At 37.2% G+C, this 72,089-nt stretch overlaps 2 protein-coding genes and 1 pseudogene across 2 annotated transcripts; 2 read left to right on the plus strand and 1 right to left on the minus strand.

Moving 5' to 3' along the window:
• Window positions 1-13,003: 13,003 nt before the first annotated feature.
• On the minus strand, window positions 13,004-13,942 carry LOC119543226 (olfactory receptor 10A7). The gene has a single exon (XM_037847968.1). It carries the CDS (start codon window positions 13,940-13,942, stop codon window positions 13,004-13,006), a length of 939 nt encoding a protein of 312 aa, XP_037703896.1.
• Window positions 13,943-26,063: 12,121 nt separating this feature from the next.
• LOC119542764 lies at window positions 26,064-27,008 on the plus strand (annotated as a pseudogene).
• Window positions 27,009-36,738: 9,730 nt separating this feature from the next.
• Window positions 36,739-37,689, plus strand: LOC119542765 (olfactory receptor 10A2-like). The gene has a single exon (XM_037847426.1). The coding sequence runs from the start codon at window positions 36,739-36,741 to the stop codon at window positions 37,687-37,689; it is 951 nt and encodes a 316-aa protein (XP_037703354.1).
• The last annotated feature ends 34,400 nt before the right edge of the window (window positions 37,690-72,089 follow it).

The raw sequence follows: 72,089 nt of genomic DNA on the forward strand, positions 1-72,089 counted from the left end.
GCTCACCAATTGTCACAGCCTAAGTGGGCCTTTGCTACTGAGAGGCCAAAGAAGATGCTGGGCATGTTCAGAGGCATGGACTTTTTATTCAGGGTTTACTTACAAGGAAAAAATGGAAGTCGGTCATGTTGCCCTGAATTCAGGAGCTTCTCTGAATGGATTCAGGAGCTGCTCTGAATGGCAGTGATTTCAGAGCTCAATGTGGAAACAGTCCACCATTTGGGGGGCTGAATAAGCTGGTTATAAGGGCTCAACACTCCAATGGGTATGAGAGCATAAGGTGGGGAATGGGGGAGTCATGCAACATAGACAGGGATTGATTGTAATCAACAGGGAGGAGAGGAGGATTATAGATTATGTTGTATACTATAACACTATCTCAGGGAGTCTCAGGGAGGAGGTAGTTTTGAGTATAGATTACATTTAGCACCTGATATTATAAGGAGAATAGGTCAACTTTAACTGTCCTAAGTCATGCAAGCTGCTGTGTGCAATCTTCAAGGCCCTTGGGGAATGCCCTCTGCCCAGGGTTCCCACAGTGATGCAGCTCAAGGAAAGCACAGAAAGAAACCTATCACCTGTAAAGCTAACTAGAATTCTAATCTCTTAGGAGCAGTCCTGAGTAAAACTTTTCAGTCACAAAAGGAGTCCATGAAAGGTAAAACCCCCAGGGCTCCCAGGAAACTGCTGGGCCCCCAGCAATGTGCATATTATGAAGTTGGGGGTATTGGAAACAGGAATGTCCCAGATTGATGCAAAGGGAGACAAAGGACTCCAGCAATCCAGTGTCTCATAGCTGCCAGGAAAGGAGGACAGTGACCTGTAGTGAGGCAGTCTGGTGCGGGGGGGGCTCAGTTTCCACCATCAAGAAACATCCTGATCACACGCAAAGAACCTTGGATCTCATCCTAAGTGGATAAGAAATTAGCAAATTTCCTGGTAGGTATGAGACTTGATTGCACTTCAAAGGAATTAGTCCTTGTTATAGGTATTGTGCTGGTTTGAATGTATTATGTCCCCTAAAATGCCATTACCTTTGATGTAATCTTGTCTGGGCAGATGTATCAGTGTTGATTAGATTGTAATTCTTTGAATGTTTCTGTGGAGATGCATGCCACCCAGGTGTGGGTGATGACTCTGATTGGATAATTTCCATGGAGCTATTACCCCACCCATTCAAGGTGGGTCTAAATTAAAACACTAGAGACATATAAATGAGCTGAGAAACAAGGAACTCAGTGCAGCTGAGAATGACACTTTGAAGAGGAGCTACAGCCAAGAGGGACACTTTGAAGAATGCACAGATGAGTGAGTAGCTGCAGATGAGAGACAGTTTGAAGACAGCCATTGAAAGCAGACTTCTGCTTTGGAGAAGCTAAGAGAGGACAAACACCCCAAGAGTGACTAAGAGTGACCTTTCTGAGGAGCTGAAGCCTGGAGAGGAACATCCTGGAAGAAAGCCATTTTGAAACCAGAACTTGAAACAGACACCAGCCACGTGCCTTCCCAGCTAAAACAGGTTTACTGGACACCATTGGCCGTCCTCCAGTGAAGGTACCTGATTCTTCATGTGTTACCTTGGACACTTTATGGCCTTAAGACTGTAACTGTGCAACCAAATAAACCCCCTTTTATAGAAGCCAATCCATTTCTGGTGTTTTGCATTCTTGGCAGCATTAGCAATCTAGAACAGGTATGTCTGAAGTTGCTAATGACTGATTCTTCTCACAGCATCAGCAATGCCAAATTGGAAAAGGTCAATTGACTTATGAATTTCTTTGCAAGCCTCTCTCTTTCTCTCACACCTGGTGAAATGAATTTGCAAGTTCCAGTTTTATGAGCAGGCCTGCAAACTGCATTGAAAGATCCAGGCAAGCAACAAGTTCCTAACAAGGAAGGGCCATGAAAAATCCTCAAGATGAGCCAGAGATGTAAATGAAGTCATGGTAAGATTACAGCCAGACATGATTCCAACATGTTTAAGCAATGTACACTTAGGCAAGGAGAAGAGAGAGCATTGTTGCCACTAATTAAAAGATTTTAGAATAAGGACTAATAGCACCAAGATCTGAAGATTACAGATTTGTCTGGGATTTAAAACTTGTAGGAGCCCTGGGCCCCCAAGTGTCTTGAAGACTGCACACAGCAGATTGCTTGACCTAGGACAGTTAAAGTTTGTCCTATTCTCCTTGTAATATCAGGTGCTAACTGTAATCTATACTCAAATTACCTCTTCCCAGAGACTCCCTGAGATACCATTATGTCTATAATCCTCCCCTCCTCCCTGTTGACTATAATCAATCCCTCCCTACATTGCACAACACACTCCCAGCTCCCTGCCTTATGTTTTGGTACCCATTGCAATGTTGAACCCTTATAACCATCTTATTCAGCACCCCCAAACTGCAGACTATTTCCACATTGAGCTCTGAACTCACTGCCACTCAGAGCAGCTCTTGAATCCATTCAGAGAAGCTGCTGAATTCAGGGAAACATGACTCAACTTCCTCACCTGTAGGTAAGCCCCAGAATAAAAGCTCATGTCTCAGAATGTGTCTGGTGCTTTCTTTAGTCCTTTGGCTACAAAACGCCCTCTTGGGCCATGACAAGAGTTATAAAGAGTGGGAAATTTATGTCTCACAGTACCTAACCTGTATATTCTCATCAATATGTGTGATGCATATAGTTAGCTTGCTTTAAAGGATCCCATTTACTGCATCCTAATAAGTAAAGACACACAAAACCCTGGCATAGAAATAATACAACAGTGTAGTTGAATTGCGTTACCACAAAGTTTTAAAAATGCAAGGCTTATCCAGATGTTTTCAGGGAGTAAAGCTCCACAAGAAACTCCTTGCAGCCTAGACCCTTTGGCAAGTGGCCATGCTCAAGAACAAAAAAGAACTCAGAATTCTTAGGTATGGCTGGCTATTGTTGACTGTCAAAATCAAATTTCAGATTGATAGCCAAACCTCTAGAGTGTACCTTGTTATTCGACTGCATGAAACTTGTTGAACTTGGTAACCAATGTATTTTGTGAAAGTTGTGTCCCAGTACATGTTTGCGGGACACTGATTACGTGCTTCAACTTGGCGGGCCTGGGCTGGGGGACCTGATCAGCCCCTGGGGAGGGTAGTGGGTACGGGTGACAGCGCCCTCCACAGCCCCCCGGGCCTGGGAAAGTGAGGCCGGAGGCAGGCCCCATTTCCTCACCCAAAATACCACTGTTAGGGGAGGCTTGCCGGAGGGAACCGCCTTTTCCCCACCCCCTTATCTTGCCCGGACACTCCCCGTTGCCAGTGCAACTCCCATCACCACCAGTGCGCATACATTGTTGCCAGACACCGTTACCGGAGCAACTCTCGCCCCTTTTCAATCAACCTCCGTGCCCTCTCAGAACCAATCCAAGCCTTTAACCTCTACAGCTACCCCGCCCTCTAAACGCCCGATATAAGCTTGTACTCTCCCCTAATAAACTCTCTTGGTTTCTTCACCCTAAAAGAACCGTGTCCCGCCTGTTCCTTTCTCGCCGCCCTCCATACTTTGCACGCCCCCCGCCGGGGACCTGGCCAAGTCCCCCGCCTCGCCTTCGCCTCCGGGAAAGAGCCCCCGCCGCCGGTACCCTCCGAGCAATCCTGAGAGCTTAGGATTTAGCAACCGGCCGCCACCCCCCCCCCCCAGACGAATCAACTGTGACCGCACATGTTATTTGTTTGGTACTTGATGTGCAAACTAGAACTTGTCAGTGTTGGTTGCCCCATGACTCCTTATCCTTTCCAGCCAAAACAGAGGATCATGTGTTAGTCACATGGTAGCTCTTGCACTGTGCACATCCCCTTGTGCTCTTATCTTAGCTTCTGTGGTCATTTTGTGTATTTTTGCACTTTTTTTCTCATCATGGGGCCCAAGAAAATGAGCAGTAATAATGCTGAGCAGAAAAGAAAGTTATTTCATGCCACTATTGAGCAAAGAAAAAAAAGAAACGATAGCAAATATGAGAGTGGTATTCACATTATTGATCTTGCTAGGGAATATGATGTGCCTAGAACAATGGTCTCCACCATCATTAAGAATAAAGAAGTGATTTAAAAAAGGCCGATGTTGCAAAAGGAGTTAAAGCAGTAACACAGCAGCATTCCAAACACTAGAGGAAGTTGAAAAGCTGTTATTAATTTTGGTGAACAAGAAGAAGTTAGTGGGCAACAGTGTGTTAGAAGCCCTATGTGAAAAAGCAAAATTGTTGCATGTCACTTTTTTGAAAAACAAACCAGGACTGAAGGGTGATTGTGTTGAATTTTTTAAGGCCAGTCATGGGTGGTTTGATAATTTTAACAAGAGGACCAGTATCCATAGTGGTGTGAGGCATGGCAAGGCTGCAAGTGCTAATAAATAGGCTGCTGATGAATTTATCAGTGAATTCAAGACTACATAGAGGCTGAGGGTGTTATTCCCCACCAAGTTTTTAGTTGAGACGAGACTAGACATTTTTGGAAAAAAATGCCAAGTAGAACTTACATCACAAAAGAGGAGAAGGCATTACCAGGTCACAAAACAATGAAGGACAGGCCCACTCTATTGCTGTGTGTCAATGCTAGTGGGGACTTAAAACTCAAGCCTCCATTAGTCTATCATAGTGAAAACTTTTGAGTTTTCAAGCAGCATAATGTCATGAAAAGCAAACTCCATGTGATGTGGAGGGCAAACAGCAAAGCTTGTGTCATGAGGCAATTTTTCACTGAGTGGATAAATGAAGTGTTTGGTCCCTCAGTGAAAAAATACTTGCTAGAGAAAGATTTGCCTCTGAAAGTTCTAGTACTTGTGGAAATGCACCTGCCATGCTCCAGGCTTGGAGGATGACTTATTGGAGGAATTCAGTTTCATCACTGTAAGGTTCCTGCCCCCCAACACCACTCCTCTCATCCAGCCCACGGACCAGCAGGTCATTTCAAACTTCAAAATGTTGTACAAAAAGGCACTTTTCCAGAGGTGCTTTGAGATCACCTCTGACACCCAGTTGACCCCCACAGAATTCTGAAAGGAGCATTTCAGTATGCTGCACTGCCTTAACCTTATTCATAAGGCCTGGAATGAAGCTCTTATAGGACAATGAAATTCCCATGGGAGAATTTGTGGCTGGAAGTGTGACTCAGAGAGACTTCAAAGGGTTTGAGGCTGACCCTAAGCCTGCAGGTACAGAGGATACAGTTGTGCAAGATATTGTATTTTGGGGTCAATCCATGGGTCTGGAGGTCAATGCTGCTGATGTTGAGGAGTCAGTGGAGGAACATCATGAAGAGCTGAGCACTGAGGAGCTGCAGGAGCTACAGAAGGAGCAGCAACAAGAGGTGGCTGAAGAGATCTCTTCAGGTAAGGAGGAGATAAGGGAGGATGTCCCCATTTCCTTGATAAAAGAAATGTGTGCAAAATGGGCAGGAGTTCAAAACTTTGTGGAGAGGTACCATTCGGACAAAGCTGTGACAAGCAGAGATGTGAATTTATTGAATGACCAATTTCACATTTTTGAGGAATTCTGAAAAGAAGATAGAAGCAGCCCTCATTGGATAAGTTTTTAGTGAAGGTGACAAGGAGTGTGTCACAGCCTGTGGTGCAAGTTGAAAAAAGGCAGAAAAGAGACAGAACACCTGACGTGCAAGTGCCCGATGTTCTATTGGAGGGGGACTCTCCTTCCAAGCAACACCCTGTGTAACCTCTGCTCCTCACCGCTCTCCTCCCACCATCCCATCAGGCCATGGACTCTTCTCAGTACGGGTGAAGTGAAGTTTTTATTTTATTTAATCTAAGTATGTATTAATTTTTAGGTTTATTTCTCATTTAAAGTAATGATATACAACCATATATTTTTACATATTGCCTGAAAAATTTGCATTGTCTTTGGTTTGGAAATGCATTAAATTTATTCCATTATTCCTTATGGGAAAAAAATTTGTTTGGTACTCCTTGTTTTTGGTACTTGCTGTACTTCCCAGTACCAATTAACAATGAGTGCTAAGATACCACTGTATATCTGGCCCTAATGGGAAATGAAAAAAGATCCTTTAAAATGGACAATGGCCTTTCAAAGTTTAAAGGCAAATTGATATCAGCTCTAGACTCCAGGTTCCCTGATCCCGTGAAATAATTTGGCTTGTCCATGAAAAGTAGGGCATGACCTTCAGAGTGTTTGTGTAGCCTTTTGGAAAAAAAATATACAACCAGTGGCTTATTTGTTAAAACAGCTTGACAGGGAAGCCAAAGGTTGGCCTTGTGCAAGGAAAGTGGCAGCCACTTAGGAACTCTTACAAGAAGCAAAATGTTTACTTTGAGCTCCACATCATATGCTTACTGTACTGGGACAAGAGGAGGGCAGTGTCTCACAATGGAGGAGCTAAGTCTCTATCAGGCAGTGTTACTGGACTATCCTGTGTGTCATCTTAATAAACTGTAAATGAGCTCAATCCTGCCACCTTTCTCCCAGAAACTAAAAGAGGGTCTGAATGGATTTGCCAAAATGTGATTGTGTTCATCTAAGTCTACTTAAACAGACCAGGCTTGAATTCAAGCAGACCTGTGCCACCAGCAGACCCAGACCTACAAACATTTACTATGGGAAAAATTCCATTAATCAAGGTAAACAGAAAGCAAGATATTCAGCAGCAAATACTGTCTCTCTGGCCAGGAGCATCAGTGCAAAGGGTGGGGCTGATTGCCCTCTTAAGAGCCCTCCAGCTGAGCACAGGCAGAGTCACCTGCCTACAGACTTAAGATATGCTTTTGCTGATCTTCATGCTCAGAGAACAATTTAAAAAGAGTGTGGTCAAATAACTGCAACCAACAAAGACATAAAATATATAGATCTAACTTTAAAATATTAGATACAGTTATACATCCGAAGAAATTAGCTGTCCATACATAAAGGACATCTATCCATAGATAATAAAAGGGACTTGACAGTGAAGAAGACTGGCAAATAGACTTATAGTAAAGTGAAAAGTCCCTGGAAACTTCTAGTATTTGTGAATATTTGTGGATACTTTTACTATATAGTGAAAATCTTTTCCCTTGTTAGACCAAAAAAAACCACAAAAAGTTGTAAAATGATTGCTTCAAGAAATGATTCCTAAATTTGGACTTCTACTTTCTATTTTAAGCAACAATAGACCAGCTTTCATAGCAAAGATTGTTAAAGATGTTTCAAGACTCTTCAGCATCAACCGATGCCTGTATTCTTCTTACATGCCATCATCTACAGGAAAAACAGAATGCATGAATCAGACTTTAAAAGACAGCCTCAACAACATCTGCTTAAGAACTCTTTTAAAACAGAATAAAGTTCTACCTGTTGCCTCCTGAGGATAACAATAGCACCTCAAAGTGGGTTAAGTTTGAGCCTCTATAAAATAACATTTAGAAGGCTATTTCTAAATGTTGCATATGCAGGTAACATGAATCCCAGTTTAGATTAGCAACAATTCAATACATAAAATCTTTAAGTGCTACTTTACCTGAAATTAGTAATTATGCCTCTAATGCCTTAAATTCCCCACAGGTGTACCCCTTTCAACCATTAACTGCCTAGAGATTAAATCAGGCTCTCTACCTGAAAGGACCAGCATGTCCAGGTTCAACTGAATCCTAAATGACTTAGACTTTATTTACTGTTACTTATTACTCATTATTTTCTTTTCTTAAGTTGCAGGAAATAAAGCCCTGGAATTCATCATACCAGAGTCAAGATGTAGCTCTTCCAGGATGGAGACACACCTCCTGTTAGTTGGAAAGCCACAGTGACAGTATATCCTCCTGATAATCCAGAACAGAAGTATACTTGTAAACCTCTGAACAGCCTAAAATATTTGTTTTAAAAAATCTTCCTGGTCAAATAGTGATGATGTTCCTTGTTATCTATTTCCCATAACCTTAAAGGTGCCCTTTAGTAGCAACCTGCCAATGTAATCTTTCCTAGCAAGAGGCCTATTCATATGCTGCTTCTATGAACCATTTAACTGAAGGATTTGTGTCAAAATGCCTATCTCTAGTGTCCCAACTTTGCCATGGTGGATATCCCCCTTACAAGGGACAGCCTAAATAGTTCTCAAGTCATTAATAATCAAAATGCAAGAAAAATAAAACATATTAAACACCAATAATATCACCAGAAACAGTCTTTTCAATGGCTAGTAAATTTAACCCAGCCAGGACATAATTTTCTTTTCTCTGCCGTTATTACTAGTGAAATAGTGCTGTTATTCCTATCAGTTAAATTTAAAAAGGGAAAAAAACTTCACTGAAAAAATGAAATTTGAACATGTTCAATTCTAGGATAAAATAGTATAGCTTACCCAAGATATAAGAAGCTGAGCCAGAAGGCTTCACTTTGCTGGGAACAAAACAAACATTCCCTCTACACATCCCTTCCTTGATATGCAAAATTGTACAGTTACCTTCTAAAAACTGTAAACAAATGAAAACTTTATTAGCTAATGATTGGTATAGAACCATCTGAAATCTGAGACCTGAAATATATTGTCATCCCTAACAGAACCCAATAAATCTAATAACCATGTAGCTGCAATATTTGTCCCATTTATAAAGAGTTTGAAATGTAATTGCCGAAATAAATGCATTAAATGGCAGCTATCATAGTATAACTCTAGTAAATGCAGAAATGACAGTAATGTGCAAAGTGGTATTACAAACTAAAATGGCCTTAATTATCCCCATCAAGGGTGAGCATGTGCTTTAGTCAAAATAAATGTACCTAAATTCCTAATGAATCTGGAAATATCTCTTTTCTCCTAGGTCACCTAAATAACGAAGTTCAAGCTAAGATTTCCAGTTAATAATTTAATTTCTACTCAGTCAGCTCTCTTCAGAAATAAGGTCATGACTACAGACTCTTCCTCCAACCACACTTGTAATCTTCCTGATCATTATATCTATTCTCATTCCAGTCAAATGCTTTTTGTTGCTATGTACTAGAATTATAACTCAAACATGTATGAAACCCTTTTCATCCTCCAGAACTCCTGCCACAAGTGATCCATTCTCCCCTAAAGGAAATCAACCACATTTACAAGTTATGTATCAGAAATTTGACCAGACAACCCCTTAACTCCATCACCCACTTTCCAGCAGAAAGTAGCCAGAATGAACGGCAGCCCAATTCCCAAGATTGGAAATAGAGACAGTTTGAAAGGGGACCTTGTAACAGTAACTTTTTAAATATAATCTTGAAACAGTAAGAAAGCTGGAAATTGTAAAGTAGCCTTAGAATGCAACCTTCAAAGCTGGTAGCAGGCTATAATGAAACCTCTTAGTCTCACAAAGGAGCAATATGTAAATGTAAAAGCTGCATCCAGAACTGTATAAACTTTAATCTGTTGCCCCAAACACCGCGGATATGAACAAGCCTTTCATCTATCTCCACAGACTTGATGGCATCTTTCCCAGGTGTCACAGGTTATAATCCTGAAGGAAGTAGGACAAACCACAGAAAGTCTCCAGACCTCTGTTACCTGATAGCTAAAGATGATTATATCTTTTTGAGTCTGATGGGTATAAATGCCAATTGAAAAATCACTTCTTGGGTGCTGATTGGGGAAATCTTCCCCTGTCCTCCTGCTGGCATAAATAAACCCTCTTTTCATCCTCAGCCGGGTTCAGTTTGAATTTAATTGGTTGTGTCAAGCAACAAACCCTCATTTGGGAATTGTCCCACCTATAAGGTCATTCTTTGAAACTCATTTTGAAGGATATTTAAAGAAAACTCTTCTAGAATTGCTTGTAAATAACAATATGGTGGCATAGGTTTGGAAGTGGCTGATGGAATGTTATCCTTAGGAAGGGCACTATGCAAAATATTTTTTCACTACAACCAAAAATTGAGTCATATCACCATAAAAAATGATGAAAACATTTTCCCCAAAGAAAACTCTGGAATTACTGTTGGTGACGAAAATGTCGTGTAGCCTTCATTTGGGAGAATAAATAAGCAAATCAACCCTTTTCATTATCTCTCTGGATATAATAATCCCACTATCAATTAGTTCCTGGAACTATAAAATAAAACTCTACCATGTAATATGAGGCCACAAAGTATTTGTGTGTGTTTTTTTTTTTTTTTGGAGGCTTCATAAATACTTTGTAGCCTGTAACTTCCATCAATTTTAATAAAACTGTTTGAACCACAATAATTATGTTATCAACTTCCTGTAGGAAGCCATAAAGTATAAATCATGCAGAATGTCCAATCAGTGCATGACTTATGAATGTTCTTTTGCAAGCAACTTACAGGAAGAAATTAATTTTATATTCCAATGAGTGCATCATGTTTGCAAACATAATATATATCTTAGTATATGTGATGTATTCTATATTTTCTATGCTATTCTGAGAACAATATCAAACACTCATTGGGTGTCAGTGACTCTTGTGAGGTCTTTTCATATATTAACTTTTCTATTCTCTTCTAGTTTATTCTAGTCTATTCTATTCTAGTCTAGTCTAGTCTATTTCATTTCATTCCATTCCATTTTACTTGTATTTTACTCTGCCAGTTCATTAAACAGATACACATTACTAAATTGATTTTACAACCTGTCAATATACTCAGGAGGAACAAATGGCAAGTAAAAAATATAGCAATAGAGCCTTACCAGCTGGTCAATGAACTTACTAGCATTCATTCAAAAATATATGGGTTAGGCTTAAAAATATAAAGGCTGTTGAAGGAGAGAGAGAGATAAAGAAAACCAAATATTCCCTAACCAGAATTCCTGTTACACTCAAGGGATTCATTACACAGAAAATACAATTAAACTAAAATTGTTACTGCAAGTTGCAAATTTGGGGGTGTTTTACATTTTCCTAAAAACTAACAAAGAGTGATGGAGAGCAGGCATTTCTTCAAAAACAAGCTATAGATTTAAAAGAAGTGTTGCCTAATGAAGACTAAGAGGAATAATTATATACAGATGGCATATTCAAAGAAACATATGCCTAAGCTACTTTAAATTAAGAGATTTTACAAAATTTACTTTATCTCAGTCTCATTTTTTGTTGTTGATTTTACAATGGCCAAATTCCCATATAAGGCATAATTTCATTGTGATGAAAGTATGAATAGATAGTTTAAGACACAAACATATTGGATTCCAAATTCAGAAAGGTATGGATTCAAATATGGCTACCTCTCCATAGCCCTTTGACTTATCAAATTATTTCAATGGTCTGACTCTAAGAAATCTCTTTTGTAAAATTAAGATATAGTAGAATATAGATCTTGGGTTGTTGCAAGGTGTGCTGGTTTGAATCTATGATGCTCCCCACAAAAGCCATGTTCTATAATGCAATCTTGTGGGGGCAGAATTATCAGTCTTTTGATTAGGGTGAGACATTTGATTAGGTTGTTTCCATGGAGATATGACCCACCCAACTGTAGGTAACACCTTATGGTTAGATTATTTCCATGGAGTTGTAACTCCACCTATTCAGTGATTAGTTCACTGAAGTCATAAGAGAGCTGAGAGCCCACACAGACCTAGATTCTTGGAGATGCTAGGAGAAGCTAACAGAGGGATGATTCGAGATGCTAAGCTAAGAGATGAAGCCCAGAGTTGTCCCTAGAGAAGTCAAGAAAGGACCCCCTGATGCTTAGAGAGAAACACCCTGGGACAACAAGCATGGATGCACAGGAACTGAGAGATAGTGAATCTAAGAGAAACAGAAGACCAGAGATATTTTGGGGAAAGCCATTTTGAAACCAGAACCCAGGAGCAAAGACCAGCAGACACCAGCCACATACCTTCCAAGCTGGTGGAGGGAGGTGTTCCAGATGCCTTCAACCATTCTTCAGTGAAGATATCCTCTTGTTGATGCCTTGGTTTGGACATTTATAGCCTTAGAATTGTAAATTTGTAACCTAATAAACCCCCTTTAAAAAGCCAATCCACTACTGATATTTTGCATAAAGGCAGCTTTAGCAAACCAGAACACAAGGGTATGTGTTAACAACAGTGCCTCAGTAAATCATGCTGGCTATTTTTATAATTACTCTTTGTCTTTGCTATGGTGTCAAACACACCTTTGATATTTAATTTCTGAGAAGTAATAGACAAAAATACTAACATCTGATCAATGAGTTCCAGCATCATTTCAACAAAGTTATTACTAAGATAATTTCTTAAATAACTTCATTTGAGCTTGCAATCCATAAAAAGAATTTACCACAAGAATTCTTGGCAGTTACCTTTGGATACATTTTTTAAATCACTTAAAACACATTGCATGATTCATCTTTGTAACATTTATTAGTTGTAGAATTTATGGTGGTTGGTGGTTGACGATGGATATTTTCATTTACCTTTAATAACTGTAACCTTCTCCATCCTGCTCTGTGCCCCAGAAGGATAGCCTTTTTGCACTATGTGAACAGGCATTCTTACCCTCTGCCTCAGACTTGGCTTGGCCATACACAGTCAATTTCAAAGTATCAGAGAAGTCAAAGGTTGGGGTGATTAACTTCCTCTACAAAAGGAAAGAGTTCATGTTGATTGGCCTTTTCTTACAACTATACCATTCACCAGTACTCATTCCCCTTGTCCCTTCAGGCAAAGAAGATGGAATTTCTGTTTGAGAGCTGTGTGGCAATTCCTTATACCTGCCCACAATTTGTAAAATAGCTCCCTCATAAAATTTCTCCTAAATATCCCAGTTTGAGTTTACCATCTGTTTTTTTTTTTCAATTTTAAACAACTATCGTAACACAAAACATCCCAGAGCTCTTATCAGCTGCTAATTATTCATCCCTAGTATTAGTGTAGTGCTGGAAATGTATTCCTATTCTTGATAAGGCCATGCCTTATGGTCACTGAGATTCATCCCTCACAGTAAGTGACACCGGCAGGATTAGAACAAATCTTCCACTCCTTCATCCCAGACTTTTATTAGTGTGTTTACCTGCTCCTTTGTTTACAAACACTCTACATTGGACACAAAACACATCTCACTTCTGTAAGACTTTTCGACTGATTGCCCTCTTCACTGCCCCTTTCACTTCGTTGTTCCTCAGGCTGTAGATGAAGGGGTTTAACATAGGGGTGATGACAGTGTAGGACAATGAAATTAGTTTCTTGCTTTCAGATGACTGGTTGGATTTGGGACGTAGGTAGGTCAGGCTGGCAGTTCCATAGAAGAGGGACACCACGATGAGGTGAGATGAACAGGTAGAAAATGCCTTCTGGCGACCAGTAGCAGAGGGCATCCTCAGGATAGTGGTGATAATGTGAGTGTAGGAGACCAAAATGAGGGAAAAGGGAAACATGATAAACAGTAGTGTGGAGGCAAGTGCTTGCATTTCATACATGGTGGTGTCTTGAGTGACTAGTTTCAACACCGGGGGACCATCACAAAAGAAGTGATCTATGGCATTTGGTCCACAGAAAGGAAGGGCCATCATCCATGCTGTCTGCAGCATAGAGACAGGGACACCAGACATCCAGGAGCCTATGACCATCCATGAGCACAGAGTCCTCTTCATTATGATTGGATAATGGAGAGGGTTACAGATAGCTACAAAGCGATCATAAGCCATCAGAGAGAGAAGGAAACATTCAGAACTGCCAAAGAAGAAGAAGAAGTACATCTGGGTACCACAACCCACAAAAGAGATAACTTTCTTTGGAGAAAGTAGATCTACCAGCATCTTCGGCACCATGACCAAGGTGAAACAGACTTCAAGAAGTGATAGATTTCGGAGAAAGAAGTACATGGGTGTTTGAAGAGCTGGATCCACACTGGTAACTGTGACAATAAGAAAGTTACCCAGCAAAGTGACTATATAGACAGCCAGGATCAACACAAAGAAGGGAACTTGCATTTCAGGGTTGTTTGAGAAACCAAGAAGAATAAATTCAGTGACTCTGGTCTGATTTTCACAAGTCATATCCTAGACCAGTTTCTCTCTAAGAATCAAAATTAATATGTGCCTCAAAAAGTACTTTGCATATAGATATAATTTCAAAACTACAGTAAAATCCATAAAACACAGCTGTTTTCAGTTATTTTTTCTCACCATTCTGTTTCTCTGAAGCAGAAAGCATATTTACAATAAGAGAAAGTCAAGGAAAAGGAAATATTTTGCATGAAAACTACTAATTGCTGTCACCTGGGTGCAGTTTTTCTCTTATCAGTGGTCAGTCTGCAGTTCATGTTTTTCATCAGCAGCATGCTTTTTTGCAGAATTAATAGAAAGAGTTTATACAGAAAATAATTAAAATAATTGAAATAAAATTTAGTATTTTTTAAGGAATTCAGGATACAATAAAAATGAATAATGGACTTTCTAATCTTTGATTATATAAATCACATACTCTTACTGAATGAAGTACAATTCCTACCATTCCATCTGCTATATACATACATATACATGTATACACAAGTATGTAACATATATATATGTAAAAATTGTAGTAAAATATAACATATGCTTATGATTTGGGTGCTTTTCTGTCATCTCCATGGAATTGCTGATTTGTGTGAAATTCAATATTGTCTCTTGACCTATGATTCAGCTCCACTGGGCTCCCATTTCTTTTATGCACATGGGTAGTCATATGGTCTGAATTCAGGTTTAAAAAAAGTCTTCTGAAAAAAATATGACTTACAATAGGGAAGTCATCATCCTAACACTTGTCTCATTCCTGTATATCTGAAATAATTCTGTTTCCTACTGTCCATCTTCTCCAAAACTATGTGGTCAGAAGTGGGAGCTGGTAACTTAACCATTGTATTTCCTCTTAAGTCCAGTCATAAAAGTGATAATTCCACTATTATATATTAATTCAAACACCGTCTCTTATTTAGAGTAAAATGTTTTGAACAACAATAGAATTACAGGCAATTTTATTTTTCTACAGGTCATACTTAGCCCATCAAACATTAGCAATTATACAATTGCATGTTGGAGAAACAACTATTCATAGTGCTATGTTGGAGCTGAGCATATATAAGCAATGTTTTACTTTTCAAATATTGTAGTTAGGTAAATATTGGATCCCAATTATTTTAAAATGCATTTTTCAAATTAGCTTATCAAAAGGGTATCTACTTTTTTACAGTCAAAAAATATATACAATGCATTTCCCCCTCTGAAAATCAGGAGCTGAAAATTCATAGCCCCTAGATCCATTTTGAAACAAGTGGCCCATTTGTAGGATTCTATGTTTTGTACTCTACCCTAAGATATGTATTCTGGTAACATCTCACCTATCTATTTTGCTAACTATAAGTTATCAAACAAACATCCTCGACAGCATAAAGAAAGGAACCCTGATGATACCAGGCTGTAGTGGCCCTACAAGTCCCAGAATCATAGGTAACAGGCATGACAGGGAATGTGACCACAACCCTCTTAGCACTCTTGCATTACCTGCATCATAACCACTCTCATTATCAATAGTGGTAACTACAGCATCGATATTCCATGTATATTTAGCAGGACTTACAAAATGCTCCATATGCATTATCACAGCAGCATTTTGCAACAATTATAAACTTGTGGGTCTAAAAATATCACATCATCTGTCTTAAAAGAAAAAAAAATCTGCATGAGTTTACCTTACTGTAGACTAACAATTATTCAGTATCACTAAAATATTTCATCCATGACTGCATATCAGAATTCTGATGTTGACAGTGGCAGAAAGCAATGCCAGCCTGAATGGATGGTCCTTCAGTGATCAGAGGATGGTGTACCATACCTGTCTCCAATGTGAAATATGAATAAGTCTCTCCAAGAAAATTGTCTTGATGTTTTGATAAATAGTATTGCAGGTTTTCTACTTTGCCTGGGCATGTTTAAATTTAATAAAAGTTTGGAGAACTAGATGTTTCAAATGTACCTTCAAATATCTACCTCAGTCTGTCTATATTCTAAAAAAATCTATCAGCTATGTTACAGATACTCTGTAAACAAGGAGACTCATCAGCAGTGATGCTGCAATCAGCATCATAGTTGTACACAAATGTCTTAAAAAAACAGTTGCAAACTGTGACTGAGTGAGTGCCTTGATTTCAGCATTATTCTAGAGAATGTGCTATTTTACTTGGCATGAAATTTTGACAGCGTGATGACATTAAGTCCATTAACTTAGTTAGCAATGTCCTAATGAGGCCAAAGAGTTTTGTTGTTTCCCATTAAGCAGATGGTCTTCCACCTTTTTTCAGGTAACAGTCTTTACCTCTCATTCTAGCCTTCTCTATCACAAATAAATGTTATCTCATAAGAATGCTTGTGTAAATACATCACCAGTATTTGGAAAACAATCCCAGAGCTGAGGTCATCTTAAGTTAGTCTAAATGGAGAAATGCTTCTAACAACCTTGAATATAAGTGATTAAAAATTGAAGAGCAAATCACCCTGGTCTCTGAATAGAAAATGCTTTGTGTTGTTATAACACATAACATTTCTTAAATATACAAATACTACAAATACTGTTTTCTTAATATACTCTTCTTTAGCATTTTTGGATTTCAGACAGAACAGAGACTCTTTTATTTTCTGTTTACTTTCATTTTAATAATGCATAATGATATGCAGTTTTCAGAATTAAACAAGTTTCCATTATTTACTTCTACTTTTTCTAAACATGTTTTTGTTGTTTACAGATAGCATCATTATTTAAGCAGAAATGGGATAAAATGAGGTGCTTAAAAATTGAGGAAAAAAATAAATTATAAATAAATACCTTACCAAATAAAACACCATATCATATATCTTCTTTAATTAAAGGTGTAATGGTTAAAAAGAGATATGCAATCTTTTCTGATAATTATTAACTGATCTTGAAATCTGTCAGTTATCTTACATGTTCAGAGGAAAGCAAATATCTTAGGGAGACTACCCTGTTAGCACTGGCTCTGGAAGTTTATTACATTTTAGTAATAGTATTTTAAAATGTGACTAGCCTTGGGGAAATGATCCCTGGGACATTAGAAGATACTAGTGGTAATTAAATAACTGTTTTTATCTCATAGGGATAATAAAGAACTTTCATGGAATTGTCTATATTTTCTGTAAGTCGTAATGACTGAAATTCAATATATATTTCTCAATATTAGATATATGGGAGGCAAGATTCTTCGGTCCACTGCTCATGTCCCTTGGGATTATAAATTTCATATATCAAGAATATGTCAGGGACATAGATTTTAATTTGCCCTGTAAGACTTTTGTAATTGCTGTGGGGTAGATTTTGGTCCAAATATTGCAAGAGAAATTTGTGCCATGGCCTTTGTACCTTACAGGACTTTTTAATTTCATTTTTGAAAATCAGCACTGGGAGAAAACAAGAATTTTCCTAATAATAACCATTTCTGAATGCTCAAATGCATTGACTCAAATTGATAATTGGCATATATTATATTATTGATTATAACTAAAAATAGTTTAGCTATTGGTTCAATTAACTATGAGAACATTGAAAATAATTCCTGGAAGATACGATAATAATATCTTATTAATGTATAAGGTAGTTAATATCATAAAGAAATAGACAATTTTCTCTTTTTTTAATCCCTAGAATTTTTGAGACTATAGAAATAATATTATGGGTCAATAAAACTACAGAAATCACTGTGTTATATTACAACTATATTTGCTGCAGAAAAAACTCAAATAAATAAAAATAAATTTAAAACAGCTATAAATGAGCATAGAGGAAATGATTCCAAAGAGTTCTAATGAAACCTTAGGGGTTCAAGAAGACTTGAGAAGCCCCCAGGAGTTTAAGGTTAACCCATCCATCAGTAGAAGCAAAGAGAAAAGTTCAACACTGCCTAAATTTTACTTTAGGGGAAAAAAAAAGAGACACTTCCTACATTTGTGGGAATTTCAAGGAAAATTCCTTAACACCTATTTTTCTAGTAAACCAAATAACATAGTTAAAAGGTTAAAATCTTATGATTTGTTTTTAATCCTAGAATGGGTATATCTATCTTTCAAAAAAGTATAAATAAATCTCTAACATCTCCAAGAAAATAATTACATAAATTATTACAATGATCATAATTAGTTCCTGTACTAAATAAATAGCCATAGTGAAGAAAATGTATGTAAAAGTAGGTAAGAAAAATGAAGTGAAAATATTGTGAATTGTTGAATCAGGTATCAGTTGTTCTTTTTTATTTTGTTCTGCTTTTTGAAAAAATAAAATAAAATGAAAGATTTATGAGATCTCAACAAGTGAGGCTTTATAAATCTCCTTATCTGAAGCTGAATTAAAATGTCAACAACCAGGTCTACATTCTCTGTTCTAAATGAGTATAAACCCCTAAAATAATCAGGTAAAATATAGCTTACTATGCAGATGTCCTATTGCCATTCCAGAGAAGTCCAACTGTTTATTGAAAAATTCCTAAATCAGACTGCAAAATTCACCTACTGACTGTTTTGACAAATACCACACAATATGCTGGCTTAAACAATGGGAAATTATTGGCTCATGTTTTGATGCTAGGAAAAGTCCAAAATCAAGGTGTCCACAAGGTAAGCATCTCTCTAAAGTGTAGCATTCTGGTATTGGCTGCAGGTGATGAATGGGATCCCTTGGTTTTCTCATCAGATAAAGATGTTCTCTCCTTTCTCTTCCACATTCCTTTTGACATCTGAATTCTTCCTGTGACCTCCTCTCAGCATGCCATAATTCTTTCTGCTTATAAGGGGTTCCAGTAATCCAGATTGAGAACCAACCTCATTCATTTGGGCCACACCTCAACTAACAATAACATCTTCAAGAGATCCTATTTACCATAGGTTCACACCCACAGGAATGTGGATTAAAATAAAGAATATGTCTGAATTTGAGATGTATAATTCAATCTACCACACTGACTATATATTGCTGCCATCTTGTGGGCAGTTCATCTGAATTATTTCAGCTGAAAATTGTTCATGCTGTTATATGTTGTATTTGTCTGGGGGAAAAATCAGTAATTCTTTTCCTCTAAATATTTTTGTTCATCTACTAAGTGGAAGGCACTGTGCTAAGTAATAGGTTATAAGTGTAAAACAGATACAGATCTCTATCTCAAAAATATTGCCTTGTTTATAAAACTCACTGGACATATTCATTTTGTGGAAATAAAGAAAGATGAAATGTCAGTAACAGAGGCTGTTCAGTAACTCATGAGAAAACTAAAAATGTACATTGGTCTAAGGTTTGGTCCATAGAGTTCAGGTTCAGAGTTTAAATGTGTGAATTAATACAGATGATGATGTTAGAAAAAGACAGACAGAAATTCAATTAATCCAAACATGATGTATAACTAAAAATACTATACATGGGGGGCAGGGAAAGATGGTGGAGTGGTGAGGTGTGGAATTTAGTCTCTCCTCTAGGGCATGGATAATTACCCAGAAACTCTATGAAATAGTGTTTTCAGGGTCTCTAGTGACCGGTTAAACATCATACACAAGTTTGGAACCAAAGGAAAAGCTGTGATCCCAGTGAACTTTTTAAGTTTCCCTGACCAAGGCTTGGGTGCCCCTCCCCTCCCAGACCCCATGGACAGTCTTGCAGCTGGCTCCCTGAGAGGAGAAAAAAAAAAAAAAAAGTCTGCTGAGGGCAAGAAGGGGGTCTCAACCCAGTCTAAACTGCAGAATTAACTAACACCTTAATTAATTAATTTTTGGAGTTGAGGGTGCTAAAGAAGGGCTGGGCTCCAAGAAGGGGGACACATAAAAGTGGGCACCCATTCACTGGCTCAAAAATAGCTTTTTTTTCCTCCTAAACTTTGTCCCTGGTTTCTCACTGACTCCTTATCTTTCTGCACTTCAATAGCCCCCCACCCCCACCCTGGCAGGGGCAGAATTGAGGCTGTTGGAGAGTAATTAGCAGACAATAGCCCAAAGTGCATCTTTAAATACTCTATTCTGACACTGGCAAAACTTTCAGGCTGGGGAAAGCCTTTTAAAAGGGACTTCTATAATTTTTTCTTTGTCTTTTTTTCTTTTTTATTCCTTTTCTTTTTATTTTTAATTTGAAAGTAACATGTGTGGTTATTTTCTATCAGACAGCTCAGGTTGAAGGTCTAGGCAGGTCTTGGGAGGGAGATAGAGTACCTAAAACTCCTCTGAATTTCAGATTCACTTCTGAAGAAGGTCTTCACCCCAGTCTTTAATTGGCAACACAGGCTGACCAAGGAATTAAGCTGAAGTTGCCCCAAAGAAGAGAAGGGAGAAGGGAATATTGCCCCTAGGAGACAGCTGGGGTTCCTAGGATTGGGAGAGTGGAGGGAGGTCCAGCTCAACTGGCAGCCCTCCTACTGGGAATTTAGACTCGAGGGGCTGGAGTTCAGATTCCAGCTTCAGTCAGACATGCCCCAGGCAGGCTCAGAGTCTGCAGAGATGTAAAGGAATTCTACCTCCTTAGAGGGGTTGGGGAACTGCAGGCTGGCAAGTGCCACCTGTTGGACAGGATAGGAAAAGCACCAAGTCTAGAGGCCTCACAGGAGGGACTCATTCTCAGGGAAACTCCATATCCTCCTCATGAGACCTGGGCCTCTCTAGATGGGGAAAAACTGACTGGGATCAACCGTATCTGAGGAGACCATCTCCAAAAAGGCTACATAGAGGAAGGGCAAGAAACCAAAAAAACAAGAGGTGAAAAACTACAATAAACTAAATAGACCCCTAAGTTAGAGGCCTGGAATACACTGAACTAAACACCAAAGGTTAGAGAACAAAGCCAACAAACAAGAAAACCCTAGGTAAAAGAGTGAAAATAAGCTCCAGAATAAACTAATGAAGAAAGTCAAATGCATAGACAGCTCGATATAATGATCCATACTAGGAAACATGAAAATATGGACCAGCCAAAGGAAAAAACTAATAGTTCTACTGAGATACAGGAGTTGCGGCAACCAATGCTAAACCAATTCAATGAACTGAAGGAAGAACTAATTAAAGATGTTCAAACAAATCTCTTAAATCAATTCAAAAATCAGACCAATGAACTGAGGAAAGATATAGCAAAAGAGATGAAGGATATAAGGAAGACACTGCATGATCATAAAGAAGTCATAAACTCAAGAAAACAAATGGCAGAACTTACAGGAATGAAGGTCAAAAACGAGGATATGAAAAAGACAATGGAGGGATAAAACAGTAGATTTGAACAGGTAGAAGAAAGGTTCAGTGAATTGGAAGACCAGACATTTGAATTTGTACACACAAAAGAACAGATAGTGAAAAGAATGGAATAATACAAGCAGAGTCTTAGGGAGCTGGGTGGCAACATGAAGCACACCATTATATGTGTTATGGGTTTTGCAGAGGGAGAAGAGTGGAGAAAAGGGGCAGAAAGAATAATAGAGGAAACAATCACTGAAAATTTCTCTACTCTTATGAAAGACAGAAAATTAGAGATTCAAGAACTACAGTGCACCCCAAACAGAACAGACCCCAATAGACCTACTACAAGACACTTACTGATCAGATTGTCCAATGTCAAAGACAAAGAGAGAATTCTGAAACAGCAACAGAAAAGCAATTATCATAAAAGGGAAGCTTGCTAAGACTATGTACAGATTTTTCCAGAGAAACTATGGAGGTAAGAAGCAGTGGTATGATACATTTAAGATACAGGAAAAGAAGAACTGCCACCCAAGAATTCTATATCCAGCACAACTGTCCTTCAAAAATGAAGGAGAGATTAAAATATTTTCAGTCAAACAGACACTGAGAGGGTTTGTGAATAGGAGACTGGTGATACAAGAAATACTGAAGGGAGTGTTACAGGCTGATAGGAAGACAGGAGAAAGAGGTTGGGAGAAGAGTGTAGAAATGAAGATTATCAGGAAGGGTAAAAAAAGAGGAAACAATAAGACATGACATACAAAATCCAAAAGATAAAATGGTGGAAGAAAGTACTGCCCTTACAGTAATAACACCTAATGTTTATGAATTAAACTCCCCAATAAAAAGACACAGACTGGCAGAATGGATTAAAAAACAGGACCCATCTATATGCTACCTAGAAGAAACTCACTTTAGACACAAGGACAAAAATAGGCTGAAAATGAAAGGTTGGAAAAAGATATTTCATGCAAACAGCAACCAGAAAAAAGTGGGGTAGCTATATTAATATCATACAAGATAGATTTTAAAAGTAAAACAGTTAAGAGACAAAGAACAATATTATGTATTAATAAAAGGATCACTTCATCAAGAAAACAAAACAATCATAAATATTTATGCACCAAGACAGAGTACCCCAAAATTCATGAGGCAAACACTAAGAACACTGAAAGGAGAGGTAGATACCTCTACAATAATAGTTGGAGACTTCAATACACCACTCTCATCAATGGATAGAATGTTTAGACAGAGGATCAACAAGGAAAAAGAGATGTTGAATTGTATGATAAATGAACAAGACTTGACAGGCATTTATAGAATACTATACCCCACAATAGCATGATACATGTTTTTCTCAAGTGCTCATGGAACATTCTCTAGGATAGACCACAAGTTGGGTCACAAAACAAGTCTCAAAAAATTTAAAAATATTGATATTATAAAAAACACTTTTGAGTTTAGGAGGGCATGGCAAGATGGCAGAGTGGTGAGGTGTGGGTTTTAGTTATTCCTCCAGAGCAGTTAGTAGAAAGCCAGAACTGCATGAACTGGACACCGCAGAGCAATGTGACTTTGAAAATACTTCATACAAAATACATGGAACAGCTGAGATCAGCAAAATCTTAATCAATATGCTCAAGAGCTGACTGTGCTGATAAATGTACAACTATATGAGAATATTATGAACAACTGATGATTCACTGTGGATAATTGTATGTTATGTGAATATATCTCTATAAAATTGTAGGAAAAATATAAATGGGGGTAAAAGTGCTGGAGAAAACATGGGGAGAGGGATGTACCTATTTACTGTTGATGAGGAGGCAGAATGGTGTAGCTTTTCTGGAGATCACTGCCCTGGTTCCACAAGAAGCTAAGTATGTGGAGACCATAAGGTCCTGCAACCTCACTATGGGGTACCTGGAAGATCTGAGAGCAGAGAAATGAATGGACATTTGCATATTGGTGTTTATGGAGGCAGTATTCATGATTTGCAGTGGGTGGAGGTGACCTAAGGGTACACTGACTGAGGAACAGAGTGGTGAACTGTGGTGTATGCAATACAATGGAATATTGAGCAACAACAAGGAGTGAAGTTGTGAGACATGCAAGGAGGTGAATGGATCCTGAAGACAGCATTTTGAGTGAAGTACGTCAGAAACCAAGGTAAACACTGTAATGCCTCACCAATATGGGCTAACTACAATGTGTAAACTCAGAATTGAATCATAGAGCACAGCCTAACAGGGAAATGATTATTGTAATGGTCCCTAGATTGTAAGCTCTTACAGCAGTCAAATCGATTCCTGAATTGTAACGGCTATCTCCAAACTCTAAGATGTTGATCCCTTGGTATATACCCTGATTGGTCTCTGGAACATTGGGTATCTGTGTGACACCTGAACTCAGAGCTAGAGCTTGGCAGATATGAATCTCAGCATTAACACCTACAGCAACTGTTAAAAAAAAAAAAAAAAAAAAAAGCTGAAAAAGGGCTCAGACTTCAATTAGAGATATGAATGAAGCAGATCTGGTTAAGACTAGGGCAAATCAGACAAAAGAATAAAGGTTGAAACTGACTGTGTGTTAAAAGTTCAACTTCCATGTGAGACCAAGGGCAGAGATGTTCATGTGGTGGAAGATCTACATTTTCTAAATGGTATAACTTCTAAAGTCAGTTTCTTCAAACACCAGAATTACATGGAACTTTGAATAGGATGTGAGATATGGTAAGTTTGCATAGATTAGAGTGAAATAGTGACACATCCCAAAGTAATTTGGGTGGAGAATAAAAATATATATGCATGGCCCCCTGAGCAGCTGGGGGAAAATGCTGAAGTGTTGGGATTCCTCACCTGGATTGTTGCTGATGGTCACATAAACATTGAGGACCGACAATTTGATGTTCCAAGACCTCTATCACGGGACTTGCTTGCCCTTATGAAGCTCATTACTGCAAAAGAGAGGCTAAACTTGCATATAATTGTGCCTAAGACTCTCCCCCCGAGTACTTCGTTGTTGCTCAGATTTGGCACTCTCTCTCTAACCAAGACACCTCGGCAGGTGAACTCACTGCCCACCCCCCTACATGGGAACTGACTCCCAGGGGTATAAATCTCCCTGGCAATGCAGGATATGACTCCCGGGGATGAATCTGGACCCAGCATTGTGGATTGAGAACATCTTGACCAAAAGGGGGATGCAAAAGGAAAGAAAGTAAAGTTTCTGTGGCTGAGAGATTTCACATGCAGTTGAGAGGTCACTCTGGTGGACATTCTTATGCACTATATAGATAACACTTTTAGGTTTTAATATATTGGAATAGCTAGCAGTAAATATGTGAAACTATCAAACTCCAACCCAGTAGCCTGGCCTCTTGAAGACTATTGTATAACAACGTAGCTCACAAGGGGTGACAGTGTGATTCTGAAAACCTTGTGGATTGCACTCCCTTTATCCAGTGTATGGATAGATGAGTAGAAAAATGGCGACAAAAAACTAAATGAAAAATAGGGTGGGATGGGGGGATGATTTGGGTGTTCTTTTTTTACTTTTATTTTCTATTCTTATTCTGATTCTTTCTGGTGTAAGGAAAATCCCTACCACAGTGAATTTCCCATATTGATCAGGCAGTAGAAAGAAAATTTGTTCCCCCTGAATGAATGGGAATCATGGAGATTGAACAAGATTTTCATTTCTTGAGGACAGTGACAAAAATCATCCTTTTTTTATTTTTGATTAATTATTTTCTTTAAATCCATTGGAAATTTGGGGTTTCCCTTATCAAGCCTATTTATTTATGCTGAATTATTTGAATCATAGAAAATGAATAAACTGAATGTTAGGTATGAGATTATGGAGGCTACTATATTCTGTACTATGACTGCCAATAATACAAAAACCTGAAAGCATACATTTGCCATTTGAGAAACTCAAAGATTTAATGGCAAGCAAACACTAAAGCAAAATTGAAACAAAAATAATTTCAGTTGTATCATGGGAACCAATAAGAGACTATCCATTTAAGACTTGAAAACTTAAGCAATATAATTGACTGCAATATTTTTTCTGTAAAAATGTATTCAAGAAATGAAACCCTAATTGAAAATTGACCATTCATTGGTGGTGTTTCTGCATAAATTCCCCTTGAGGCAAATATAATTAAGTCACAATCCCTGTGGTCTCTAGTAAGAACATAAAACCTGCCTATACCATCACCATATTAATATTTCCAATCCTGGAAAGTTTAGAAGCCCCACAAGAAAAATTGTTTACCTAGTCAATATAGGTATGTTCCCCTATTCATACATTCCAATAGAATTACATTGACGTTGTGGGAAGGAGACTTTGTTGATTTTGGTTCCCTCAAATTTCAGCCACCTATTCCTTGATTTTATTCTATTCAAATCATCAAAATGTAAAAATGTGTACATAAATATATATAGGGAAATGACTGGAAACATTTCTCCTTCCAACCTGTTAAGAATGGGAATATGAGAGAGCAGATCATAGTGCCTTTTTATTTTATGCTTTATATTTAGGTATTATGTGACTTCTAACAATTAGATGCCTCCATATGTTACTTGTGCAACATGGGTATATAATTAGAATAAACACTAAAAGATCAGAATATGTAATTGAAAGCAGTTCTTTCCTCCAAATTTCTGTAAGAAAAGCATGATATCCAAATTTAAAAACAGGAAGGAATATTGCCTCCATTTTAATTGGACAGTTATTTTAGAAATATTTAATAAAAGGAATTCAGGTATATTAATTCTCAGCTTGGAAAACTGATCCTATGAAAGCTCCTTTTGGAGAAGTTTGATAGAAACCTGTGATAGTTGATTGGATTCCTGTGATAGGTGACTGGAAACCTGTGATAGATGGCTGGATTCCTTTATAGTCATTGTCTTGGTTGTCTCCACAGATGTCTGACTCTGAGTCCAGGATGATTGGAAACCAGTCCTTCTGTACCAAATTCACATTTGTGGCTTTTTCTACTCTAGCAGAGTTACAACCTGTGGTCTTCGTTGTGTTCTTAGCCATCTACTTATTTACTCTGGGAGGAAACCTCATCATCATCTGCCTGATCTGGGTCACCCCTTCCCTGCACACTCCCATGTATTTCTTCCTGGTGAACCTCTCCTTTCTGGAGATGTGCTACACCACCAGTGTGGTGCCTCAGATGCTGGTGCACCTGCTAGTGGAGAACAAGAACATTAGTATGGGAGGCTGTGCAGCCCGGATGTACATATTTACCATCTTGGGACTGACAGAATGTTGCCTGCTGGCAGCCATGGCTTATGATCGCTTTGTAGCTATTTGTCACCCACTGCATTACACTCTCCTTATGGGCCCCCGTGTGTGTTTGAAATTGGCCACAGCATCTTGAACCACCGGGGTGATGGTGGAGTCAGCCCAGACCACATGGATCTTCACTCTGCCCTTCTGTGGAGCAGGGAAGATTCAGCACTTTTTCTGTGACATCATGCCTGTATTGAAACTGGCTTGTGTGGCTACCTCCCAAAATGAGGTTGTGATGTTTGCTGTCTCTGTGGTCTTCATTATGAGTCCATGTTTACTCATTCTGTGCTCCTATGTGTGCATTCTTGTGGCCATCTTGAGGATCCACTCTGCAGCTGGCAGACACAAAGCTTTCTCCACTTGTTGTTCTCATATCCTGGTTGTTTCTCTCTTCTATGGCACTGCCTTGTTCACTTATCTCCAACCTAAGGCTGCCCACACTCCAGAAACAGACAAAGCAACTGCACTCATGTACACAGTGGTCACCCCTGCTCTGAACCCTCTGATCTACACCTTGAGGAACAAGGAAGTGAAGATAGCCTTTCAAAGGGTAGCACAAAGGAATTAGATGAATGGCCTAAATCTTGATGACTAGATCATTGGGCCTGAAACTTTCACTACTGTACAGAGAAATTACATGAGGATTTATGATCCTGCTACCAATAAATATTACCACTAAAATTTTTTATAACATAGAACTAGAAAGCATTTTGATTTGTCCTACATTTTTCAATGTGTTTCAGCAAAGAAATCTACTCAGTAGGGTCATGAGGTTGTTTAAACATGCATTTGTTCAACAATATTGTCTGAGCACCTCCTGTGTGTCAGCTACCATTGACTTTTTTCTTCCCCAAAGGTAATATGATGAATGTTAGTATGTTTCACCCCACCTTGAAAAGGAAAATGAAATATTCTTCTTTAGGAAGTTAAAATGTGAATAGAAGAGATAATTAACATATTATTAGACTCAAAGATAGGCTGTTACAACCTAAATTATCAAACGGTATATACTTCCTTAATTGCTCTCATTTCTGTTACCACACATTTTAAATAATTACTGATGGGTGATATGCATTATGACACAACCCTAAATACATAACTTGTAAATCCAGTGAGGGACCCTGAGTATTTTCCAAAACTAGACTCTTCTTTGATCTCATCCGTCTTTTTAGTTTCTGTTTTGTAACTAATGGAGTTTTTAGAGAAAATTCTCCCTTTGTTGCTTCCATTATGTACCCTTTCTAAATATATTGATTTCAATATATCTTTCTCATAGCAGAGTCCATAATATTCTTGATAATTAATATTACTTCTGATTCTTTGAATAATAAATAACAATATTTCCATGAGACACTGAAATAAATAGCTTTTGAAAAACAAATATTTTTTATGACATTAGAGAACTGAGGTGTCAAAAGAATTAAATGTACAGTTCCAGTTTGTAAATGTGATTATTAACCTTTGGTTCCATTTTAGTGCTGTTTACCTAGAATTAAACTCTAAAGGGAAGATAATTTGTTTGGGAGGGGCTCAGAAGTGGGAAAATCTACAGTGAAGGGAAGGCCAGGGACCATAGAGGGTCACTAGAATAATCCTGAGGGAAACAATGTAAAATACAGTCCTGAAACTTGCCATCCCATTCTCGGTAATTGAGGAATATACACACCCCTGGTTAGTAATCACTGGGAGAGGGCCATGCCTGGGAGGTGCTAACTCTGAAACTGCTGCTCTGTGCCTGCTGGCTGGAGCAGACTTCTGGAAATGCTCTCAGGACAGGGATGCGGATATTTGGCAGCTTGGAAAGTACAGGTGTAGCTTGAAATGATAAGGTCCAAGGATTATTGGAGGGGACTGCATAAAGCTGCAAGTTGACTCTACGGAAGGATTCACATATTTGGAACAGTAAAAGAGGGTTAAGTGTGGGGATGTAAAATAAAAACTTGGTGTGAATATAGGATGAGGATTTATATCTCAATAATTATTTTTCTCTCTTTCATTTTCTCTCTCCTTTTTGGAATGGTAGGTTAATTCCCAAAGGCCAGAGTTAGTGCTGTAGATGACAGACAATTAACAGGGGAAAAATGTAAATCTTGACATATCATCTTATTTTTTTCATCATAGCTCCACTTTCCCTTCACCCACTGATTTATTTTTTAAGACATCTAAAACTCTTCCCTTCCTTAGAGTAGGCTTTGCAAACACAGATTTAACATTTTTTCATTAATCATTAGATGGAAGAAATATAGGTGCAAGTTCTAAAAACATATTCATATAAAATTCATTTCAGTGTGCATATTTTTCAAAATACCAAGTAAAACATTTCTCATGGCCCATTACTTAAACTGAATATACTGTAATTAATCAATTTCACTATTCCTTTCTGTTTACAGCTGTTAGTTCTAGGAGTAGAAAAAATATGCAGTTGTAGAAGTATTTATTCACCATAATGTCCACTATTGTAAATATTTTGACATTTATACTAGATTGTGTGATAACACTTGATTTGCTTTTAGCATTAAACATCCTAATTGTCTTAAAGATTTAAAAAGATCCATATACTGTTTTAGGACACTCAACAACACTTTCAGGACCCTTTTTATTTGTTTTTTCCTCTGCTGCTCTTGTTTGAACTATGCAGGTCCATTGGCAAGAAGGTATTGGGTAATACCTTTGGGTGGTTTTCAATACAAAATAACTCATTTTATAATAAATATAAATGCTATTTCAATCTTTTCTCTATGGAATTCTGTTTGAAATGCACAACATCTTTTAAAATGTTTAGTATGATCAAATAACAAAAGAGCAAATTATTATTCCTTTTGGTAATACCTCTAGGGTTGTGATGAGTCAATGATGTAAAAAGAATTATTAAAAATCACCTAGTGCATATCCTGACAATAGGTAGTCACACAAAAACTTACTTATAATTACCTTTATTAATACTGATATGCTGTGATAAAAATCAGTGTATTGCCAATAATTCTGAGTTATTATTTTGCACTCAAAAACTGATTTATTTGCAAGATTTTCTTGCATTTTTAGCACTTGTGAATCTACCTACAGTAATCATTTAGTGCTCTACATGCCTTGATTCTTATACTAAAGTAAAATCAATTAAAATATTTTTGAGCAGTAAGTTAAATCCAATTGTAAATCAGAAATACATGCATAGCTTTTCCTGTTGAGGACTAAGAAATAGTTTGTCGCTGTTTTAAGGATTATGTAATCATACTATTTTCTGTTGGGAAATTTCAAATATTTTTCTCAGAGGTGTTCAAGACTGGCAAATATTAAGTAAATACTTCAAGTACACAGAAAATGAAACAGTAAAATTTGCAAACCAAGTTCACACTCCACATTCTTGGTCCTCTTTATTACCTTACATGAAATATTCTGAAAAACAGTATGCACATATATGTACATGTATTTAAATATCTACACATATGTAGATAAATGCATATATACATGTATATATTTTTTTTCTAGGCTGATGTTTAAAACATAAATTTCTTCCTATTTACGTTTCTTCCACAGCTTTTAAATGTTGACAGGTTTCTCTTTCCAGTTTTCCTGTCTTTTCCTATACTGAATGCACAGTGCTTTACTTTGGTCAAATAATGATTTTAGTCAAGTTACCACCTACCTTATATGCTTCAATATGGTGAAGGTCAGAAACTGGAGTATATATTAGTAGAATTAGAACTGGAATGGACACATCTGAGATTTCATCTTCAGAGACTAAACGTCACTGGAAGTGGAAGTTGAACACAATATCAGTTACCTTTGGCTAGACAACGTGATTTTCTGCTTTTCCTGTTGGGAAGAAGTGAGTGATTTTGATTGTATGTGGGGTACTGTGATAACCTGAGATGAAGGCAACTTCAGAAGGTGGACTGTCTCAGGCTTCCCAGCCATGACCTGTAAAACAGAAGAGCCTCATACCCTCCAGTGATGTGTCCTGGTTGTCTCTAAGACACATAGCAAATACCTCACAGTCGGGCAGCTGCCAGTAATTATGGAATATCTGATCCCTTATATTGTTTTACTCTTACTTTTAAACACACACTACTACTGTGCAAAACCACTTAGGTGGGCTTTGCTGTTGCTATTCATTAACCAAATTCTATTCAGAAATCCAAACTTGGGACAGAAGTAATGTTAGCAGATACTCTCAACCTCCAATCTCCCAGGAATCAAGAATGGTGTGCATTCTCAAAGAAAGAACAAAAGAAAACTTTCTACCTCACCTGTGTCATATTTTATTGCTTGGGCTCCAAACAGTTCTTCCCCAAGATAATGGTATTAAAAAATAGCTTTCACACATATCAAGAGAGACAAACCAATACCAGCTCTTTGTTTAGAATGAGTATGGGTTCCAAAAAGCAACCTCACAAAAATGCCCTACTGCAGAATGTACAGGAGGAAAGAGTTATGTGTAAAAACCGAATTGAAATAATAAATAACCATGGACACCAATGAGATGCTTTCCCAATACATATCTATTTCACTGATTATTGGCAGCACCAAGCTCTCCCATGTTAAGACTATTTGACATAACCAGTTCCAAAGCCAAAACTGATTGTAAGTATCAGAATCCCCAGTAGTTAGTACTTTTAAAACCTAGAAAATGATAGAAACCGGTGTTGACATTTTTATTATACATTTTTTTCAAGATGTTAAAGTATCTTAAACTTGTGTAATAAAGTCAATACTATATTCACTGGAAACATTGCTGTAAATTTATGACTGATATGGAGTGGGCCTTTTTTTCACTTGTTTAGCAATTTCTGAAGAGTACAGAGCTAAAGGAAAAAGGCACTTTAAATTCTAAAGAAGACTGAAAGTGAGCCAATAATATTTGGGACTTATAGGGAGGTGGAAAATCACCCCAGCCACCTTACATGTCCCTGTCAACCTGTATATGAGAAGACTGTGGATGGTATGAGGAAATTAGAACTGTTATACCTATAGAATTGCCATGTTCATGAGAGATAGGAATGAAGTGTTGTCCAGTGTGCCAGATTATATTAGGGGTGTCTCAAAGAGAATCATTTGTAGAAATCAGAATGACTATGAAAACATCAAACAGGACAGCAGAGATTGGAGAGTGTGGTAGGGGACGGTCTAAGTGTACTGACAAGGACAAATAAACCCTGTGCTCCCGACTCGATGGGTTAGTGTGGTGTTACATCAGGGTGATAAATGTGGGCTGACTCCCTTCTCAGGAGCTCCTTGAGGTAAAATAAATCCCATTGCAGATAGTGGACCCAGGACACATTCCTCCCCCTTTTGTCCCAAGCATATACAAACATTCACTGCTGACAACTTGGCTAAATTATGTGGGTTTTATCCCACCAGTCCTATCCTTGTTGCTGTATGTGTTCCTGGCAGGGAGGGAGCATAGCCCACCCACAATGGCACAAGAGATCTGTGCCTAGATCATCTTCCTTAGTGGGCCATGTATTGAGACCCACTGGCCATTGGGGACCAATTGTGGCTAGGGAGGCTGACTTTGATTTGTGTTTTCTCTGTGTGAGTAAATGTGGCTCCACCCAGTGTGTATATGAATTACATTTTGGCTGGTGACCTCACACCTGTGAACCATGGAGTAGGTTGAGACCCAAGGGCTGCTGATCTGAATGATAGACATTGTTACACTATTTTGTGCCCTCCATGCAGTATGTTACCACCTCCCAGAGGTGGTAAATGTGTCTTTTCTGGATGACAAATACTGAGCACCCCAAATCATGCGGCTGAAACCAAAGAACTTCTCCTTATTTGGAAACAGGGACTTTGCAAATGTCATTAGTTACACTTGGATTTAGGATGGGTCCAGAATCCTATGCCTGGTGCCCTTATTTGAAGAAAGGACAAAAGGGCACATAGAGGGAAGGCCATGTAAAGACAGGGAGGCAGAGGATGGAGTTACTCTGCCACAGCTAAGGGATGCCATGAGCCACAAGAAGTTGGAAGAAGCAAGGAAATTCTCTCCCTTAGAGCCTTCAGAGGGAGTGTGGCCCTGCTAATGACTTCATTATGAACTTCTGGCCTCCAGAACTGGGAGAGAATAAATTTCTCTTATTCTTAAGCTATGCATTTTGTGGTATAATTTTATAGCAGCCCCAGGAAGCCAGTACATGAACTATAGTTCCACATCTGGATGCTTACTAAGATGCCAGACTTAGGGCAATTACGCACTACCATGTGAGTGAAGCTTAGGATGGCAAAACGTTGAATTCAGAGCTTTGGTAGGCCCTAGAATTTGGGCTGTATATATCAGGAACAGAATTGCATTGCTCACTATATCCCATCATTTACTGGGCCTCATACGTGAAGACATTCACCGTTTCCTTCTCCCTTAAACATGACTTACAATTCACCAGAGGACCTAAAATATAGAAACTGTTAGTCAATGGCTGAGTTTTGAATGAAATGAAATTTCCTGAATTTTAATAACTAAAAGATATTATAGCATCTGAAAAATGTAGTTAAGGAATGAAAAGGGGAAAATCAAAAGAGCAAGGTTAAACATTATTGAAAAAAAAACAATTTTGTTTTTATTCCCCAAAATTTGTGTATTCTAACAAAATTACAAGTGTTTATTTAATTACTTAAAACAGTTACACACATAGCATTCACATTACAGACCTGATTAAGCAGAATATTTGAACCATCCATCCCTATATTATGTCCAAATTATGAGAATTTACCAAAAAGAAAAAAAAAAAGAGCACCTAATTTAGGGTAAATTAGTAGTCACCCTTCTAATTAATACACTGATCTATAAGTCTTAAAATGCAATATTTAAGAACCTGTTCACTTTATCTCCAGAGATTTTCCTCTTTTTATGCTCTTTAATTCCTTCCAACTATTTTAGCAAGAAAACCTATAATATATGCTAAAAATATCACATGAAAATTTCATTTTTTAGAAGACAAGGATGTTTGCCAGTCTGTGAGCACAATTCAAGAAAATTATAATAGAAAAGTCTACCATTTCAAACCAATGAGAAACATAGAGAAGAAGAGCACATGTTGGGCATATTTGCAATTATTAAAGTGCACCATTTTTTGTAAAAGGTTATTAAGGGAAAGATTGCTGTAAATATATTGAAGGGAGTTAATATTTTTCACTGAGTTTCCTTTTCAAAAAAAACTGTATCTAGTCAAATTCTTCAGTAAATGATCCATATGTATGTAAAATTCAGTTCATCAGTTTCGCTGATAATACATATTCTTAAGTTACACATGTTCCTGTGATATTTACCGTACTATCTATTCCAGCTTGATTTCAACACCAAAACACGTGAACACACATATAACAACTGGAAATTTTGTTTCTTTAGAAGCTACTTAAGATGTTTAATCGAGCTAATATCATCATCATTTTGGAATTAGAAATATTATTTGGTGCTCATTCTTAAAAATACCTTTTAAAATCAGGACAGTGTGAGATCAAAGGAAGTGGTGTCTATTTGGTCCAAAATTTACATGTTCTATAGCACACTCTCTAATTTAACTTTTCTGCTCTGTTTATTTAAGCAACCTAATTACATGGAACCTAGAATAGGGAAGGAGATCTTTTTTGGGGGCAAAAGTTAATGTAGTACCTGGATACATTCTAGAGTATTTTGGAAAGAAAACAAAAAAGAATTTGCAAGGTCCCCTTGAGGGACTGGGGAAAAATGTGGAACTCATAGATTTCCCCACCTGGTGAATTCCTGATATTCTCTCAAGCATTAGAGACTCCCAGTTTAATAAGCCAAGCCCTCGATCTTCAGGCTTGACCTTATGAAAGTTATTTCTGCAATGGTGAAGCTACACCTGCTTGTACTTATGCCTAAGAGTCACCCCCAGAGACACTTTTGTTCCTCAGATGTGGTCTCTCTCTTTAAGTCAACTCTGCAGATAAACTCACTACCCTCCCCCCAACATAGGACATGACTCCCAGGGATGTAAGTCTCCCTGGCAACATGGGACATGTCATCATAGGATTGAGAATACCTTCTTGACCAAAGGGGGTAAAGAAATGGAACAATATAAAGTTTCAGTGGCTAAGAGATTTCAAATAGAGTTGAGAGGTCATTCTGGAGGCCATTCTTATGCAAGTTTTAGCCAGATACTTCAAACTACCACAACCAACAGTATACCTGAAAACCCTATGGAATGCCCTGGGCGCTATCTACATCTCTATCAAAGTTTTTCTTAGTAAGTTCATTTTTTCAGAAACTTATGTCTCCATATTGATCCCATACCAGATAAACTCAGAAACCCAGAGGTACCAGTCTCTCAAAGAACGTCAACCAGTTTCATCCCTCTACCCCATGAAGTCAACACCCTTTTCCAACATGAAGAAGTTAAAATGATCATTGCCCAGATATCCCTGAAGATTGAGGGGATGATCAAATTAGACAGGGAAGGTGTAACTCAGAAATTATGATTTAACAAATGATGGTAACCACTGACTCATTATATAGATATTTCTTTTTAGCATCTAGTGTTTTAGAAAAGCCAGGATGAAGTACCTGAAGTTGTTGAACTGTAATCCAATAGCCTGATCTTTGATAATGATTGTATAACTATACAGCATCCCCCCCACCCCCCCCAAAAAAAATATCAGGACAGAGGAGTTTGCAAAACCTTTGGGGAGGTGTTTTGGTAAAATATCATGATCATGCATAGTCTGATCTTTTGCCCCAGTTGTTCAGGGTACCATCCTCTCGAACAGAACACTGTTGTCCTCACTACCTTCTCAGTGTGATGCTCCCATGGTGGCTGGGAAAACACTGTCCCCAAAGACAAGGCTTTACTTCCTCTCTAAGGAGCATACAGGTACAGAAAAAAAAGAGCAAAATTTTTCTGCCTGGTATTTCACGAGAAGGAAGACATAGTGTTTAAACTTCCATCTTTGATTTCATGTGGGAATTTGGGAAAAAGAAAAGGCACTTTCTCTAATCTTTCTAAGAATGCAATAATTTCATAACTGTTCTTTCAAACTCCACTTTTACACCCCTTGATCTCTGTGCCAGTGATTTTTAGCATATTGACAACACAATGGAAAAAACATGTGTTCTACTTGCGTGAATGGAGATCATGGAAAATGGACAAGTTTTTCATTTCTTGAGAACAGTGCCAGAAATGTCATTTTTCATCTTTTCAAAACTTATTTTTATTAATTCCATTAAAAATTTGTAATTTCCCTAATAAGGCCTATTTATATATGCTGCTAACAATTGGAACCATGAATAACAAATGAAGTACATATTACCTGTGGGGCTTATGATGTGTACTATGTGCCATTCCCTGTGCCTACAAAGACCTGAAATTAAACACAAACATGTTTATCCATTGGAGAAGCTAAAAGGTTACTATAGCATATTAAGGAAGGTAAAGGTCAATAATTATTTCCACCGCAAAATGGGTACCAATTAGAAACTATCAGTTTTACAAATCGAAATCTTAAGTGACATCACTAAGAGCAAATGATTGTCTCTGGAAAATGTATTCAAGAAATGAAAACCAAATGCATACTGAATATTTATTGTTGTTTGTGTACCTATTCCTCTTGAGACATATATAATTAAGTCATACAGAGGATGCAATCCCCATGGTATTTGTAAGAATATAAATAATGTCTAGTCCATCCCATGTTAACATTTGGAATCCTGGAAATTCAAGAAGTCCAAAGAGATAAATTATATTTACCTTGTGGTACTAGGTAAGTCCCCCTCTTCATAATTTTATGCAAAATTACATTGTTGTTGAGGAAAACAGATTCTGATGATTTTGTTTCCTCAGATTTTAGCTGTGTATTCATCACTTCCTTCTGTTCAAATCAAAATGAATAGAAATATGCATATAAATATATAGGTAAATGGTTGGAAACATAACTTCTTCCAAACTTTTAAGAACGACTTTGGCAAGTGGTGTTATTTGTAAGATTCAGAATATAGCACCATTTAAACTTCACTGTATATATTTTGGTGCTGTATGACACCTTTAAAATTAGAATGCCTTCATACATTAATTGTGTAATCTTATGAATATGTAATTAGAATAAACACTAAAAGATCAGAATATGTAACTTTAAGTAGTTGTTCCCTCTAAATTTCCTTGATACAAGCATGACAGCCAAAACACAAAGGCAGGATAGAATATTACATCTATTTTATTTGAGCAGTTATTTAGAAAACAAGAAAACAGGTGTCTTAATTCCCAGCTCCTTTTGCTGAAGATTGATAGAAATCTGTGATAAGTGACCTGATACCTTTATATTCATCCTCTTGGTTGTCTCCTCAGATGTCTGACTCTGAGTCCAGGATGATTGGAAACCAGTCCTTCTGTACCAAATTCACATTTGTGGCTTTTTCTGCTCTAGCAGAGTTACAACCTATGCTCTTTGTTGTGTTCTTAGCCATCTACTTGTTTACTCTGGGAGGAAACCTCATCATTATCTTCCTGATCTGGGTGTCTCCTTCCCTGCACACCCCCATGTATTTCTTCCTGGTGAACCTCTCCTTTCTGGAGATGTGCTACACCACCAGTGTGGTGCCTCAGATGCTGGTGCACCTGCTGGTGGAGAACAAGACCATTAGCGTGGGAGGCTGTGCAGCCCAGATGTTCCTATTTACCATCTTGGGACTGACAGAATGCTGGCTGCTGGCGGCCATGGCTTATGATCGCTTTGTAGCTATTTGTCACCCACTGCATTACACTCTCCTTATGGGCCCCCGTGTGTGTTTGAAATTGGCCACAGCATCTTGGACCACCGGGGTGATGGTGGAGTCAGCCCAGACCACATGGATCTTCACTCTGCCCTTCTGTGGAACAGGAAAGATTCAGCACTTTTTCTGTGACATCATGCCTGTAGTGAAACTGGCTTGTGTGGATACCTCCCAAAATGAGGTCGTGTTGTTTGCTATCTCTGTGCTCTTCATTATGAGTCCATGTTTGCTCATTCTGTGCTCCTATGTGTGCATTCTTGTGGCCATCTTGAGGATCCGCTCTGCAGCTGGAAGACACAAAGCTTTCTCCACTTGTTCATCTCATATCCTGGTTGTTTCTCTCTTCTATGGCACTGCCTTGTTCACTTATCTCCAACCTAAGGCTGCCCACACTCCAGAAACAGACAAAGCAACTGCACTCATGTACACAGTGGTCACGCCTGCTCTGAACCCTCTGATCTACACCTTGAGGAACAAGGACGTGAAGGAAGCCTTTCAAAGGAAACTTCTTAGACAAATGGCCTAAATCTTGATGACTAGTCATTGGTGCTGAAATTTTTACTACTACACAGAGAAATTACATAAGGTTTTATGATCCTGCTACCAATATATATTAACATTAAAGCATTTATAGCCTTGAACTAAAAAGCATTTGGATTTGCTCTACATTTTTCAATGTGATTGAAGGGGAACTTGTGGGTCTTTGGGGTCCTTGCCAGGTGCAGCATAAACAACTCATCACCTCAATTTGGTCGCAGACCAAGGAGATTTAATAGCTGGTGGGTGCAGGGACCTCATAGTCTAAGACCTGCCTCCTGGAAGGACTGCAAGAAACAGGTTTGTAAGCATGGTTTGGATCAATGAGAATTGGTGAGCAACAAAGGAAAATCAGGGAGATGACATTTAAGGATTCTTCAGGAAATGAGAAAAGGAGTGCAATTACAAGTTTAGGGATGCAATCTACTTTCCTATTTGGGTCTGCTAAATGTAACCAAGATGTATACGGGTAAGCATTTGGTCAGGGAAGTCTGTTAACATTTCACACTGATGAATCAGTTAGGAACTAAGAAACTTCATTTAGAGGGGCTTTTCCAAAGAGTAATGCAGTGTTCTTATCATCAAAGCTGGGAACAGAGACACTTAGTTGCAGGGGTTTTTCATGATTATGCAAAGGAAACTATGAGTGAGGTCATGAGGTTGTTGTTTAAACATTCATTTGTTCAACAATATTGACTGAGCAACACACTTTTGCCAGCCACAATTTATTTTTTCCTTCCCAATGGTAATAGCATGAATGTTAGTACATTTTGCACCATTTTAGTAAGGAACATGAAATATTCTTCTTGAGCAAAAATGAAGTGTGGATAGGAAGAAATAATTATCAATTTTGTGTCTGATGTAGACTACTAAAATCTGTTTTCTTAAATGGACTTCCTGCTCTTAATTACTCTCCTTTTATTTCCATACATCATAAGAAACAGCTGTTAGTAATTATTGATGAGAGATCCACTGTGACACAACCCTAAATATATATCTTGTAAAATCCATTGAGATACCATGTGTCATTTCCAAAACTGTATGCTTACATTGCTTTATCCATCTTTTTTGTTTTGTTTTTAGAGAAGCTTCACTCATAGTGACATGCACTCTTGCTACTCCTATTATGAATCCTATATTGATTTCAATATAATTTCCTTTAGGTGCTGTCCACAATATTCTAGATAATTCACTACATTAATTTCAACCCATTGAATAATAAAGACCAAGATGGCCATATGCAATTAAAATAAAAAGTTATTTTTAACAAATATTGCTTTCTTTTGATGATATTTGATAAACGAGTTGACCGAAAGAATTAAATGTGCAGTTACATTTTGTAAATATGAGAGGTAACCTTTAATTTCATCTTACTGTTGTTACCCTAGAATCAAACCTTAAGACAGGAAAATAATTTATTTGGGAGGGTCCCAGAAGAGGGAAAGTTTTCAAGGAAGGGAAGGCCAGGGACCACTAGAACAATTCTGAGGGAAACAGTGTACAACACAGTCCTAAAACTCACCGTCTGGGACCAGGTAGTTGAGGAATATACCCACCCCTGGTCAGCAATCATTGGAAGAGGGTCACGCCTGGGAGGTGCTAACTCTGAAACTTCTGCTCTGTGAACTAGTTGGCTCTGAGATACATAGCAAATTCCTCACAGTCTGGCAGCTGCCAGTAACCCTGGAGTGTCTGATCTCTCATATTGTTTGGCTCTTACTTTTCAGTACCCACTACCACTGTGCAAAACCACTTAGAGAAGCTTTGCTGCTGCTATTCACTAACCAAACTCTATTTAAAAATCCATACTTGGGAAGAAGTAACAGTTCAGGACACTCTCAGCCTCCAATACCCTAGGAATCAAGAACGGTGCTGCATTCCTAGGAAAAAAACAACAGAAAACTCATCACCAAATGTGTGTCATATTTTATTGCTTGGGCTCGAAACAGTTCCTCCCCAACCTAGTATGTGGTGGAAAGCTTCCACACATACCAGGAGAGACAACTCAGTACCAGCTCTTTGCTTAAAAGAATGAGTATGGGTTCCAAAAGCAACCTTACAAAAATGCCTTACTGCAGAAAGTACAGGAGGAATAGGGTGTTTGTAGAAATGGAATTTAAATAATAAAAAGCCAATGAGATGCTTTCGCAATACATATGTACTTCACTGGTTATTGCCAGTACCAAGCTCTCCCATGTTAAGGCTATTTCAAATAACCACTTCCACAGGTAAAACTGATTTTAAGTATCAGAATCTCCAGTAGCAGGTGCTTTTAGAAACCTCCAAAATATTAGGAAGTGATATTAAAATTTTTATTAAATATTTTTTCAGGATGTTAAAGCATTTTTAAACTCATGTAATAAAGATGATATCATATTCACTGGAACTATTGCTGCAAATATATGACAGCTTTTGAGTTGGTCTTTTTTCAGTTGTTTAGCAATTTCAGATGAGGACAAAGCTAAAGAAAGAAGCACTTCAAATTTTAAAGGAATAGGGTGGTATATGGGAATTCTGAATTTTATGCATGATTTTTCTGTAGACCTACAATTTCTCTAATTAAAAAAAATTCTGAAGAAGACTGTAAGGTAGTTTAGTTCAAAAGACAGGCAACAAAGCCAAATGGGAAGGTAACAAAGAAAAGTTTTATTGGAGAGAAGCCTTAGGGTGGCCCCTGTTGGCAGAAAGGCTGCTGGGGACACAGGGGGAAGCATGCAGTCAGGTAGTGTGATTTCCTTTTATAGGGTCTTTTGCCAATCAGGAGGTTACACGGTGTCTTGAACATGTAAAGTGTGTGACTTTTGGCAAATAGGGGATTACACATAGTTCATCTCGTAACTTTGGCAGTGCCTGGTGTGTAGGTTCAAACAGGAGAGGTGGGGGAGGGAGGGAACAACTTTGTGGCATCAAGTGGGGGAAAGGAAAGGGGGCATGATGGGCTTGAACAAAGGCAGTGAGGCAGTGATAGGAAATGGGGGAAGGGAGGGGGGCACGTGAGGCATGGTCTGATCTGCAGCCTGGTTTTGCAAAACAAGGAGATGGGGGAGGGGCCCAGGGCCCAGACCTAATAGGTATAAAATCATCCCAGCCACCTTACATGCCCCTGTCGACCTGTATATGATGAGAAGACTGGGGAGGGTATGAGGCAATGAGAACTGTTGTTCTTGTGGAATTGCCATGTTCATGAGATTTTCCCTCTCCTTCTCAAGAGAGATAGGGATGCAGTGCCCAGTACACCAAATTATCCTGGGGTGCCTCAAAGAGAATCATTTGTAGAACTCAGAATGCCTGTGAAAACATAAAATTGGACTGTGTGGGTTGAATAGTGTCACTCCCAAATTCAGGGGCTGTCTGGAATCTAACAATGTGACATTATTTGGAAACAGGTTCTTTGCATCTATATATAGGATGAGTCCTAAATTAATGACTGGTGTCCTTATTAGAGTGGAAAGGACACAAGGATACACATAGAGGGATGAGGGCCATGTGAAGACACTGATGCAGAGAAGAAGCAATGCTGCCACAGCCAGGAAACACCAGGAGCCACCAGAAGCTACAGCCTTCTTCCCTGTAGCCTTTGGAGGGAGCATGGCCCTCCTAATAACTTTATTTTGAACTTGTGGCCTCTAGAAGTGGGAAAGAATAACTGTCTGTTATTGTTAAGCTATCCAGTTTGTGACAATTTGTTATGGCAGTCCCAGGAAGCCAATACATGGACTATATACAGCTGGATGTTTACTAAGATGCCAAACCTATGGCCAAAGTATGTACTCCAATCTGAGTGAAGCTTAGGATGGCAAAAAGTTGAATACAGTCATTGGCCACTCCAGTTTTTTCCACATTATACAGTCCCAGTCTTTATCATCTATCTTTACCTCTGTTACTAAATATACAAATATAAAAATGTTTTTGCGTGTGGGAAAGCAAATGAATGTCAACCATGTAGAAAGTTGAAAAGGGGATGGTATTCAGGAAAAAACATAATCAAAGCAAACTGGAGTCTATGGTCAACAGTAACATTGTAATATACCTCCATTAAATGTAACAAAGGCAATATGCCTATGCTAAATGTATATGAGAGGGGGATATAGGGGAGAAATATGGGATTCTTGCTAGTGGTGTTATTTGCTGTCCTTACTAGTATATTGTATTGTATGACATGTTATTTTTCTTTTTATCATTTTTTTCTTATTGCTAAAAAAAAAAAAAATTTCTTTTAGTAATCAGTATGTTCAAGTGCTGATTGTGGTGATAAATGTATAACTTTATGATGATACCATGAACAAGTGATTTTACACTGTGGATAAATGCATGGTATGTGAATATAACTCTATAAAATTGTAGGAAAACATATATATAGGAGTAAAAGTGTTGGAGAAAACATGGTGAGAGGCATGATGCCTCACCATTATGGACTAACTACAATGTGTAAACTCAGAATTCAATCTTAGAATATAGCCTAACATGCACATAATAATTGTAATAGTCCCTAGATTGTAAGCTCTTACAACAGTTAACTCTATCCCTGAATTGTAATGCCCATCTCTAAACTCTGAGATGCTGATCCCCTAGTGTATAACCTGATTGGTCTCTGGAACAATGCGTATCTCTGAGACACCTGAAACTCAGAGCTAGAGCTCGGCAGATACGAATGTCAGTATGAGTGCATACAGCCACTGTCAAAAACAAAAACAAAAAAAGCTGAAAAAGAGCCCAGACTTCAATTAGTGATATGAATGAAGCAGGTCTGGTTACAACCAGGGCAAGCCAGGCCAAAGGGTAAAGGTTGAAACTGATTGTGTTTTCAAACTTCAACTTCCATATGAGACCAAGGGAATAGATATCTATTTGGTACAGGATCTAAATTTTCTAAACAGTACAACTCTACAGTCAATTTGTTCAAACACCACAATTGCATGGAACTTTGAATAGGAAGTGAGATACGGTAGGTTAGTATAGGCTGGAGTGAAATAGTGACACATCCCAGAGTAATTTGGGCAGATGATAAAAAATATATTTACAGCCTCCCCCTCCCCAGCCCCGAGGATCTGGGGGAAGGTGCAGATGTGTTGGACATCCTCACCTGGACTGGTGTTGATGTTGTCACAAACATTGGGACTGGCGGTTTAATGTGCTGAGCCCTCGATCATGGGACTTGCCCTTATGAAGCTCATCACCACAAAGGAGAGTCTAAACTTGCATGTAATGGTGCCTAAGAGTCTCCCCCTGAGTGCCTCTTTGTTTCTCAGATGTGGCCCTCTCTCTCTCTAACTGAGCCATCTCGACAGGTGAACTCGCTGCCCTCCCCCCATGTGGGACCCGACTCTCAGGGGTGTAAATCTCCCTGGCAATGCAGAGTATGATGTGGACCTGGCATCGTGGGACTGAGAGTATCTTCTTGACCAAAAGGGGGATGCAAAATGGGACGAAATAGTTTCAGTGGCTGAGAGATTTCAAATGAAGTCGAGAGGTCACTCTGGTGGACATTCTTATGCACTATATAGATAACACCTCTTAGGCTTTAATGTACTGGAATAGCTAGAAGTAAATACCTGAAACTACCAAACTCCAACCCAGCAGTCTGGACTCCTGAAGACAATTATATAATAATGTAGATTACAAGGGGTGACAGTGTGATTGTGAAGACCTTGTGGATCACACCCCCTTTATCTAGTGTATGGATGAGTGGAGGAATGGGGATAAAAACTAAAGGACAAATGGGGTGGGATGGGGGGATGATTTGGGTGTTCTTTTTTCACTTTTATTTTTTATTCTTGTTCTGGTTCTTTCTGATGTAAGGAAAATGTTCAGAGATAGATTGTGGTGATGAACACAATTATGTTATCATACTGTGGACAGTGGATTGTATACCATGGATGATTGTATGGTGTGTGAATGTATTTCAATAAAACTGAATTTAATAAAAAAAAAATATATATGTATATATATATACAATGTAGATAGAATCTATTTACTTTATCTTCAGAGATCTTTCTCTTTCAATAGTCTTTAAATTATTCCAACTATTTTAGTAATAAACCCTCTAATATGCACTAAAATACTAAACTAAAATTTCAATTTTTAGATGATGCGTATGTTTGCCATTCTTAGAGCACAATACAGGGACATATATTAGAAGGAGCTACTATCTCAAGACAATGGGAAGGAGAGGAAAAACAAATATTAGGCATATTTGAAACTATAAAAGTGTGCAAAGGGTTATTAAGAGAATGTTTCCTATAAATATTTTGAAGGGAGTTAGTATTTTTAATCTGTTTTCCCTAAAAAAAGAAAAAGTCAACTTCTTCAGTAAATTATCCGTAGGAATATAAGGGCTAATTCCTGCATTTGGCTGACAAATGTAGTCTCTAATACTACATACTTCCAATGTCATTTACACTACCCCTTTCAGCTTCATTTCAATACCACAAGCCCTAATCCCACAGTATTAATCTGAAATTTGAAGTTCAGTTTCTAATTGACATATCTTCTTGGAAGTTTAAGATATCTCAAACATAACATGCCCAAATCAGGCTGATGAGTGACTCTCATTCTGAAAAAAAAAAAGTTCAAAATTCTCCATTCTGTATCTTAGCAACAAATTACTCCATTATTCATTCTGCTATGGATGACAGAAATCTGAGAATTTCCTTGACTTATACCTCTCCTTATCATATTTATTCAATTTATGATAAATTAATGACACTTTTATACCTGAAACTTATAAAAAGCCACCCACTTCTCTCAATCCCCACTGGCATAGTCCAAGGATCATCAGTTCTTATCTTGTAATTGACCTCCCTCCACCCACTAGGATGGACCTTTCTCTATTCCAAATGCAGTCATAGTGATAGTCTCAAATATAAATTTCATTTTACTGCTAACATGTTTAAGTGAATATTTTCCATTGCCCTTAAGAGAAAGACAAAACTATTAATACGGCCAAAAGGGTCTTGTATGATCAAGCTCCTTTTTGATTTCGTGAACTTCAGTAAATACTCTCTTTGGTCCAGTTCAATGACTTTCTTTCTATCTCTTGAGTACTGTCCCATCACAGAGACACTGCACATGCTGTTACCTCTTCTTAGAATATTGACTCCAGCAACTATCCCCTTGATCTAATTAATTCATGATCTTCTTGCATATTTCAGCTCAATAATTATTTATTAAAGCTTCCTTTTACCTCTGTAATTACATCTTTTCTTCCTACTATCTTATCATACTCTCAAACTTTCATTTTTTCTTAAGTTTCTTTACACTGTATTGTAGATTCCTGAAGGCAGGAAGCATGCCTTATTTATTACTGTATTTCAGAACTTAATTTATACAAATGGTATAACCATTGGCAAGTTTCTTAACTTCTCCATTTCTCTTGCTTGTCATTTGTGTAATGGAGATAATATTACATACCTTCATTGTGGTATTGTAGGAGATAAAGGAGATAGATTTTGTAAAATAGTATATTGCCTAACATATAGTAGGGGCTGAATAAATAGTTTATCTAATTACTATTGTCCACTTTTTCTTGTGGGGACAGATATCCTGAGGTCAAGATCTATGTTACACTCTCAAGTACAAGATGTGTGGAGCAATTATAAACGGTTTGGAGAAGGAATATGTGACTAGATCTCTCAAATGTAAATGAGAGATCCATGATCTTAAATATTACATTATGATATTTATTTTTCCTTCAAACTATATGTTTCTGTCCATTGCCCTTCAGGGTCAACACTTAGAGATGGCTGAATGGCACAGCAGTTCACTTCTGCTTGTTCCAGAAATGGAGCAAAATCATTTGTTAAATCAGCTCAAATATTTTTATATTTAATCAATATAGGAAACTCCCCATATGATCTTAAAACAGATGTAGAAAAGAAGCCTGAAGCCACACTGGGAAAGGCCTGTTTAGGTCTGGTCCCAAATAAGAACTTCTGTAATAGAATCATAGGAATTGGGAAGTCGAACTCTGAAAATAATCTTGCCACCCTACCTCCAAAATCAAGTGATCAATTTATATTTTGAAGTTTCACAAATTTGATAGGAAATTAGGAATATTTTATACTCAAACTGTGCCTTTTCCTGACACTCCACCTACCGTGGGTTAGAGGAAATAAATCAATTCTATTTACATTTAACTGTTTCTCTTTCTACATCCTTTATTAATTCTAATGTGTGAGAGGCATTTTTTGAATCATTGTCTCCCTAGAACCGATTGTTCCTTTGTTTTGTTTCTCAGTGAAGAAAAACACCTTCCCAGTTCTCAAAGGATGAAAACTTTGGCTCCAAGTTTGATACATGACATGATAAGGTCCAATCAAGCTAACTCTTGAGGTTTTCCTCAGGCAAATGAAGAAGGTGATAACTTTTCCAGTAGACTTGAAAGTAGGAAGATGTAACTGGCCTTCCTGAGAGATGTAAACAAGGAAAGAGCATACTTGACAAAACAGTCAATGGGAGGAAAGCAGCTTAAGGCTTTAAAAATCATGACTCGTGATGACATACAGGTCTCCGAATCCAACTTTAGTAACACACTGGAATGCTCTGTTGTGTTAGAGAATAACCTCCTCTTTTATTTTTTTGATCACATCACTCTGAACTGAGGTGATTTTTTAATGGGTAATTACAAAATCCCTACTAATGCAAAAGCCATTATAACAAAAGTTCCAAAGACATTGTAGTGCTAATTTTTACTCTATCTTACTCCTCTAGAAAAGACTAAACATTACCAGAGATTCTTCTTTTAGTCAGACACATCTTTATATGATTACAATATTTGGTGTTTTCCCCTATAAATTTTAATTATTGCATTACTTAAACAAACCTATCATGAACATATCTTTTAAGAGTAATTCAAGAATGATGCAAATTTCTTCAATGAATAACATTCATATATTAAGGGACAAGCAATCCAGAGTCATCCATTTGTTTGGCAGGATCCCTAAGGATTTTAGTTTTATGAGGTTTTCTACTTTGCTCAGAAGGAATGGGGCTGGATAATTGTATGATGCAAAAGTAATTTTTGTAACAGAACTCCTAGCTCAAGAGAATTTCCCAATTAGCAAACCAAGCATATGATTAATATTTTGGACCGTTTCAAGAAGAAACATTATCATTATATATATTTGAATTTTTGTATTTTTAAAAATACAAATAAAGCTTTCTCTCAGGCTCCAGGTACAGTTACTACAAAGTAAAAGTAGGTGCCAAGTATTTGCTAATAATTACTGACTGATCTGGAAACACTGATTAATCTGATAACGAAGGAACCGACCCAGAGTTGGATTTTGTATACTTATGGTTTTTCATGAAATTATACATTTTTTCAAGTATTACATTCATTTAAATTTTTTTTCCTTTTATTTTATTTTTTTATTTTTTTATTTTTTTATCTTCATTTTATTGAGATATATTCACATACTACGCAGTCATACAAAACAAATCACACTTTCGATTGTTCACAGTACCATTACATAGCCGTACATTCATCACCTAAATCAATCCCTGACACCCTCATTACCACACACACAAAAATAACAAGAATATTAATTAGAGTGAAAAAGAGCAATTGAATTTAAAAAGACCACTGGGTACCTTTGTCTGTTTGTTTCCTTCCCCTATTTTTCTACTCATCCATCCATAAACTAGACAAAGTGGAGTGTGGTCCTTATGGCTTTCCCAATTCCATTGTCGCCCCTCATAAGCTACATTTTTATACAACTGTCTTCAAGATTCATGGGTTCTGGGTTGTAGTTTGATAGTTGCAGGTATCCACCACCAGCTACTCCAATTCTTTAGAACCTAAAAAGGGTTGTCTAAAGTGTGCGTAAGAGTGCCCACCAGAGTGACCTCTCGGCTCCTTTTGGAATCTCTCTGCTACTGAAGCTTATTTCATTTCCTTTCACATCCCCCTTTTGGTCAAGAAGATGTTCTATGTCCCACGATGCCAGGTCTACATTACTCCCCAGGAGTCATATTCCACGTTGCCACGGAGATTCACTCCCCTGGGTGTCTGATCCCATGTAGGGGGGAGGGCAGCGATTTCACCTTTCAAGTTGGCTTAGCTAGAGAGAGAGGGCCACATCTGAGCAACAAAGAGGCATTCGGGACGAGGCTCTTAGGCACAATTATAGGGAGGCCTAGCCTCTCCTTTGCAGCAACCGTCTTCCCAAGGGTAAAACCTATGGTAGAGGGCTCAACCCATCAAACCACCAGTCCCCTATATCTGTGGTCATGTTAGCAAACATCGAGGTGGGGTAGGCAAATACCCCTGCATTCTCCACAGGCTCCTTAAGGGGGCACTACATCTTTTTTTCCTTGTTTTTCTTTTTTTTTTTTTAACTTTCCCTTCTTTTTTAAATCAACTGTATGAAAAAAAAGTTAAAAAGAAAACAAACATACAATAAAAGAACATTTCAAAGAGACCATAACAAGGGAGTAAGAAAAAGACAACTAACCTAAGATAACTGCTTAACTTCCAACATGTTCCTACTTTACCCCAAGAAAGTTACCTAATATAGCAACATTTCTGTGAACTTGTTCCTACTATATCCATCAGAAATTAACAGACCATAGTCATTCCTGGGCATCCCCAGAACATTAAATAGCTTATCTGTTCTTCTTGGATTATTGTTCCCCCTTCCTTAATTGCTCTCTATTGCTAGTTCCCCTACATTCTACATTATAAACCATTTGTTTTACATTTTTCAAAGTTCACATTAGTGGTAGCATATAATATTTCTCTTTCTGTGCCTGGCTTATTTCGCTCAGCATTATGTCTTCAAGGTTCATCCATGTTGTCATATGTTTTACGAGATCTTTCCTTCTTACTGCCGTGTAGTATTCCATCGTGTGTATATGCCACATTTTATTTATCCACTCATCTGTTGAAGGACATTTGGGTTGTTTCCATCTCTTGGCAATTGTGAATAATGCTGCTATGAACATTGCCGTGTAGATATCTGTTCGTGTCACTGCTTTCCGACCTTCCGGGTATATACCGAGAAGTGCAATCGCTGGATTGAATGGTAACTCTATATCTAGTTTTCTAAGGAACTGCCAGACTGACTTCCAGAGTGGCTGAACCATTATACAGTCCCACCAACAATGAATAAGAGTTCCAATTTCTCCACATCCCCTCCAGCATTTGTAGTTTCCTGTTTGTTTAATGACAGCCATTCTAATCCGTGTTAGATGGTATCTCATTGTGGCCTTAATTTGCATCTCTCTAATAGCTAGTGAAGCTGAACATTTTTTTCATGTGTTTCTTGGCCATTTGTATTTCCTCTTCAGAGAACTGTCTTTTCATATCTTTTGCCCATTTTATAAATGGGCAGTCTGTACTATCGTCATTGAGTTGTAGGATTTCTTTACATATGCAAGATATCAGTCTTTTGTCAGATACATGGTTTCCAAAAATTTTTTCCCATTGAGTTGGCTGCCTCTTTATCTTTTTGAGAAATTCCTTTGAGGTGCAGAAACTTCTAAGCTTGAGGAGTTTCCATTTATCTATTTTTTCTTTTGTTGCTTGTGGTTTGGGTGTAAAGTCTAGAAAGTGGCCACCTAATACAAGGTCTTGAAGATGTTTTCCTACATTATCTTCTAGGAGTTTTATGGTACTTTATTTTATATTGAGATCTTTCGTCCATTTTGAGATAATTTTTGTGTAGGGGGTGAGGTAGGGGTCCTCTTTCATTCTTTTGGATATGGATATCCAACTCTCCCAGCCCCATTTGTTGAAAAGACCATTATGGCTCAGTTCAGTGACTTTGGGGGCCTTATCAAAGATCAGTCGGCCATAGATCTGAGGGTCTATCTCTGAATTCTCAATTCGATTCCATTGATCTATATGTCTATCTTTGTGCCAGTACCATGCTGTTTTGGCAACTGTGGCTTTATAATAAGCTTCAAAGTCAGGGAGTGTAAGTCCTCCCACTTCGTTTTTCTTTTTTAGAGTGTCTTTAGCAATTCGAGGCATCTTCCCTTTCCAAATAAATTTGATAACTAGCTTTTCCAAGTCTGCAAAGTAGGTTGTTGGAATTTTGATTGGGATTGCATTGAATCTGTAGATGAGTTTGGGTAGAATTGACATCTTAATGATATTTAGCCTTCCTATCCATGAACATGGAATATTTTTCCATCTTTTAAGGTCCCCTTCTATTTCTTTAGTAGAGTTATGTAGTTTTCTTTGTATAGGTCTTTTACATCTTTGGTTAAGTTTATTCCTAGGTACTTGATTTTTTTAGTTGCTATTGAAAATGGTATCTTTTTCTTGAGTGTCTCTTCAGTTTGTTCATTTCTAGCATATAGAAACATTACTGACTTATGTGCATTAATCTTGTATCCCGCTACTTTGCTAAATTTGTTTATTAGCTCTAGTAGCTCTATCGTCGATTTCTCAGGGTTTTCTAGATATAAGATCATATCATCTGCAAACAATGACAGTTTTACTTCTTCTTTTCCAGTTTGGATGCCTTTTATTTTTTTGTCTTGCCGGATTGCCCTGGCTAGCACTTCCAGCACAATGTTGAATAACAGTGGTGACAGCGGGCATCCTTGTCTTGTTCCTGATCTTAGAGGGAAGGCTTTCAGTCTCTCACCATTGAGTACTATGCTGGCTGTGGGTTTTTCATATATGCTCTTTATCATGTTGAGGAAGTTTCCTTCAATTCCTACCTTTTGAAGTGTTTTTATCAAAAAGGGATGTTGGATTTTGTCAAATGCTTTTTCAGCATCTATTGAGATGATCAATTGATTTTTCCCTTTTGACTTGTTAATGTGTTGTAATACATTGATTGATTTTCTTATGTTGAACCATCCTTGCATGCCTGGAATAAACCCCACTTGGTCATGGTGTATGATTTTTTTAATGTGTCTTTGGATTCGATTTGCAAGTATTTTGTTGAGGATTTTTGCATCTATATTCATTAGGGAGATTGGCCGGTAGTTTTCCTTTTTTGTAGCATCTTTGCCTGGTTTTGGTATTAGATTGATGTTAGCTTCATAAAATGAGTTAGGTAGTGTTCCATTTTCTTCAATGTTTTGAAAGAGTTTGAGTAAGATTGGTGTCAGTTCTTTCTGGAAAGTTTGGTAGAATTCCCCTGTGAAGCCATCTGGCCCTGGGCATTTATTTGTGGGAAGATTTTTGATGACTGATTGGATCTCTTTGCTTGTGATGGGTTGGTTGAGGTCTTCTATTTCTTCTCTGGTCAGTCTAGGTTGTTCATATGTTTCCAGGAAATTGTCCATTTCCTCTACATTATCCAGTTTGTTGCCATACAGTTGTTCATAGTATCCTCTTATAACTTTTTTAATTTCTTCAGGATCTGCAGTTATGTCACCTTTTTCATTCATTATTTTGTTTATATGGGTCTTCTCTCTTTTTGATTTTGTCAGTCTAGCTAGGGGCTTGTCAATCTTGTTGATCTTCTCAAAGAACCAACTTTTGGTGATATTTATCCTCTCTATTGTTTTTTTGTTCTCTATGTCATTTATTTCTGCTTTAATCCTTGTTATTTCTTTTCTTCTACTTGGTTTAGGATTGGTTAGCTGTTCATTTTCTAGCTTCTTCAGTTGATCCATTAGTTCTTTGATTTTGGCTCTTTCTTCCTTTTTAATATATGCGTTTAGTGCTATAAATTACTCCCTTAGCACTGCTTTTGCTGCATCCCATAGGTTTTGGTATGTTGTGTTCTCATTTTCATTCGTCTCTATATAATTAGCAATTTCTCTTGCTATTTCTTCATTAACCCACTGATTGTTTAGGAGTGTGTTCTTTAACCTCCAGGTATTTGTGAATTTCTAAGTCTCTGATGGTTATTGACTTCTAATTGTATTCCATTGTGGTCAGAGAATGTGCTTTGAATAATTTCAATCTTTTTAAATTTATTGAGGCTTGTTTTATGTCCCAGCATATGATCTATTCTGGAGAAAGTTCCATGAGCACTAGAAAAGTATGTGTATCCTGGTGATTTGGGATGTAATGTCCTGTATATGTCTGTTAAATCTAATTCATTTATCAGATTGTTTAGGTTTTCAATTTCCTTATTGGTCTTCTGTCTGGTTGATCTATCTATAGGAGAGAATGATGTATTGAAGTCTCCCACAATTATTGTGGAAACATCAATTGCTTCCTTTAGTTTTGCTAGTGTTTCTCTCATGTATTTTGTGGCACCTTGATTGGGTGCATAGACATTTACGATTGTTATTTCTTCTTGCTGAATTGCCCCTTTTATTAGTATGTAGTGGCCGTCTTTGTCTCTCAAAACATCCCTGCATTTAAAGTCTATTTTATCTGAGATTAATATTGCTACACCTGCTTTCTTTTGGCTGTAGCTTGCATGAAATATTTTTTCCATCCTTTCACTTTCAGTTTCTTTGTGTCCCTGTGTCTAAGATGAGTCTCTTGTATGCAACATATTGATGGTTCATTTTTTTTGATCCATTCTGCGAATCTATATCTTTTAATTGGGGAGTTTAATCCATTTACATTCAACGTTATAACCATGAATGCATTTCTTGAATCAGCCATCTTATACTTTGGTTTATGTTTGTCATATTTTTCCCCCTCTCTATTAATATCCTTTATTGTACCCATACTGAATCTCTTTAGTACTGAACCTTTCTCCAAGTCTCTCTGTCCTTTCTTTGTTTCTCTGTCTGTAGGGCTCCCTTCAGTATCTCCAGTAGGGCATGTCTCTTGTTAGCAAATTCTCTCAGCATTTGTTTGTCTGTGAAAAATTTAAGCTCTCCCTCAAATTTGAAGGAGAGCTTTGCTGGATAAAGTATTCTTGGCTGGAAAATTTTCTCACTCAGAATTTTAAATATATCGTGCCACTGCCTTCTCGCCTCCATGGTGGCTGATGAGTAGTCACTACTTAGTCTTATGCTGTTTCCTTTGTATGTGGTGAATTGCTTTTCTCTTGCTGCTTTCAGAACTTGCTCCTTCTCTTCTGTGTTTGACAGTGTGATCAGAATATGTCTCGGAGTGGGTTTATTTGGATTTATTCTATTTGGAGTTCGCTGAGCATTTATGATTTGTGTATTTACGTTGTTTAGAAGATTTGGGAAGTTTTCCCCAACAATTTCTTTGAATACTCTTCCTAGACCTTTACCCTTTTCTTCCCCTTCTGGAACACCAATGAGTTTTATATTCGGACATTTCATATTATCTATCATATCCCTGAGGTCCATTTCGATTTTTTCAATTTTTTTCCCCATTCTTTCTTTTATGCTTTCATTTTCCATTCTGTCATCTTCCAGGTCACTGATTTGTTGTTCAACTTCCTCTAGTCTTGTACTATGAGTGTCCAGAATCTTTTTAATTTGGTCAACAGTTCCTTTAATTTCCATAAGATCATCCATTTTTTTATTTAGTCTTGCAATGTCTTCTTTATGCTCTTCTAGGGTCTTCTTGATATCCTTTGTATCCCGTACTATGGTCTCATTGTTCATCTTTAGTTCTTTGAGTAGCTGCTCTAGGTGCTGTGTCTCTTCTGGTCTTTTGATTTGGGTGCTTGGCCTTGGGTTATCCATATCATCTGGTTTTTCCATATGCTTTATAATTTTCTGTTGTTTTTGGCCTCTTGGCATTTGCTGAACTTGATAGGGTTCTTTTAGAATTTGTAGACCAATTGAAGTCCTTATCTCTAATTTATCAGATCTACAGCTTCGTGGAGTACACTTTCTCTAACTAACCAGCAGGTGGTGTCCACAGGCCACCTGTTCTCCACAAGCCAGTTCTCCCCTGCTTAGCCTTTTTGGTGAGTGGGGGAGTGAGTCTTGTGGGGTCCAATTGGTGTACCAAGCTTGCGTGTGTAGTTGGTGTTGCCTGCCCTGTATATGGGGCGTGTTTCTGGGCAGTCAGGGAGTGGGGGTGGCTCTAACAATCAAATCTCCCTGGTGATCCTAGAGTTTTAAAGCTGCTGCAATAATCTAATCCTTCAGTTCAGTCCTGCCACAGTTTGTCTCTGCCACTGACCCACAAGTCCTTGATATTGGCGTATGGCTCCTGAGACTTGCAAGTGGGCCCCTCTTCCAGGCTGTGCACCCCGGGTCCTCTGTTGAGGGATGATGTGCTATGTCACAGGTGAGTGCCGTCCCCCCAGGGCAGTTCTGGGCTGCTGGGCTGTGTAGGGAGGCTCCCAGTCTGCTGAAATGATGGCTGAATGGGTCTTTGTTAATTCACACTGCTCCACCTTCCCAACTCTGGGACAATCAGCTGAGGTTGCAGGGAAGGCTAATGTCCACACCCAGTTTTGTGGTGTGTGCCTATTATTTGAAGCGCTTCCATCACACTGGGTTGTCTGGGGCAGCTCTGGGCTATGGGGCTGGCGACGGGCAGGAGTGTTTCCTGTCCACCAGGATGATGGCTATGAGCAGACACCCCCCTTTTCTTGGGAAGTTGTGGTGTTTAGTGAATTTTCTCAGCCACTGGATTATTGCCTTTTGTCTCAGAGCTCTCTTAGTTCTGCTCTTGTCTTGACCTGCCCAAATTGCAAGTCTTTGAAGCTTTCTGTATTGGGCTTCTTAGAGTAATTGTTTTAGAAAAAGAAATAAGGATTAAAAAAAAGGGCCCTCCTCAGAGATCTAATGGGTTATTGAAATGCTAAGAGACAAAGCAATTAGGGCCATTAAGGAAAGGTCCACAGGGCAGAGAGATCAGCTTTTCTTCGGGATTTGCATATGAGCCTCAGGGCCTGAGCTCTGCCCTTCCCCTTTCTATGTTCACCAGAACTCCAAAAATCCCCCGCTTTTATTTTGGAGTTTTTCGTGTTGTTTTTTTCTATGCCTGTCTCCTCTCTGCTGGGTTGGCTGCTCTCAGATTCTCTGGTGTCTGGTCTCAGTCTATCTATGGTTGGAGTTTGGATCAGTGGAATGAGTTTCCGATAAGGGCTGCCACTGCAGTTCTCCCTTCTCCTTCCCAGAGCTGACAGCCCCTCCTCCCACGGGACTGAGCCTGGCAGGGAGGGGCGCGGGTCCCCTGGCCACAAGAACTTACAGATTTCACTGATCTCAGCAGTTCCACGTTTTCATGAGTGTTGTATGAAGTATGCCCAAAGTCAGATTGCTCTGTGGTGTCCAGTCCATGCAGTTCCTGGCTTTCTACCTACTTTCCTGGAGGAGTAACTAAAACATACAGCTCACCAGTCCGCCATCTTGCCCCGCTGACATTCTCATTTAAATTTACCAATTGCTGAGTAAATGCTTTATAAAAAGGGAAATAACTATAAAACTATAATTGCACCCTACCAGTTAGTTAAAGAAACACAGATGCAGTTCATTTTACTACGTAGGGTTAGGATGATTATTGACTTGTACATGAAAAGCTCCCTGGGAGCGCCATCTGGTGGACAGAACTTACAGCAATTCCATCTGAAAGTATGTCATGTCCTGACATTTTTACACTTTTAAATGTATCTCACACTTTGTGAGATTTTAGTCCTTAACATAATGCCTTGTACAATTTCATTAAAAGTATTACATTTATAAAAGTATATTTAAAATTTGCTGAAAGAAATAAGATCATTCCCTCCTTTGCTCCTTCACTCTACTTTATGCATACACTAAACAAGGATAATGTCACATATGACTCATTTTTCACCAACCAACTCTACTTAATTTTTCTCCATAGTATTTTTAATTCCTTTGCTTATCTCTCCCAAACAACTTATAAGCTGCTTGAGAATAGAGACAGCTCTGTTTTGGCCAACAATTTCTATAATATTTAATCCTAGAGGTCTGTGGACAGTGTCTCCATCCTTAAAAGGGGACTACACCGCACTAGATACGTATCTTTAAATATATGAATGAATGAGTATTTCTGTCAAATTTTAGATATTATTACATTTGAAAGACCTGGAGAAAGTAGTGGCACATGTTCATAGGGGTGATCATGATTGCTGTGCTAGGCAATGACAGATAAATTTGACTGAAGTCATGAGTAGAGGTGAATATGAAGTATGAATATGTGAGGACTGAGGTTATTGTCAATGCTCAGGTAAAGGACTTATACAAGAGATTTGATTTATTTTCAAGGACCCAGAAACAATGGATGAAAGTCACAGAGAAACACTTTTCTGCTCAACATTAGAAGACCTCTGTAACTGGTTTTGAAATAGGGAGCATATAGAAGGGATTCACCTTGAATGACTGATTAGATTAAATAATTTTAAGGCATTTCTGTCACAAAAGAAAACACACCTTTTATATGCAAGTGTGAAATACTGTAATAGAGTACCTAAATTTGTCTGTTTTCTTCCTCCTCCCTGGCCCACACCATCTATCTTTATTTTAATATGCCTTCCAGTCTTTTGGGAATTATTTATATGCAAGAATGCTAAAGGATGGATGACTACCATTAAACATTTCTTAAAGAATATTTAATTTCTGTTCCTTAGTCATCTGATAACCTATCATCAAAACTGAAATTTTCTTATTTAACTAAAAGTGACAAGAATATCTATCCACTTTAAGGAATAGCTTTAAAATTTCAAGCACTAATTCTCTCATTTAAAATATAAACTCACCCATCTCTATGTGATATGAAATTTTGGGAAATATAAAAGAAAGGATTTGAACAATAGCTTGCTTATTTAGTGCCAGGAATTAGCCTCAATAGAAGGTATAAAATGCTTTATTTTTTATCTGCACCTAACATAGTAAGTTGTTTACCTTTTCAATTATTCTGAAGGTATCAGTAGAAGGCCCTATTTTATTGTTCTAGGCAGATTGCAGAGATTCAGCATTCTCACCATTTCTCTCTCTTCATTCATATTTACCAAGATTAGTCCTCACAACCAGGGAACTCCTCCCCATAATTATTTTCCCAGAATTATACCCAATTCTCAGAGTGTGACAAGAGTTAACATTTTTTGTGGAGGTAACTGAGTATAATAATGTCTTTAAAAAGACTTGGATAAGGATTTTTTTGGGGGGAGGAGGTAGCCATTCTTCAAATCCTTTGTATACTCACTTGCTGTGACAAGTCATTTGTACTGTTATTTTGGTATTTAAATGATATCAAGCCATAGGAGCATTAATAGTGGAGTTAATTCATTATTCTGTTGTGTGGCTGCTCTAGTTAAAGCACTATCTGAGAACAAAGCATCACCCCACACAGCTTTTTAATAAATTTCATAACAGAACTACTCAATCTAAACAACCAAAAATAGCTCTGAGGCAACTTACATCTGTAGTATTTATACAGGTGAAAAGACCTGAAAATAATGCAAGTAACAAAAGTATATTAATTGAGTGACATAAAGAGTGAAACATGTTTATCTGACTGACTAATGGAAATATCTTCTTTGAACTCCCCCCAATAATTTTTTGGTAGAGTCTCAGGAGAGACAGTTTATCTTGTATCTTGCCATCCACACTGATTACTTTACGGAAAAATATGTATTAAAAATTTCATGGAATTGGGTAAATTATCATTTGTACATGTAGGTACTAAAGCAAGAGAAATTGTTGTCCAAGGGCAAGGGAAACAAATTTAGGAAAAGAGCTTCTAATTTGTTCCCATTCATTCTCGCTTAAGTTTATTAAACCTAATTAATAATATTAAGACCACCATTCCACTGAAGGAATAATAAAAGGAAATATATTATAAGCTCATGTCTAGAGATAAAGGAATGCAAAATAAGTTTAAACTGGAAGACATAAATACTACTTTTTTTTTTAAGCTAGATATGTGGTCAAGGACAAAGGTAATTCTCACGGGAAGGAGTCAGAAGATTGTGTTTGCAGATATATTAAAGTTTCTTTTAACATGTGGACTTTTGGGGAATTCATCTAATACGGTTGGCATCCACACAATAGAGCCTTGCAAGGGTGTGCGTATGTGTGTCTAAGAGAAGAATGGAAACTTACAGGAGACACTTAACTCTGACTTTATATTTTTAAACCTTTAATGTACAACTTAAAAACTATTTCAAGCTCAAGTTGCACTTTAATCACCTATCCAGGGATTTCTTAAGATTCTTTCTAATTTTGCTCCTTGCTTAAATTCACTTTTTAAATTGGGCCCAATGAGACTGATTAAAATGGTGAGTTATTTTACATGTGCTTAATTTAAGGTAATTCATAGCAGGAAACAAAAGTTTCATTCCACCAGTGGGAATCATTTGGTTGCCCTGATGCAACCTATGGCTAATTATGGCAAAACCAGATCAATTTGTTCGGGAACTTTGAAAAATTACTATCTAATTGTACTCTTAGACCAGTAGAGACCATCTTCTCATTAACCTTCTCAGAGGCGTGATTCTATATCTCTTAGGTTTCTCTCTAACTAGCACACTTAATGTGAAATAGGGTATTATTTTAGGCATCCAGTGGGAGTCACGCTATTTGGAACCCATCAGAGTAGATTTGGCTCCACACTTGCCAATCTGAGAATGACTTCATCTTTAATTTAAAGTATTTGTGTAAATATCTCCAAGGACAAAGATGATTATCAGTAAGTATATAGAAGTGTTATGTGAATCTCTGATTGGTCTCCAGCGTTTGCTGCATTAAAAATGTAAATTTCTTTGGTCTGTACTCTCCAGAAGGCATCCTAAACCCTTTAGGTGATAATGGGTGTCTTAGAGAGATTGTTTCTTCCATAATTAAGATGACATCCACCTACCAAAATAAATAAATAAATAAATAAATAAGTGGAAAATTTCTTCATCAATTAAACAAACTCTTAGGATGGGGTAAAAACTAGTTGTGAAAAAGACATGGAATTTGGAAAAAGGAAAGTTTGATTCTAGTAATGAATTGGTAGCCTGAAGCAGTATAAACACAAATACATGGGAATATCATCTTACATCTTTAGGACTTCTCATTTTTAAATTCTTAATTAAAATTCCAGCCTGTTTCAAAGACTTTTTTGCAGAATAAATTGAAGAAAACATGCAAACTAATAGATAGTTTTTACTCCTCCAGTCACCAAATTGAACCATATTCAACTCAAATGGCCATGTGCATATCATATATTGGGGAAAACAAAACAAACATCTAAAAAAACATATGAATACCTTTAAATTACTCATCTAATCTCACAATCCCTCCTATAAAACAAACTATCATCATTAAATGAATCTTCAAAAATTGTCATATTTTTCTTCTGTCCCTGTTTGCAGGTCTAAATCACAATAAGGGAATAGCAATGAAACTTTATAATCTGAACAACACAACAAAATATATAAAACTATTTTTAGTTTATAAAGAGAAATTGACCAAATCAAAACCATAATGGGGAATATCCACACACCATTTTCACTGGCAACAGAACAAGTAAAAAAAGGACTAAGGAAATACAGTAATTGAGAAATGTTAGAAAGTTCTTTCATTAGCTATATATTAAACAATTAACCATACAAACATATAAAATACAATTCTCCCCAAAAGTCCATAGAAAGTATTAATTTGATTGCACATATGTTGAAAAAATAAACTTAGTGAGATAAAAGTAAAGGTAAAGATTTTATTTTCTGTAAATACTGTAATAAAACAGGAAAATAATGATAGAGGAAGAAAAAAGAGAAAAGGCAACTAAAAAAATCTGCAAAAAAAGAAAAAAAAAAAAACCCTTTACAATAACTCTTTAAGGCAATAGCAAATAAATAAATGGAATTTTAGATAGTTAGAAAATAATTTTATATAATAGCATATTAAAATCCTAAAATGGGTATTTTAGAAACATTGGAAAAACTCAGAATTTTAGATACTCTTATTTTACAAAAATAAAATTGAATAAAGAAGATAAATGTTGAATTCAAGAAATGGAAAATAATAAAAAGAATAGAGAATTGCTATGTTTGCCACTGGTGGAATATTTATTTCTCATAAGTATCTATATTCCAAAATTGCTCTGAGTCCAACTGTTTCAAAATAGTAAATCAGAAAGTACAGTACAACAACAAAATCACAGAGGATGAAATATTTTTTCAATGTTTTTTCTTAATAACAGTAATGTCATAGCCATAAGGATATAATATATCATATAACATTGTGTATTTATATATTAGGCATTATATGATATGATATAATGATATCATAGATTTATAGGATATAAATTGAGTCTTGTAATTATAGGATGTAAATCAAATCTTGTATCTTTTTCCTCATCAAACTTTTCTATTTGAGTATGCATGTGTGTATGTTTGTGTGAATGGGTTTATATCAGTATAGACTCATCACTTGTGCTAGAAAGTAAGCGAGTACTCAAAGATCAATAGGAACATTTCAGAATGACCCAGGAGCCAGCTAAAGAGAGCTCCTAATGGCCAAACATAGGGACATTTGTACATCAAAAATGATAGTAACAGAGTATAACACATTGAATAATACAGGATGCCAGTGTACGCTTTTCTGTTAACATGTTGAATAATACAGGATGCTAGTCTATGTTTTTCTATTACATAAATTGCATCTGTATTTATTACAAAATAAAAAATGCTTAACTTTACAGAGTAGAGCCTAGTCAGAAATACCTGCATGAAGTGATCAAATGAACACCAGCAAGAACAGTATTGGGCCCATGTGCCACCTGTTCGATACAAGGAGAAGAAGGCATTTTAAATATAAATGCACTTACTAACAGAACGCTTGTGGTACTCCTGTAAAGATGAAAGAACAGATCATAATCAAGAGGAAACTTCAGGCAAACCCAAATTGAGGAATATTCTATAAAATGCCTGACCAGTGATTTCCAAATGATCAATGTAATGGAAGTTAAAAAGACTGAGAACCTATTCCAGATTGAAAGAGACTGAAGAGACAGACAACTGAATGCAACATCTGATTCTAATATGGGCCTTTTTGCTATAAAGGAAATTATTGTGGAAATTGGGACAACATGAATAGGGTCTGAGGTTGAGAGTTGTAACGTAATAACATTGATTTCCTGATTTTGATGGTGGTATTTATAATTATGTAGGAGAATGTCCTTTCTGTAAAATAAACATGAAAGTATTTGGAAATGGGTTGCCAAGTTTACAACTTACTCTTAAACAGGGTGGGGGAAAATTTTTTGCACTATTCCTGCGAAAAAGAAATTTATCTATAATATACTTTATTTTGCTACATCTATTCTAGATATCATTTCATATCTGTCTGTGGAAGTCTTCTTTTGTTCTTCATGGTTTCATAATGTATGGTTTGGTTATTTTCAAATTTTAAATAAACTAAACCATTTCTGTTTTGTGGTGGGATTCAATATTCAGTTATAAAATTCACCCATGATATTATTGTAGTTATTTTTCATTTATTCTCATTGGTGATACATTTCACTGTATTTTAAATTTATTTATCCATTCTACTCTGTTGGACATTGGATTTGTTTCTAATGCATGGCATTTGCAAATGGTTTTGCTATTAATATTTTGTACATATATTTTGAGTATTTGTACACATCTCTGTTGGATTAACAACTAGGAGTGAAATGCATGATCATAGGGTGCATGTATGTTTATCTTAACTGGTATTATCAAACAATTAAAAAAATAAGTTTAACAATTTACTTTCCACTCAGAGAGTATGAAATATGAACATCAGAAAAAGAATATGAAAAGGCTAGAAACATATGTGAAGAAATAATGACAAAATTTTTCTTAAAAGAAAAAAAACATAGCAGTTTATAAATCCAAGAATCTAAATCAAGCCTGAAGGAGGATAAGCACAAATAGATCTATCATTAGACAAATCATAATCAAACTGCTGAAAATTAAATAGCAAGAAAAATGTTTGAAAGCAATTAGAAAACACCAAACCAACCAACCAACAAACAAAACCCTGATATATTACAAACAAGGAAACAAGGGAAAAATTAATAGCTGACATTTTTTTAGAGAATATAGAAGCCAGAAGACAGTGTAATGAATTGGAGGAGGCACGGGCTAAGTAAGAATTCCATATAAGCAAGCTACCCTTCAAAAATTAAGACAAAATAAAGACATTTTCCGGTAATAAACACTGGGAGAACCCATCACCAGCAGACCTTCACTAGAAGAATTACTAAAATAAGATTTTCCCTGTGAGGGGAAATGACAACAGATGACAACTCAATAGGGAGGAATGAATAACAACAGAAGTGGTGAATGTGTGAGTAAATATACACAATAACATTTATTTCTTTGCTTCTCTCAATTTATTCTAAAGACATCACATTTAAAGCAAAAATTATAACACTGTATTAGAGTATAGATGCATTATATATGGCAACAATAGCACTGAAAAAGGAAAAAAAAAATAGAAATACACTTTTGCAAGCTTCCTTTATTTTAACTGAAGTAATTAAATGTTGATTCTAAGTAGATTGGTATAAGTATAATGAATATGTTGAACTCCCTAAAACAATAACTTAAAAGCAATGCAAGGAGAAATAGATTGAAAGTCAATACAGGGATTAAAATAAAATATTGAGACAAATAAAACCAGATTAAATGTAAATAGACTGAACATTGCATTCAAAAGGCAGAGATGTCTGTGCTAGATAAAAAAGGCAGTTAACAGCTCCATGTTATCTACAGAGGTGCATTATAACAAACAAATATACAAAAGGAAAAGATTGGAAAAAAGATATACATACAAAATGTAAGGATAAGGAAATTGAATTAGTAATATATTAATATTAGACAAAACAGACTACAAAATAAGATGTTTTACAAGAGATAAACAGGGAAACTTAAAAATAAGTGAGTCAATAGAGAAGTAAAATTCAACAATTTTAAATATGAATGCACTTACTAACAGAACATCAATATACAAAGCAACAAGTGACGAAAGCAAAATCACAATCATAGAAGGGGAATTTAATGTCTCTCTTTCAGTACAAGGTAAAACAAGTAGACAAAAATCAGCAATGACATAGAAGATATGAACGAGATTACCAACTACCTTAGTCTAGTTCACATGCACCGAGGCCACACCTACAACAAATAAAAGAACACACATGCTTTTGAAGTGCATGTAGAATGTTAACTGAAATAGACAATATCCTGGATGGTATGAAATTTCTCAATATATTTAAAAAGAATTGAATCTTCCAGAGTATGCATCATTACCGAAATATTTAATTAAATAATCACAAAAGTAAGGTATGTGGGAAATCCCCATATATTAATTTCTACAAAGCCATGGGTCAAAGCATGAATGAAAAAAATTAAGAAAATATTTTAAGCTGAATGATAATGAAAAAAACATGGAAATATTAGATGAAGAAAAAGCAAGGCTTAAAGGTTAATTGACAACAGTGAATGTTTAGGTAATGTAGTAAGAAAATCTGAAATTAATTATTTAAGCATCCTCCTTAAGAAACTAGAAAAATAAGGGAAAACAAAATGTAAAATAAGTGGAAGGAAGAAAATAATAAAGATAAGAATAGAAAGCACTGTAATAGAAAACAGAAAAACAGAGAAAATCACTATATACAAAAACAGTTTTATGAAATATCTATAAAAATCTAGTTAATCAAAAAAGACAGGACAGAGTGGAAGCTAGTTTGTCCCCCTGGAACAATGAATAAACAACCAAGAACAACAATAAATAATCTGGAATAACTGCAGGGGGACAAATGTGACTGTCCACCATCTTACACCAACCTGAATTGGGAGGAATGCCCAAGATCACAGCATAAAAGATGTAAGTAAAAACTGCAGACCCAAGCTGGGAACCCCCTCTCTCTAGAAAGCAGCACTCTCCCAGCAAGTGAATATAGCTCAGCTGAGCTCCAAATGGGTTTTTAATTAACAATGTGGACTGCTCACTACAAGCTATGAATCCCCAACAAGCAGACTGAGGCTTTTGGTGATGCCTGACCTTGGAGAGAAGGAGGGTGGCTGCAGACTGGCCCTGAAGGGGGTATTTCTGACCCTTTTTTGGATCAATGCAGAAAGCCTGAACCATTTTCATTTCCCAGTTCTCTGACCCAGACAAGGATGGAGATAGCACAGGCAGAGTCTATTCAAATGATAATGACATCTTCCTAGGGGGGTTATATTCCCTAAGAGGAAAGGTGTGGGACCCAGTTCTACTACCTGCCTACCATTCAGAACCAGACCCCAGAGCCTGGGAAAAAAACAGCCATGGGCCACACCTCCTTACATCAGTCTGTACCTACAGGCTGACAGATGCCACTGGCTCAGCAGAAAAACACAGTGACTTGAAGCCTCACAGGGTAGACTGATCTTCTAAGACACACTCTCAGGGAGATGTAATGCTATTGCCTTCTTCTAAGACCTGAGCCCATTCTGATCTGGGAAAACCTGATTGGGGTAACCAAGGAAGCCAGATGTTGAGACAACAGAAAACTACAACCTACACTACGAAAAATGAAGTTATAGCCCAGTCAAAGGAAAAAACGTACACTTCAACTGCGATACACAAATTGAAAGAACTAATACTAAATCAATTCAAAAAGTTTAGGAAAGATATGGCAAAAGAGATGAAGCGTAAAATGAAAACACTGGACATACATAAGGTAGAAATTGAAAGTTCAAAAACACAACTGGCATAATCTATGGAAATGAAAGGCACAACACAAGAGATGAAAGACACAATGAAAACATGCAACAGCAGATCTCAAGAGGCAGAAGAAAACACTCAGGAACTGGAGAACAAGGCATCTGAAAGCCTACACACAAAATTACAGATAGAGAAAAGAATGGAAAAATCTGAGCAACATCTCCAGGAACTTAAGGACAAAATGATTTGCAGGAATGTATGTGTCATTGTCCGAGAAGGAGAAGAGAAGGGAAAAGGGACAGAAGCAATAATAGAGGAAATAATCAATGAAAATTTCCCATCTCCTATGAAAGACATAAAATTACGGATCCAAGAAGCACAGCGTTCCTCAAACAGAATAGATCTGAATAGGCCTATGCCAAGACAGTTAATAAGATTATCAGACATCAAAGATAAATAGAGAATTCTGAAAGCAGAAAGAGAAAAGTGATCCATCACATAAAAAGGAAGCTTGATAAGACTATGCGCGGATTTGTCAATAGAAACCATAGAGGCAAGAAGGAAGTGGTGTGATATATTTAAGATACTGAAAGAGAAAAACCACCAAGAATCCTATATCTGGCAAAACTCTCCTTCAAATATGAAGGAGAGCTTAAAATATTCTCTGACAAACAGACAATGACAGAGTTTGTGAACAAGATACCTGCTGTACAGGAAACACTAAAGGAAGCCCTGCAGACAGAAAGGAAAAGACAGGAGTGAGAGGTTTGGAAAGCTATTTTGGTAGATAGTAGCACAACAATGTAAGTACTCTGAACAAAGATGACTGTAAGCATGGTTGAAAAAGGAAGGTTACAAACATGTGGGACACCAGAAGGAAAGAGGAAAGATAAAGACTGGGACTGTATAATTCAGTGAAACCTAGGGTGCTCAATGATTGTAATAAACAGTACAAATATGTTTTTATATGAGGTAGAACAAATGAATGTCAACATTGCAAGGTGCTAACAATAGGCTGGGATTGGGGGGAAAATACAGTCAATGCAAACTAGAGACTATAATTAACAGAAATATTGTATTATACTTCCTTAAATATAACAAAGGCTATATACCAAAGCTAAACACATATGGGGGTGTACAGGGGAAGGCTATGGGACTCCTGGCATTGGTGATATTGTCTGACTCTTTATTCTACTTTAGTTTAATGCTGTCTTTCCTTTTGTTGCTTTCTACCTGTCATGTTTTTTTTAATCTCTCTTTCTTTTTTCTTTTTCTTTTTTCCTCTACCTTCTTTGACTCTTCCTCCTTCTTTGTGGAAGAAATGGAGATGTCCTTATATAGATAGTGGTGATGGTGCTGAATACATAAATACATGACTATACAGGAAACCAATGATTGTTTACTTAGGATGGAATGTATGGTGTATGAACAAAACCATCTTTAAAAAAATGGGTTGATGAAGAAAGTTTGAGGGCACTATATTGAGTGAAATAAGTCATACACATAAGGACAAATATTGCAGGGTCTCATAGATATGAATGAATTATAATATGCAAACTCATAGACATGAAATATAATTTACCAGGATATAGAACAAGGCTAAAGAATGGGAAGCAGTGGCTCATTATGGGCAGAATGTTCAGCTAGGGTGAACTTAAACATTTGGAAATGGATAGAGGTGTTGGTAGCACATTGTGAGAATAACTAACAGTGCTGAATGGTGTGTGAAGGTGGTGGAAAGGGTAAGCTGAGAGTCACGTATGTCACCAGAAGGAAAGTTGGAGGTTAAAAGATGGGAATGTATAAAACTGTGAAACTTGTGGTGGACAATGTCCATGATTAAATATACAAATATGAGAAATATCTCTCATGAACTAGAACAAATGTATGACACTATAACTAGAAGTTAATGATAGAGGGACATTTGGAAAAAATATATATATACCTATTGCAAACTATATACTATAGTTAGTAGTATTTTAACATTCTTTCATCAACAGAAACAAATGTACTATACCAAAACCATGAATCAATAATGGAGAGGGGTGGTTAGGGGTATGGGAGGATTTGAGTTCCCTTTTTTTTGTCTTTATTTCTTTTCTGGAGTAATGAAAATGTTCTAGAGATTGAAAAAAAGTTAATTGTGGTGATCAATGTACTACTGTATGATGGTACCTTGAACAATTGATTGTACACTTTGGATCTTTGGATAATTGTATGGTTTGTGAACAATTGCAATAAAAAAATATTTTAAATGGGCCATGTGGTTGAAAGGGGAAATTTAGCATCATGTATGTCACCAGAAGGAAAGCTAGAGGTTGAATCATGGGAATGTATAACACGGTGAATCTTGTGGTGGATGATGACAGTGATTAACTGTACAAATATAAAAAAGTTCTTTCATGAACAATGTATGACACCATTATAAGAAGTTAATAATACAGGGATATATGGGAAAAAAGTACCTATTGCAAACTGTGGACTATAGTTAATAGTAATATCATAATATTTTTCCATTAACAGTAGCAAATGTACCACACTAATAATAAGAGTCAATAATAGGGGGGAATATGGTATATGGAATGTTTTGAGTTTTCTTTTTATGTTTATATATTTTCTAGAGTAATAAAAATGTTCTAAAATTAATTGTGATGAATGCACAACCACGTGATGATATTGTGAGCCATTGTTCGTTTACATTAGGTGGATTGTATAGTGTGTGACTATATCTCAATAAAATTGCATTAAAAAAAAGACAGGACATAAAAACACAAAATCAACCCAATGAAGAATGGGAGGACATCAGTACAAATCCATAGTTTATAAAAGGTTAACAGAGAATATTTTAAACAAATTGGTGCCAAAAAACTCAATGACATAAATGAAAAATATCCTTAAAAGACAATCCTTAATCAGTTTAATAAAAACTAAACATATAACTTGAATTCCCTTTCATTTATTAAAGATGTAGAATTTATAGTTAAAAGCCTTCCTATGAAATGAATCTAAGCTTAAATGGATTCAATGGTGAGTTATTTCAAACATTTAAAGAAGAAATAATGAAAAGTCTACAAAATTTCTTGCATAAAATTTATGAAGAAACACTTCCTGACACATTTTATGAGGCCAGCATTACCCTGAAAATGAAACCTATAAGATCATTGGAAAGAAAGGAAAAATGGAAGAAATGAAATCACAGGTCAACATTCCTTAAAAACCAAGAAAAAACAGTTCTTAAAAATAGTATAAATATTCTTTCTATGGGTCCCACAATACCCTAACAAAAAGGCCAGATAAAGACATCAGAAGAAAAGAAACTTAAGACCAATGTTCCTCATAATTTGGATGCAAAATGTCAACCCAGAATTCCATACCCAGTGAAAATATTCTTCAAATATAAAGAAGCAGGCTAATAGGACAAGCTAAAATAAGGTAATGCATTGCCTATTACAAAAAATTTTGAAGGAAATATTTCAGTCAGAGGGAATACTATGTAAGTCAGAAACTTGAATCTATAGAAAGAAATGGTGTTTGCTAAGCTGCTCAGAGCAGAGACCATGAAATGTGTTGGTTTTAACAGAGGGAATTTATTAGTTTATAGCTTACAGTTTTGAGGCCATGAAAGTGTCCAAATCAGGCATAACCATGGTGATACATTCTTCCTGAAGACCAACTGCTGACAATCCTGGACTCTTCTGTCAGAGGACAAGGCACATGGCAGCATCTACTAGTCTCTACCTTCTCCTCCAGGTTTTCTTGCTTTCAGTTTCTTGCTTCTGTGTCATTCTCTCTCTCTCTCTCTCTCTCTCTCTCTCTCTCTCTCTCTCTCTCTCTCTCTCTCTCTCTCTCTCTCTCTCTCTCTCTCTCCCTGTGTGCTGGTTTGAATGTATTATGTCCCCCAAATGCCATTATCTTTGTGGTCTTGTGGGGCAGACGTTTTGGTACTGGTTAGATTTGATTGGAATGTGCCCCACCGAGCTGTGGGTGATGATACTGATGAGATATTCCCATGGAGGCGTGGCCTCACCCATTCAGGGTGGGCTTTGATCAGTGGAGCCATACAAACGTGCTGACTCAAAGAGATGGAACTCAGTGCAGCTGTGAGTGATGTTTTGAAGTGGAGCAAGCTTGCTAGAGAGGAACATCCTGGGAGGAAGACATTTTGAAACCAGAACTTTGGAGCAGACACCAGCTACATGCCTTCCCAGCTAACAGAGGTTTTCCGGATGCCATTTGCCATCCTCCAGTGAAGGTACCTGATTACTGATGTGTTACCTTGGACACTTTATGGCCTTAAGACTGTAACTGTATAGCCAAATAAACCCCCTTTTTATAAAAGCCAGTCCATCTCTGGTGTTTTGCATTCTGCAGCATTAGCAAACTAGAACACCCTGTATTCATCCTGTTCATAAAAGACTCCAGTAAGAGGACTGAGACCCACCCTGGGCCATGCCTTAACTGAGCAACCTATTCAAAAGGTCCTGCTCACCATATAGGTTTACACCCATAGGAACTGATTAGCTTTAAGAACATGATTTTCTGGTGTATGTACAGTTTCAAACCACCACAAATGCAGAGTTTCAGAAGCTGAATAAATGAAAGTAAGATAAAATTTAATTGTCTCTATTTAAGTTGTTCTCAAAGATAACTTTAACTAAGGAAAAATATCAAAAGAAAAATATCTTATAAAAATTATATGCATGGCAAATATCAATGTCCACAAATATAATTTTATTTTAACTCAGTCATGCTCATTTGATTGTATTTGTCTATATCTGCTCTCTTGCTACAATGGAAGGGCTAAGTAGTTGCAAAGACCATATGTATTTATCTCATCACTTCACACTACTGATCATAGTGATGCAATTATACCTCATAACATTTCAAGTGACACCCATATCACTATATAGCAACATTTTTTCAGTTATTTTATTATCTATGCATAACAATCACAATATAGAAAAAGAATTATAAACTGGACTTTGAATGTTGGATTTTAAGGCACAGGAAATATGGATTATTTTGTTAATGAATTAGATGACAAAGCATTATGTGTGTTTATTATACAAAGACATAGAAGCTGTGCTAAAATAAAACAATACAGCCAGTATCACCAGGCTAAATAATCATCGCAATATTCTCCCTTTATGGGAAAGCAATAGGAAGGAAAAGTAGAAAATGTGAAAAGGTTTTCTTATCACAGCAGGTTGTCTTATCAAGAAAATAAGAGATTTCCTTTTTCTTTGCTAAAATAGAAAATGAAAACTAGGCTGTAACCAAAATAAGCAGAATAATTTATATATTAGCTAATCAAGGAAAATCATTTATCCATGGTCAGTTAATTAAATCATGTTTTATGGTAGCAGATTAAGAAATGTGTCCAAAGAAAATAAGCTTGTTTAATACTAATATCCCTGTGGTGAGAACAATTGTTTTCAGACACCTAAGAACATTGTGGACAACATCAATAGTCAATTAAAAACCAGACAAATGATTTAGTGGTTTTCTCTAGCTCTTAATTTTTGTATAGATGTTAACAGTATTGCTCAGATATTATTCATTTGAGGAGTCAAAGTTTTAAGACTTCCAGTCAACCAAGATGGCAGCATAAGATGCTCCCATGTATGTTCCCCCACAGAATCTTTGAACAACTTCACAAAAATAGCAGAACCATCTTCCTCAAAAATCCAGAAGTCAGTTAGGAGTTGCAGTAACTAGGTGATTGCTGAATGAAGAAAAAGCAGCTTTAAAAACAATTGAAGAGCTCATGGCACTCCTTTTGGCCCTCCCATGCACTCCCAGCACAATGTGGAGACAGCCTGCTCGACCACTGTGGGCCCCTGGCCCTGTTCCAGAGGGAGCAGTGCACCCTCCATGCACATATTGTGGTGACGGTATGTTTGTGTCAATCTGTTGGGTGGCAGCCTGAAAAACTGAACCAGGAAACTCCTCTCTGGCTTGCCCTCCATGGAATTTGCCCTGCAGGCAGAAACAGCTTGCAGTCAACTAAAGTAATGTAAGAAATAATTAAGTCAAAGCAGCCCAGGGTAAAGTGTGTCATCTTTAAGACATACAATAGAGCACCCTGGAATGGGAGCAGAGTTTATTTCGTAAGAAGTAGGAGGGACATTTGGAATCCTGTAAAGAAATGAAATCCTAAGGCCACAGTTGAGCAACACAAGCCCAGGAAAAGACAAAGCTCAGAAAAGATAGGGAAGACACTGCACTTTACTTTTGCCTTGGGCTGACAGTCTTCAAAGGAGGACTATACAATGCAGTCAATGCAAAGCCAAATAGCAAAAACTGAAAGATATTTTTTGCTTAGGTTTGTTTGTTTTTGTTAGCTCCTGGCAGTAAAGGAAGTCTCTGTCATATCACTAGCTGTATACAAGCCTACAGAATTGTTCTGCTTTGTGAATGCTGCCATTATGCAAAATAGCAGAAATGGATTGGCTTTTATGAAGGGGATTTATTAGGCTACAAATTTATAGATGTAAGACCATAAAAGTGTCTAAACTAAGGCATCAACAAGAAGATACCTTCACTGAAGGAGGGCCAATGGCATCCAGAACACAACTATCAGCTGGGAAGGCATGTGGCTGGTGCCTGCTGGTCCTTTGCTCCCAGGTTCTGGTTTCAAAATGGCTTTCTCCAAAACATCTCTGGGCTTCTATTCTTGCTCCTCTCTCTCAGCTCCTGTGTGTCCTTGCTTCTTTCTCCCAGGGAATTTCTCTCTAAGAATCTGGGGCCCCACTCTTAGCTTCTCCAGGGCAAACTTTGGGCTTTGTATCTTAGTTTAGCATCTTCAAATGTCCTTCTGCATGCATCTCCAAGTATCAGTCTCTCTGTTGGCTCTTGAGCACTCTTAAGTACTCCAGTGAACTAATCAAGACCCACCCTGAATGGGTAGAGACCACACAACTATGAAAATAATTTAATCAAAGTTCTCACTCACAGTTGGGTGAGTCACATCTCCATGAGGAACACTCAATCAAAAGGTTCCACCCAACAAGATTGGATTAAAAGATCATGGCTCTTCTGGGTCCATAAGTTTTAAATCATCATGGGCCCAACAGCTCAGGGACTAAATCCCAGTGTTAACAGTTTAAAATATGAAAATGTACACTGTGTAACAAAAGATTACCAGACAAAGAAACAGGAAATCATCCAAAGGAACAAAATTAAAATCCAGAAATCATTAACAAAAAATTCTTGACTTTGGACATACCAGACAAGGCTTTTAAAATAATGATCTTCAATGTGCCCAAAAAGATAAAGGAAAACATGGAGAAAGAAATAAAAGATATCAGGAAAATGATGAATGGCAATGTGAGAATCTTGATAAAGAGATCAAAATGTTAAAAGAAATCAGAAATATTGGCATCAAAAACCACAATAACTGAAATGAAAAGTTCCCTAGAGGTTTTCAAAAGCAGGTTGGAGCTGGCAAAAGGAAGAATTGTGAACTCAAAGACAAGACAACTGAAATGATTCAGGCTGAAGAACAGAAAGAAATCAGAATTTTAAAAAAAGACGCAGATAGGTTGAAAGTAAAAGGATGGAAAAAATAGACCATACAAATAGTAACCAAAAGAGAGAAGGAGTAGCTATACTAAAACCAGATAAAATAGACTTTAAGTCATAAACAGCTATGAGGAACAAAGAAGGTCACTACATATGGATAAAAGGGTAAATTCAACAGAAAACATAGCAATTATACATATGTATGCACCTAGTAGCAGAGGCCTGAAATATATGAAGCAGATATTGACAGACATAAAGGAAAAAATAGATAGTTCTAAATTAATAGTAGGAGTCATTACTACATTACTTTCAAAAATGGATAGAACATGTAGGCAGAAGATCAATAAGGAAATACAAGTCTTGAAGGATATTCTTAACCAACTAGACCTAACAGACATAAATAGAACCACTCAACAG

Source organism: Choloepus didactylus, chromosome 8 (assembly GCF_015220235.1).
Source record: "Choloepus didactylus isolate mChoDid1 chromosome 8, mChoDid1.pri, whole genome shotgun sequence".
Lineage (NCBI taxonomy): Eukaryota > Metazoa > Chordata > Mammalia > Pilosa > Megalonychidae > Choloepus > Choloepus didactylus.

What these genes read in the sequence shown, in the direction of transcription:
- LOC119542765 (XM_037847426.1), top strand. Translation starts at nt 36,739, where the DNA reads ATGTCTGACTCTGAGTCCAGGATGATTGGAAACCAGTCCTTCTGTACC.
- LOC119543226 (XM_037847968.1), bottom strand. Translation starts at nt 13,942, where the DNA reads ATGACTTGTGAAAATCAGACCAGAGTCACTGAATTTATTCTTCTTGGT.